Below are 72,089 nucleotides of genomic sequence, written 5' to 3'. Positions count from 1 at the left end.
ATTGTATAAAAAGATACTCCCTTTTATCAGTTTGAATTTATTTCCTTTCAGTTTCATCTACTCTCTTGTTATTCTTGTCTCTTGACAAAGGGCAAGTTTATCTTGTTTTAAAATCCCTTAATATCCCTCGGTGTGAACTAATGCTATACCCCCATCACCTGTTACAACAAGGATCTCAATATATCTCGGTCTTTGTATGTCACTGTCTTTCATTTTTTTTGTTTTTCATAGTCCCAATAGCTTTCTAGTAGATATACAAACCCTGGTTAACTAGGTTATAACTGTGTTTCTAATACAGGTGTTCTGCAGATATTTAGAAGCAATCCAGTAACCTCAAGATCAAGGACCATCAACTAAAAAATATTCATTCTACACTGACCTCTCATCAGTGTTCAGTGTTCTTTTAACTTGATTTCTGGAAGCTGTGTTCATTCAATGTTGAAGTTTACATTGCAGATCAGCTCTAATTAGCTCTTCTCCAAACTATTCCTTTTTCTTCTCTTCTTATCTTGAATATTCCCTGTGGTTCATTTGCTTCTCTTTTGCCATTTGCTTAAGTGATCTGTAAGCACAGGGTAAGGAGTTAGGGTGCTTTAGAGGGAAGTAGTTTCTTTCTATCTTACTTGGCATGGCCATACAGCATGTGGGAATGCATGCACAGGTGTGCAATCATCCCTTCTTCATCCTTAGTGTGTATATGTCTCTATTCTGATATGCTTTCAGTTTTTCTGGTAAGAAATTAAGCACATTAATCATGTGAAAACATAAACTTGATGCGCACCCAAAAAGTGCCTCTCTTTTAACAATGGAAAGTTGAAGCTGGTATACAAAACTCCAGGTAGTGATAGCTTACTGTAAGATATGAAGGGAACCAGTAACATCTGTTTGATGCTATTTTACTAATTTCAGTTTGGGTATAGTTTGAGCAGGGCTCAATTGAGCTGGCATAGGAGGGTCTGGTTCAAAATTCATTCTGTATTACTACTTATCTATTAATCTCAGCTATTGAGCAGTGTGGGTACATTCCCAGGTGTTTAAATTCAGTGGAAGTGTTTATCAATGATTGTATAGATAGAATCTCTCTCAAGAACAAAAGGATTTCCTCAATTTTATCACTGCAAAAAGAATGTAGAAGGCAGTCGTGTATTAGTCATCTTGGCTCTGTGATAGACAGTCCAGCTCTAGGACAGATTCTGACTTAGGAAAGCAGAAAAAGTTTAAAAGCTTTGACAACTAGTTTCAGTGTTGATAGATGCTGTCTGAATGTTCTCACACAATTTTATCTCCATCTATTTCTGGTCAAAGTTTAAAGGCAGTTTATGACTCTATTAAACAATATCCTTGTGATACACAGCACTGAAGGAGAACACTGGTAGCATCTCATTAATGCAGGACAAATCATTGCCTCCTGGCATTAGTTTTGTGCTTTATCACCAGAACTGTTCATCTGACCATGTGACTGTAGTGAAGGGGAAGGAATCACAGAAAAGAGTATGACAAAAAGCACATTCTCACTCTATCAAAACCGTCTTGCTGTGGATTAATTAGAGGATTTCAGGAAGCCCCAGATTAGTAAATGGAAATCTTTGTGATTTGCCTTGGTAATTATTGGACTGAAATTTCAGAAGTTGAGATAATTCCCAAGGGAAAATGCATCTGTGCACTTCAAATTAGCTGCTTATATGCTTGCTTAGATTCTTTACATGCCTTCCAAACCATGCTGGCATACTTAAAAAGTATACTCAGGTTGACAGATTTAGAAGAAGGAAATCTTTGGTAGATTACCTTGGCAGAAAATTCCCTGCATGTGTTTCACGTAGAGTGTTTCTCCTCCTCCTAGAAAAGATATCCCAGAGGAATTCAGCTCTTTCTCCAGACATATCTGCCTAAATCTCAGGAAATAAGAACTAGGAACATAAAGGAGAATTATTTGAGACCCTCAATCTATCTTGAAACAACATGCACCTGGCAGCCCTGGCTCTGGTCCCAGGCTGGTGTAATTTTAACCCCTTATGTGAGTGGTTGACATAAGCAAGGTTTATTGACTCTTGACCTCATTGGACTAACAAATGAGAGTAGATGCTATTAGAAAAGGGTGAGGTTTTAAACTCTGAAAGCATATAACTTGTGTTTCAAATCTTAACCACTTTCAGGTATCAGATTACAGAGCTATGCTTTTTCTTCTGTTTTATTTGAAAGGTGTTATAGCATCCCTCATGCTTCTGAACTAGGACACCTGACTTTATAATTAAGGGTATCCAAAGGTGTTCCTATAAGGTTGTTACTTTTTGTTTGTTTTAGCACTTAAAATCCTCCCTTATTTACTCTTATTTGTAATTTTGCTATGAAGTATGAAATCTCCACTATTTTATTTCAGTTTTATGTCAGTATGAAATTCTGGGGAAAAAAAAAAAAAAAAAAAGAGAGAGAGAGACAAAATTTCTGTGGTGAAAAGTTACATTCAGTTTAAACACAGTTTAAACATATTTCTTGTGATCAGTTTTAGATACACCACAAGCTTCTAGCAGCCACTTTGGAAGGGCATGAGTCTCACGCAGTCCATTGCTGTATCTGCAGAGCCTCTGTGGCTGTCTTGGTTTTGCTTACATCATCTCAATGATGCTGAATGTTTACCTTGAGTTAACTGAACCCCTTACCAAACATCACTCAAAGCTGGGTTGTGAACTCCCACTGAAACTTTTTAAAGACATTATGCATTCAAAAATCTCCACCAAAATCTGTATACCCCACTGTCCCTTGTTTTCCACACAGATGTAATTAAATATTGGTGTGTTCCATAACCCATGGGAAGTGTTGGGAACATGAGCATTCCTGGCTGCACTCCTAGTATAGCTCAGTGTCAATCTTGAATTCATAAATAAATATCCCATGTAAATTAGCTCATTTATTTGCAGTCAGGATGATGCTGGCACTTGTCATAATCATGTATTCTATATTTATTTCTATTTCTCAGCTAGCTGGTTCTTTTTTTCTAACTATTCAAATTTTTATCCCTTGTTATTTATTTTCTCATGGTGCAGCTCAGATTGCCCATTACTTTGACCAAAGCTGACACTGCAGCATTCAAAGAAATCTGCTTTCTCACCTTCTCTGTTCTTCCATTCTGGGAAAACAAACAAACAAACAAACTAACTAACAAAATCTTCTAATCTTCTGCATATTCAAAAAGAGAGGGATAGTCTCTCAGTCTGCCAAAGTGAGATAGATAGGTTCTGGTTTTTGTTTCTTTCCTTCAAATTCCATTAATAAACTGTAATTTAAATGATGGGTAAGAAGGAGCTTTGATACAGGGACAGTGCCACAATACATGGATTAGCCCACACAGAAACTTAATTTTCCTTTTGAATAAAATACACAGAAAAAAATATAGTTGTTATATCATAGTGCTTTAAAAGTCTGCTTCACGATTGTTTTCCAGCCATTTTACACAGGATGAAAATCTTAGTGAAATGTCTTGACCCAATTCCTAGAGAGTCAATGACAAGTTTGGGATCAAGGATAAAATTGCCATAGTACAATTTGCTCCTGCTGACTGAGATACAAAAAGTATATTCTTTAAAAAGAGACAGTTTCTTACAAAGTGTGCTCCCTTTAAACTTCTTCAATTTCTGGAAACACAGGCAGTATTTGATTGTGTCTAAGACAGAGGGTGACCCTTTTCTCAGATCAGCTGAAAAAAATTCAGCTGCTAGACCAAACTGAAGTACTGTGTACATATCAGCCAAAGTAGAAACACATTGCTGGGAGGCGATGCATCACTGCTATGAAGTCTGGCCCCATGTCAGCTAAGATTCTGCCATAGAGTAAAGGGTCTTCTCAACAAAGGAAGAAGAAACTCATGCAGGGATGCAAGCTCCACCATATCCAACGATCATCTCTCTTTAGCCTTCAACACTTGATTTACCTTTACTTTCATCTTCTCTGATATATTCATGTTTGCAAAGCATCCAGAAGCTAAAAAGGGGAATAGAAATGTTCTATATAATCAGAGTCAGCGTTCTCAGGACATAAAAACTAAAGCAATAGTTTTCTATAAAAGAGATTTTAATTTTTACCAAAAAAAAAAAAAAAAAAAAAAAAAAAAAAAAAAAGCTAGTTATAAAGGCACTGTGCTTTTCATTAGGTAATGAATAATGCCTGAAGTAAAATAGGAGATAAAGGTCTAATAGCCAAACAAAAGAGAATATGGGAGAAAAGTTTGGAGGGGGGGGGGAGGGAAGGGAAGTTATAAAAAAACAAGAGAGAGAGGGAGAGAGAGAGAGAGAACAAATTCAGAGGCAAATCAGAGGTTTTAGATATTAATCAGTACATGCTGAGTATAAATGCAAGGCTATTCTGACTCTATTTTATGGAGAACAAAATTACAGTATGCATTTTTATAGATTGACCTAATTGCTGTTTTGAAAATGGCTTCCTTATCACTGAAAGCTAAGGGAATGTGAACATGCTTGTAGACCTTTGTTCTTTTATTGAAAGATTTATGTTGCTAACCTTCAAACACTAGGTGATATATGGGTTCATATCTTTACTGACAAATTCCAGTCTCCCTGAACTCTAAAAGTTGGAATGCAGGTATAACAGCACATACAACTCACTTATCAGATTTCTCAGCATGAGGAGAACTTAAATAAAAAACATCAGAAAATGATATCAAATGTCTGTGACCTATAACCACCCCTGAAAACTAAGAATGGACTTGATCTGTGTGTGCTTTGTCTGACACGTAGAAACTGCTAGCCACTCAGACAAAAGAACAATAGGAGAGAAAGAAAAATATTCTAAAGAGAATATATTTCAGACCTGAAAGACAAGATAATTTATGATAAGCATTAGAGGCATTAGAGACACAACTTTTCTGGTTAGGCAAAAATACAGCATTCTATTTAGCAGACAAAAGCCACAAAGAACTGATGTATTTGGGAAATTCTGATCCTTGTAAATTTGTATCAGAACAGACTGAGGAAGTAAATGAAGCCAAGCTATCTGCAGTCTTAAAAATCAGATGTGCAAGTAAAGCAGTAAGATCAAGTAAAGGTCAGATTTTATGATAAAAATCAAGGATTAAATCATGGGAGCTGTCATCATTGATGGTATCATATATTTTCCTTTTAATACAAAACGTGGTCATGGACTGTGTTTCTGTGGTAACAGGAAAGGTTGATATCAGAATTATGGTGTAAATGAATGGATCCTCATATACCTTCTGATTCACAGTCAGTGAGGGATATGCATAAGGAACTTAGATGTAACTTCTCCAAGAATATCATTAAAAAGAATAAAGAAGAAAGGGTCTGTGTGCTGACAGAGGGCTCTGCACATTTTTTGACAGGAAAGCAGTAATGAGAGCAAAGCAAGCTGTTCTCTTGCTTGCTTTTTCCTTTCTCTCTTCGCATCTTTTCTCCTTATTTCCCATCCTGTTTTCTTTCAAAGATTATAGTGTTAGGCCTGAAATATTATAAATGAAATTGAAGGAGATTACTTGATTAAATGAATGAAATATTGATTCCAGATAAAGGGGTCTATTTCTAGTGGAAGTTTCTCCAAAAACATATGTATTTTATCAATAACTATGTTGAGTACATAGCACATTGCTATAAAAGTGAGGACAAAATGTCCTTGACAATATAATGAAGTCAGAAATGGCCTCAGGACCAGTGCAGAAATTATGCTGGTTTTCACTTGGAAAACCTGTCTTCTCTGAAAGAACTTATACTTGTGGCTCTTTCAAGCCAACTATTATGTGCCAAAAAGAAACTGAATGAGTGACATTGTGTGGTTCCATATTTATTCTCTCTCAGTGGCTTCCAGATCAAATGCATATGTTTTACAAGTTCAAAGATGATTTTCTGATTGCCAGAGCTCTAAATTGAATCTGGGATCAGAAAATTAAGCATTGTTCTTTCTGAACCTTTGTGAAATGTTCACAGCAAAATGCCAAACACGTCAAAAGTACAGGTCATTGCATTTTCAGTTGATCTTGTTTTCTTGGTCTTGTTTTCAATTAGAACTGCAAAGGTGTTATTTCCTTCCATATCAAAGCTCAGGAGTGGCACAACACTTAAGCTAGAAAATGAAAATGTATAAGCACAATTCTGAAATCTATTATTTTGAAATGCAAAATATCAGGATGGAGATCTGCCGTGTGTTTTCACTGTGGAAGTTTTTTGTGTGTTCTAATAAAAGACAGTCTTTTCCCAAAATGCACAAAATATGTAAATTTTTGAAATAATATTTTCCTTTTTTTTTTTGTGTCTGATAATCATATTTTTATATAGTTTACAAAAAGTTTACAAAAATCATTCCTGAAAAATAATCCTGAGGGGAAAAAAACATCATATATCCCAGTACACAAATAAAAGTAATAAAATATGTTTCAGTTAATATCTTTACTTGTTCACATGACCCTTTCTCACAATGGAACTTAAATGTGGGTCCAGAGGCTACGACTGAAACAGAAAGCTCACTCCTGAATTTTGTCCTGTTAAGGTAGCATTTAGTCTGTTCAGGAAAAGTTAGAGATTTCAGTTCTATATTTTAAATATAAATATGGTGAAATAAATGTGGATAAGGTGAGTAAAGATAAACTTAGTTTTACTCTCAATCCTTCTTCTGACTGTAGCAACACTCAGTTGTTTGTTTTTTTGTTGTTGTTGTTTGGCTGTTTTTTGTTTTTTGTTTTTTTTTTTAACTCAGTATAACTTTTTGAGTCAATTTGCCCTTTACATTCATATAAACCTTTAGATGAATTAGGTTTATCAATGTTTATACCCCGTTTTCCTCTACTAGTCAAAGAAGTCAAAATTCAAAGTCTCTTGTAAAACTGTTCAGGAGAACCATTTCATATTTGCACACATAATAATCCATCATACCTTTACTTACATGACCCTCAGTGAACAAGTAGATGGAACCAAAATCATATCACTCAGGTGATCAATTACCACCAACCAACAGAATTCCCATCCTGCATGTGCACCATTGACTCTTGGAGCAAAAGAATATTGCAAAGATAATAATTCAGGTAATGACCACAGTGGAGGAGATTTCATTGTCTTTTCAGGAATTACATGCACCAATACAGAAATATGCTACATTTATCTAATAAATCTTTCATTAGCAAGAGTTAATTTCAAATAGGAGACATCATTTTCAACATTGGAAGGTTTTCTAATGCTTGGGACATGCTGACAGTTTTTTGCTTTTCATTTTCGTTTCAATTTCTCTCTCTCTTCCCCCCTCTCTCATTTCTGCTCTTTCTTTTTTAAGGTAAGATGTTAAAGTTTTCCACATTTTTTTTTGGTAATAGTATCGAACGTCACCAATGATTATGGCAATTAGTGAGACAGCACAATGGAGAAATTGTGCTGAGAAATGGTTGAGGATCCTCAGGATGATAAAGAGACAATTCTAAATGGGTCCTACAATAAGCATATCATGCAGCAGAAACATGCCTGATATCCTCAATGATATTTCATCTCAACATATCAGTATGGATTAGACTGGAAAAACAGGTCTACACAGACCTTGAAACTGATTTCCACAATCAGTCAGCAACCATCAAGTTTATAAAAATGTTCCTCAAAAGCACACTAGACCTAACTTTATGCTTTCCTCTACCAGACACCTTTTCAAGACAGCAGTCAAAAATATCTTCTCCCTGCATTTACACTTGTTTTATCCTAGTTATGTTACATATAGAGATGTGTTGAAAATCACAATCTATTTATAAGTCAGTTGAGGAAATATGCTTTGGCCATGTACTCTAAAAGCAGCAGATGCCATCTGTAATTAAGATGATGTAAATTTATTATATTGAGAACAATTAAAAAGCATTTGCATGAGTATTTCTGAAAAGTCATAGCACCTATATTATTATAAAGAAGAATGTGAGGTCTCTATGTCATTTATTTTAAAGTTATTTCTGCAGTCACATTATCCTGTGCTTCCAGTGGGGGAAAAAAAAAAAAAAAAAAAAAAAAAAAAGCATTTATTTGTGTTCATCTAATATATCTGTATATTAATAACAAGCTGATTAAATAATAATTAAAAAAAAATGTGTTGGATGACAAAATTATCAACCAACACTGCATAAAGCAAGAACCAATTAATATTTGGTTTTGTTGCTCTTTTTTTTTTTTTCCTAAAAAGCAGGTGTGAGAAATGATAATCCCATCACAAAATTTGCTCTTCAAGCAAATCCCCTTTTCCCAGTAGTCTGCTTTAAATGGTGATCCTTGAAGCATACCTTCAAGACAAACACATCCATAGTGATTCAGAGGAAGGGAGAATGAGTTACAAAACTAAAGATTCGGCAAGGAAAAAATGTTAATTTAGACATCTCTCCTGTATATCCATAAATAATAAACTAAATAAATAATTATTTATCTTATTATTTATCTTATTTAGAAGTCCATGCTATTTTGACAAAGTTTTAAAACACTTTCATTACAGCCATAAGGGGGTTCCTATTACCACATTGGTTTACTCAAGATTAGTTGTCCATATTCGCTATGACAATAGAAAATATTGAAAATACAGGGAAAAAGATCCTTCAATCTATGCAAGTTTTACAAATGAGTAACATAAAGAAGGAGGAAAAGTAATAAAAGAATAGAAAAAAAAAAAAAAAAAAAAAGAGAGAGAAAGAAATTCTAATGAAAACTTACTTTAAGTCAAAGAAAAAAAAAAAGAAACTGAAAGTTTATTTCTCAAAGGAAGAGGCCTCAAGATATTTAAACTGTTTATATTACAACCAGTATTTGGAAGATCTGAGAAAGTGCTGAATGTCATCACTGAATCTATATCACCTATCTTCCACACTGATGAGAGCTCTTTCATTTGCATGAAGTGTTGTTTCCAAATGTAATAAGATAACTTCCAAATAGTATAGGAAGTAGTTTGAAGTAGGACAACTTGAAGATGGCAAAGGCTTAAGTGACAAAGTGTCCTTCAGAAATAAAATGATAACATCTTCACCATGTGTAAATGAGGGAAAGTAATCCTGGTAACTGCTGAAAGCTGATCATCTGATAATAACAAGGAATGAAGCCTTGATATCCACATAAGTATCAAGTATCAGACAGAGAAGATATGTCAGAACTCCTCTAGCCAATATCATATCACTTGTTTTAGCCAGAGTGACTCTGGTGCCAGCTGCTCTGTGGTGACTTCTGCCAAATTCTGGCAGATGTCATCAAAAAAAAATCAAACATTGATTTGGAAGAATTAGAGACATGCAATAGGACAGTTTATCTTCATGGGTACAAAACACACTAAGTTCACCTTCCTCCTGAGTGCAACCATGATTTCCTTCACAGGTGAAGAAAAAAGAGAACATGATTAGGATCACTAGGACTTTTCAAGAATGATGTCTGGAAAAGAACAGGTGGTTCACAGTGTCTTTTGTGGTCTTTATATGATAAGTCATTGAAGCCCCATCAAATCAGTCCTGTTGGTTTACTACAGGCAAAACAAATAAGGGGAAGGACATTTCAATACTCCAATAAATTAGACTGTTTATGAAAGTACTTGTCATCATTGATTGACAGAATCCAAATTTTTGGTTCAGCTGCCAGAATTCCAAAAATTAAATTTCTTAACTTTTCTTAATAAAAATGTCTAAAAGGGCTTTTCTAGAGGGATCCAGAAAATATGTTGTGGTTTTCAAGACAAGTTATGTTATTAGAAAGAAGAAAAAGACAGAAACATTCAGTTAATTTAGTAAATGCACAGATAGAATGTTAATATGTTAAAATGTAATAGTTGCCCATACATTTTCAAACTGTGACATGAAATTCCAAGTTAGAAGAATTAAAATGAACCATGAATTACACACAGAAATGAACATGCTGCAAAATTTTGGTACAAAGACAATTAAAATATTTAAAGTCAACAAATTTAATGAAATACCTGTATGTCCAGACTCACTGAGAGTATTCTCATTTTAACTGAAGAGGGATTTCCCTGGGATGTTCCCAGAAGTGAGGATAAATTTCACTGTGCATCAATTCTGAGTTTCTTTCCAAGCCTAGAAGATGTAACAGAAATCTGGGTGGAGTGGAAACAAATGTGTTGTCAGCATGATATTCCCTGCAAGCCTTAGTCCTGGTAGGATTCCAAAAGATGCCTCCTTACAGATGAAGACCTCCATCCATTTTTACAGAGATTTACTACAACTTTTTTGATATACATATTTTTTCAGTAGATTTTTTTTCACTAAAAATAAAAGAAAGAAAGAAAGAAAGAGAGAGAGAAAGAGAAAGAGAGAGAGAGAGAGAGAAAGAAAAAGAAAGAAAGAAAGAAAGAAAGAAAGAAAGAAAGAAAGAAAGAAAGAAAGAAAGAAAGAAAGAAAGAAAGAAAGAAAGAAAGAAAGAAAGAAAGAAAGAAAGAAAGAAAGAAAGAAAGAAAGAAAGAAAGAAAGAAAGAAAGAAAGAAAGAAAGAAAGAAAGAAAGAAAGAAAGAGGGAGAAAGAGGGAGGGAGGGAGGGAGGGAGGGAGAGGGAAGGAAGGAAGGAAGGAAGGAAGGAAGGAAGGAAGGAAGGAAGGAAGGAAGGAAGGAAGGAAGGAAGGAAGGAAGGAAGGAAGGAAGGAAGGAAGGAAGGAAGGAAGGAAGGAAGGAAGGAAGGAAGGAAGGAAGGAAGGAAGGATCATGGGAAATAACAGACCAAATCTAATTCTAAAACTCTATCCACTTCAAGCTGTTATCCAGATTGACAAGGAGGTCAGAAATCCACTGAATATTATTACAAAGATTACAGAAAAGTACACTAAAAATGATGGGACTATCAGTGTCCTGATGACCTCGGATCACATTATGTTTTTTAAGAGTTTCTATTATCATTGAGCTCAGCATTTCACCACTAACCTCAGACAAGTCTGGCATGGATTCAGATCACAGTTCTGATGAAAGATCTTCCAAGAACTTAGACAGAATGTAATGTTTGAAAATAAATATAAACAAATGTATGATTTGTCCCAAAGGACCTTGTTCTGCGGCTCACTCCAAATCCAATTAATTTTTCCACAGTATAGATGACATTTTCCCCCATAATCAGTAAACACTCTGATCACTCAATAAATAGATTCATTCAAGGTTAACCAAACAATATGGCACCAAAGAATTGCTCTGACAGGGATTTTATGGGGCCAGATATGTGCTGGGTCTTGAAAAGATTAAAAACAAAACAAAACAAAACAAAACAAAACAAAACAAAACAAAAAAAAAAAAAAAAAAAAAAAACAACTCCAGAATCTTGTCCTTGCCATGTTAGAGAAATAAGTTAAAAAGCAGTACTATATCAACATTTTAGAGAAGGCAGTCACAAAGCAGTATTTTGTCAATCCTTTAGTCAAAGATATTATTTTATAGCTTATCAGCCAATGGCCAAATTGAGCAATCAAAGGAAATAAAGCCTTAGAAATTAAAGAAAGAGAAGAACTTATTTGTAAAAGCTAGATCTAATACAAAGGTATGCCATAAGATTGGTAATAATTAAAAAAAAAAAAAAAAAAAAAGGTGTTTGCCAGATTTTTTTACTGTGTTTTTACATTTTTACATTTCTCTGTATTACAAGGACTATAGTTTTTTGTTTGTTCAGGTAGAGTTGCTACCATCTAGCTGAAATTGATAGTGGTGGTTGATTGCTCTTCTTGTTATAAAGTCAATATATGGCTTTTTAATTTTCTTTAAAGGCAACAAGTAACAGTTTGCCCTGTTCCTTATTCAAAGGACCATCCAAATCTCAATTCTAAAAGCATTTTTTTTAATATATTTTTGTTGATTTGAGTGACTAAGACATTATTATTTTATTTCAAAATTAATGTCTTGGATAAGAAGATAATAATAATAATGGAGTTATAAAAACAGTGGTTGTATATCTGAGGGTAAATAAATTGATTGCATATTGAAATGTTTCATTACAAATTACTCAGATGAAAATCTCATTATATTTATCCATCATTTTTTCATATAATCTGAGTGGTTGCTCAAATTATAGTAAAATAAGTTTATAATTACAGTAATTTGAATGCCTAGGGTTGGAGGTAAATAAAAAAAAAATAACAATAAATTAATTAAAAAAAAAAAAAAGTCCTGGAACATCTTAATTTCATTTCATTCAGAACAGCTTTATTCAGATTTTCAGTTTGTCTTCCAACATGAAAAAGAAAAAACAAAAACATTGCTTTCCCAGGAAATCATCACCTCATAATGTCCTACGTTTCACTACATTTCAAACTGCCTCTTACATTTATGTAATTTGCTATATTAAGTCATTCAGTCTGAGTTTAAAACACAGCTGAACAAAATTTTTTTAGAGTCTTGAACTGGTTCCAGAATTCAAGTTTGCTAAAAACTTTCTCAAATTTCTGCTGAAATCCAAAGATTGTTCTTACAAAATGACAAGTAATTGTGTGTGTACACACAGATATGACCATATATATATATATCTATACATATTTATATAGATATTTATATTCTGCATCTGTGTCTACATACAACAGAATTATTTTATTTTCCAGCTAGTGGACAAATGTGAATGTTACCCATAAATATGAAGTTTGACATAAATATTTTACTTTAAAGACTTATAACAAAAAGCTCATCTCTAAAGCTGTTGGAAAATGAATTCAGATTATTTTCTCTCTTCTTCTGTACTCCAGTTAGGACAAGATCTATATCTGTATATATTATTGATATTTTGAAAATATTAGCTCATGTTCTCAATCAGTTCTTGTCGTTAGCAAATATTTCCCATGGTTCTTTCAATATTATATTTGTTCATATCCTTTTCAAGTCAGTAGTTTCAGTCAATCTTTCCATGGAGCTTTTCCTGTGGGCATAAAAAGATGTGTTTAGGTATATGTTTGACCAATACTAAATACACACACACAAGAAAACAAAACAAAACAAAACAAAAAAACTTTCAACTAAAATTTAAGAGAAAGAAAATATTTCTGGATTAAATACTTTCCACATAATGTAGATGCAAGTATTCAATCATTTCAATCACTTTAAAGGAATTCCCCTACCCCTGTAGTTGTCAGCATGAATTTGTGAAACTTATAATTTTATAAGAAACAACCCTTTTATCTTAGCCATCTGACTTTCTTACTGTTTTCTTCTTTTTACCATACTTCTCTTACAGTGTGCCAGATATTCTTTGCAAATGCCAAGAACATTCATTCCACCTAGAAATTTAACCACCCTTTTCCATACAATTTATTTTACTTCTTAGTTAACACCACATTAAGCATGTGCTTAACACTGCTCAGCAAGCCAGACTTTCTAGGTTCTAACCAAAAGCAGTATAAGTATTTTTCAAAATTATTAATATGTCATTGGTATGCAACCTCACTTGATTTTTCAGCTAATTTTACTTCATGATTGGGATCAGGAAGAGACAAGAATTATTTGCAAATAGAGTGGTGAATAATGCTGCTGTTCAGAACAGAATCAGGTTCTGGGTGAGTCCTGCATGCCTGTTTACTCATAAGTCAATCATTTTTTCATTCATTTGTAAATACATGTAACTGACTGCTTCTTCATAAATTATTCCACATTTCAAGATAAAATGTCACAACGTTATTTTGAACTCTGATAGCATGTGGTCACATACTATATATAGCTCCAATTAATATAATACCAGATAACATGAGGTGATATGCAAATAGAAGAATGCAGCACTGGCATGGCCCAGCACAGCAAACTCTGACATCTGCTTGGCAATATTTTGCACGTGTAAATTCTGCAGTTCTGTCTGTTTGTGTTTAATAAACTTGTCTGGAAATTTAGAGCACCTAACTGAGAGATTATCCAAAGTAACAGCACAGCAGCAGTCTGTTTTAATTTAGGCTGTCTGCAAGCTACTGCTATGAAAATTAACAACTCTTAAGTGTGTTAAATAATCCCTGGCCTTTGTAATAATTGAGCAGGCTGAAAGGAGTCATACAACTTGTATTATCTTGTTGTCAAACACCAGCTGACTTTTTTTTCCCCTTGTATATTGATTTGGAGAATTAAGCTGCCTCTACTTAGATATGTCAGCCTGGAAGGATTTTAAAGACATCTAGCAAACTGCTAGGGCTACACGTTTAAAGAATTTGCATCATCCAATGGGGCTTTATTTCTTAGTAACAGGAACAAACTATGCTTCCACCTCCTGAGCACCTCCAAGGGCAAATTAATTGCCCTTCTGCCTATCTATAAGACATTGGAACAAAGAGTAGTAACAGGAAAAGGAAGCCAGGTTCAGCTGTTTGAGATTGCTAGCAATGCTTTGCAACCCCAATATGTTCTGTGCATTCTGTCATAAATTCTGCCTAGCAATGACTTCCCCAATACAACATCTGCCCAACACTGACTTAATTCAGCCATTTTATGTGCTTAGAGTATTATTATGGCAGCAGTGCATGTTTGCCGAGCGCTTACTTGGCAGTATGTTACCACCTGACACTGGGGACAAACTCAACCTCAGAACAGATGGGAGAAGAGAACAAGAGGTGCACTTGGCCCAGGAGATATCACAAAGTCTTATTATTACCATGGATGTTATTGTTATAATGCCAAGAAACCCCAGATGAGGCTAGCAACTTGTGGTGCCAAGCAGAGTTTACACAACAATATAAAACATAGTTTCAAAACTCATGCCTTCAAAGTTTCAGAGAAATACTGTCAGGAAAACAGCATGTATGACATACAAACATTCAGAATGTTGAATAGCAAACCTCAGAGAAGGTCTTCATTGTGGAAAAAAAGACCAAAGCTTTGAACTTCTGTAAGGAATGAGGTGGATGGTGCTCTACCATTGCTCAAGTCTCACAAGTTAAAAGAACTTCATCTGATGAACTTCATCAGGCATATATCATCTCATTATTCTGCAATAGTTTCTGATTGATGGGCAGTTTTGTGTTGTGGAAACTTCAAAAGGTGCAGAAAGTGGTATTGATTAGGGGAGAACAGGAGCTGAAGTGAGTATATTTCCTATTTCTCTGGCACTGAGAAAGACTATTAGCTTGCTTATACAGAACTTCAATTTTTGATTCTCTGTTAAGGTGCCTAAATACTGGAAGAACAAATTCCTATAATTATCTTTTTTTTTTTTTTTTTTTTTTTTTTTTTTTTTAACAGAAACTATCCAATTTTTGTGCATGGTCATTGAATAATGAATGGTCAATTCCTGGGATATAAATATATGTGTGGATGGATAGATGACCACAGGCAGAAGAAAAATCTATCCTGGTCTAGTTTCCTTGATTACTTCTGTAGCTGTAGTCAGGCAGAGCCCATTGCAGATTGATGATGCTGATGACTACACTATTGTTGTGGGACCAGAGGTCTTAAAAAACAAAACAAAACAAATGCACTTAAAGTTCAGTGCAGCAACAGTCCATATTGGACATGTTTAGTTTCTATGTTCAACAGTCTTGAAGTCTTCACAAAAATTTTACACTTTAAAGAATTTTGCCTTGTATGTACTGTGTAATTACATTTGTTTACATGACTGAAAATGACAGTCTATGCAATTTGAAATATTTGATTATGAATACTAATAAAATAAGTTACATAAATTTCAAATTTTATTTCACTGCAAGCAATCCTACTATTTTCCAAGTCCTCTAGGAATCTAACTGAGGACACACACATTGCAGATATATACTGAAGACTGACTGTGACTTTTCTCATAAGACTGACAAAATGTTTTTTTGTTTTGTTTTGTTTTGTTTTAAATAAAATACATTTATTATGGTTTCAGTATGTGGATATTTTTTCCATGCAAATATAAACACTAGTATATTTATAGAGAAATTGATCTAGTGTATCAGATAATGTTCTGCAGAGGTCAGACTCAAGGGAAAAGAGGTATGTTTCGTAAGAGTTGAAAAAGTATATTTAGTTACAAAATAATATTGTAAATGTTTTTCTTTTTTGTTTTTCTTTTTTTGTTGTTGTTGTTGACATGAGACTTTCTAAGTAAACATTATTTTTCATATCATGCGGCCATATCTCCTACCACCAATTTTAACGGACAGAAAACATTGAAGTGAGAACTATTTTTACTCTTTCTGATTAAATCTTATTTATTTATTTATTTGGTAGCTATGTGCTGTATGGAGTAAAAGGCACTTTTCAGCATTTAAAGATTTGAGCTGAACAAGTTTCATTTTATCTGTCTGCTTTTGATTTTGTTCATGGATTTATTGTCAGAGAAAATTTCTTCCTCTTCTGATTGCATAGGTTGAATTGAATGAATGTTCCTAATATATATATATATATATATATATATATATATACATATATATATATATATATATATACATATATATATATATATATATATGTATATATATATATATATATATATATATATACATATACACTAACTGTTCTCTCTATTAATTATGAAATGACAAAAGAATCCTTACTCTGGTATATCCACATAGGTATAGGCAACAAAGAGATTAATGAAATACTCCAAAGACTGAAGCTCCTAATTATTATTATGTTTAATATAACCATGCACCATATTTAATATAACGTGCACGGTAAAACACTACAAAGCTGTATGTTTTGCATGTCTGAAGCAGTGATCTTACTTTTTTACTTATTTATCAGTCAAGGCCAAACCTGGGAAGAAACCCATCTTTTACCATCTAGAGACAGCAGATTCTGCTCTGTGAAGGAAGACACTGAATTCGTCATACAGTGAACATATCAATATAAGGCTACTTATATATCATGCATGTATTATATTTCTTGCACCATTATTAAATGTATTTTAAAACATATTTTTATTGTATCAGATCATGCTCAAAAGTATATAAAAGTCCTTAGGAGGGTAACAAAAAATTACCCCAGAAGGTAGCTAAGTGCCACACAGCCTAGATCAGTGTAATTTTCCTTCGATCAATCGATCACACCACCAACCAAATCTCCCTGCATTTTGCACTTCTTTACTGAACACTCAGGATTTTTTTTTTTCTCATTTTATTTTTCATCCCATTTACAAAGTATGCCATTTTGCAATTGTGTGTCCTTGTCCTGAGGGCAACCTGCCTCTCTAACTTTGATCTAACAGGAGTTTATCATGTCACCAATGCTTTCACATTCCATATTTCACCTGCTTGCATCTTATTACTCTATTATGCCCTCAGGGCACAATACCCTTTGAGGTTTGTTCTCAAGTGAAGCTTCTGCACCACGGGACAGAAAGTAACATCAATAATAACAGTGAACATAAAACAGTTGTAAAAGGGAAAGGTAGACCTTCGAGAGTCACAAACCTGAAAGAGTTAGAGACAGTGATGACTTTGTCTTTGCCAAGCATGTTTCAGCACCAGTAAATCAGCACCAGTGTGGCAGCTAGCTGATCATACATCAGCAATGTTTACACACACAATTGAAGTTCCTGTCCACCTTGGGATTCTTTGTGCTTAGCTTCATTTCAAAATCCACAGCAGAAACAACACAGTCTGATGGGATCACAGGATGATCAGTTCAATACTTGATCCGGGGAAAGGGATCTAGAAACAGAGCTATCCAGAACCTACCCTAAGTAAAAGAAAAAAGCCTTACTTACTGACCAGCATCAGGAATGAATTGCAAAGATGGCATCTATTGGATACCTGATATGTTGGAAAGTTGCATTGAACCTCTTTTTGACTGCCACTTCTTGACTTTCTTCTTGACCACCTTTCAAATATTCCTAATATAAAGACTTTCTATGTAGTGAAGAACAGACTTTCTGATTTCTTGATCTTCAATGGTGGGTAAACAATTCTTCTAAATACATGGCATCTCCCAGACTATGAGTGTTACATAAAAAAAGAACAAAACCTATGTCATATGACTATAAAAGTAGATATTTATCCATATACTCATTCTGCATTCATATGAATGTTTATGAATTTACAAAAGTTTTATCCATGGAGAACAAAATAAATATTTGAAGTCATCCATAATTTTAGCTATCACTCATAAAGTAGCTATTATAAAGGTCCTCCAAAACCACTTTATTTGAGCTACACATTCAAAAACTTTTAATCTGATATATGCATTCTAGAATAAGTTCTGTATATTTTTTATGCCAGTTCATTTAAAAATGTCTTTGTTGAAACTAGTATTGATGTATATTCATGCAATTCAGGAGATAAAAAGCCTAGATGCCTCTTCATGTTAACTGAAATTGTTTACATATGAATACTCTTATATGCATAAAGGAAGTTTCTTGGATTTTAAAGTTTCAGTATGAAATAAATCCAACCTCCCAGAACTAAGAAAAATCAAAATATGGTAAAGCAAGATCACAAGATAGACAGTGATTATGTATATTTTAATAGTCTGAATTGCTTTTATTTGCATAATGTAATACCATTGCAGTCTTGTTGACTGGTGTAGTTTTGTTTCTTGAATATTAAAGGATTAGCATCAGTAGCATTCTCCCCCTCAGTAATATTCTTTACAATGCACACTGTGCTTATAAGAAATTATAAATAGCAATCTTCCAACAATAGCAAGACTAGACATGGATCATTAGCTGTATTAGAATCTACAAGTCTATATCTATTCTCCAGGAAAAAATGCTGGTTCAATCTGGTTGAACAACACAACCAATGAAGCATTGGTGCTTTTGTAATGATACTGGAATGAATTCAGACCAAAGAGAAAACAAAACCGGATTATTATTATTTTTTTTAATTATTGCTATATTAAGTAAATACATACAAAGAAAATCTGATTGCAATCACTGACATTTTAGAAATATACTTTCCCTATTAGTATTGGGACCTACCGTTGCCAGCAGCTATCACAGCAGCTATCAGAAGAGGAAGTATCACAGATACATAGGTTTCAGGTTTATTATTTGTTTCCTGAAGAGTATCCTCTAGTGTAATTTCATGTCAGGGATAATATAACTGATATGTTAATAAAGCACTGAAGATTCATCTGGAATCAGTGATTACAGTGATCTATCCTCACATTTCACATATTTGGCCTCCAGTTTCAAACTTACAATAGCTTAAAATGTTAGTCAGTGAATCATAAATGCAGAGAAAGTCATTTCAGAAAATCTTGATTGAACACTTTGTGTGGAAACATTTTTGATGAAATGCCTTCAATATATATATATGTTGAATATATATATATATTGTTGTTGTTGTTGTTGTTTTTACTTTGATCACTATCTTTTCCAGCTTTTCAATAAAAAATAAAATAAAATAAAATAAAAAACTTTCTCTCAATTTTCCGCATATGTTTTCAATTATTCATTAAAAAAAAAAAAAAAAAAAAAAAAAACTTAGTTTTCTCTTATGGTCTAGAAATGTCTTTTGATATTCTGCATATTTTGTAATCTAGAAAAAATATATATGTTGGAGATTTTTTTTCTTTAGTGGTACGAAAGTAATCAGGATTTAAAAAAAAACTCTAGGAGCACAAGGTCTCTGATATAGTATTCTTTGCAGATATGTCTGAACAATGCCTATGCTCACTACTTACCTTGCTAAAGACAACAAAAGAACTCTGGGAACATTAAAGAGAAAAAGCGTGTGGTAAAGAGGCAACAGAAAAAAGGCAAATGTTGATCCAAAGTAATCATTGTGAAATAAAGTGTGTCACTTTATTTGGAATCAATTTGACTCAATTACTTAATGAGGCATAGTGGAGGAAGTCAGTCACTGGAATCATTGACAATTGTTTAAAAATATTGGAAAGAGTAAAGGGGAATAAAATGTATTAAGATTTTTAAAGTAAAGAATGAATAACTAAAGGAAGATGAGAGGATACTGGAAAGTCACCTTTCACAGAAGTAGGTGGGCAAAAGATAGTCCAGCATTATCTAAGGTCTTACTCTTTTTGTGTTTTTCAATTATTTTTCTCTTTCAGTGAAAGAGTTTCAGTTTTCTTACCTTGCCTTTGCAAGTGTCCTATATGTGACAGTGGCTTAGTTTACTGGGAAAGCTAATCAGGAACCCATTCAGCAATGGTGGTTACATATTATCATGGATTAGAAGTCTAGAAATGGTAGAGAACAGAACAAACAACAGCAGAAGTACATGGCAGGAAGAAAAGAAAAAAATAATAATAAATAAAAAAAATCCTCAATTATTCTCCAAAGAAAAGAAACAAATACCTTTCCTGATATTCTCCTAGCTGCATGCCAAAAACATATTTGAAATGTTAAACTATTGTTACAATTTGGAAAGCATGAAAATTGCAAAAGCTGCAAGCTGAAAATGCTACAGATAACAGAGAATCACAATTTAGTGGATTTTCACTCCTTCTACTAATAACTGACAAAGGATGCTTTGATCAAGCAGATTCTGTTGACAGAGACTTTCCACAGCAGACAGAAGCTCTTATCTTCAAGCTATGAAACACAAAAAACACTCATAAAGATCTCTTTGAATGCCATTTTCTCTGTATTATGTAAGTTTAGGGATTACTGAGCACAAAAAGGTGTGTGATGAAAGATACAAGACTTGGAAGATATTCTAGTGCACAGTAATTCACTGCAGTTGTTACCATTAAATTCCACATACTGCTGGTAAACATCATTTCCTATTTAGCAGATGTGTCAATGGTTCTAGTAATTTTCATAGGCAAAAATTTTGCTCTTAGAAATGGATGACCCTTAAAAATAGCACAGACTTTCAGCAGTAACTACAATAACTTTTTCCCCTCTTAAACCTGAGCTCTGTCTCAGAAAGACAAGTTATTTAGCATGAATTTCCTTAACTTACTAACTAGAGAGTGAGAGGCTGTTGCTGAGCAGAAGCACTTTAAGAGCACAGTGCCTTACTTGCATTTTCAGAACATTTTGGTAAACCAATTAAAACAGTTTTTATTTTAAATATTTGTTATTGAATTCAGCACTTTTTCCAACATAAAATTCTTTAACTAGCCTTTTAATATTGAGTATCCCATTATATTTTACAGTTGGCCTTCCAAAAACATTAAAGAACTTGACGGGGTTATGAATCACAGATTATGTGCCTCTCTGTGGACTAATCTATCACAAAGATTGAGATCAGATCTTTATCTAAAGGGCTGGTGTTGATTCAAATTCAGTGGCAAATTAAACTGTGAGAGTGTGTGATTATCTCACACACATATCCATACTCTTCCTACAGCAGATATTTAATTACTCCTAAATCATTTTTCAGACCAATGTGTTAAAGCTAAATCAGTAATCCCACATGAATTTGCAGCATAGTGTATGGATATATCATCTTGAATCAATACCAGACCAGAGGTCTCCTCAATGGCATATATATGATGATATGCACACTCTCACTGAAGATCAAGGTATATATATATATCTCACATCTTGTCTTTGGGGCTTAGGTAACTAAATCAGGATTGCTTCACACATGTTGCCAGACTTACAACAAAAAAATTGTCACTCAACACCTTGTGAAATACAGTATGGATACAAGAGCTTTCCTAAAGTAATGGGTTTCCTTATAAAAATGTGTCCATCTTATTTTGTGTGTCCTCAGCCTGTAGCCTGTGACATTTTCTCCAATGTCACAGAGATTGTTTCATTTCATCTTTTCTCAGCAGTCTAAACTAAACAATCTAAATGATGCTGATAAGAAAGAATATATTCATCTTTTCATTATTGTTGTTGTTTTGTTTAGTTTTTCTTTTATTGTATTTTGGTCTCTTTAGTGTTTCAGTTTTGTTGATATTGTCATTCAGTGATTATTCTCAAAATTATTAGCTGTTTCAAAGTTTTATTTGATTTTCATCTAAGCAAAGCCAATAATGTAACTGACAATTGCTTTGAGTATTCATTTCTCTACCAATTCACAGACAATCAGATTCATTTCTAACTTGAGACTAAGCTATCATCATTCAGCTTAGCCTATCAAAAGTCAACCTAAATAATGGGAAAATATATATATAAAAAAAAAAAAGGGGGGGAGTCATAAAGAGCTCTTTCTTCTTGAAAGCTGTAAGGAATATTTTATTAGCATACCTTGCAGACTTTAGCTGTGTAGGTTCACAGTACAGGTCAAAGAAATGTTTGTTGTATTATCCTCATGTGTTTAAAACACCTGGAAAACAGTTAGAAGTCCTTGAGTGTTTTTCTCTGTATTTTTCAACTAGGTGGTTTGCAGTTGCTTATTTAGAATTAATACACTTTGTGGAATAAAGAAAACAATGGATAAATACTGCTACCTGAGTAGGAGTAATTCTTGACATGAAATAAAAATTACCCTTTTCTCTATTCAGCCAGGTTGTAGGAGGTCCAGAGAGAACAGCATTTGAAAAACTAATGAAAGTCCCTTTTAACTCTCTGAATCTGATTCAAAATCTGATGAATTTAAAGAAAAAATCCTATCAGCTGCCATAGGCTTTCACTGAGTTTCTAATCTGTGAAAAAGAATAATTGCAATTTTATATTACATTCATACTATAACTTTTATATCGAAACTATTATAACTTTTATATCAAAATATAATTTCTGTCACTGGCCATGCTTGCACAGTATTCTTCAAAAGGAATACTCCCTGTCCTTTCTTTGATGGTCATTTGTCTACAGTGTGTCTTTTCAAGTAATTGTGAGCAGAATATAAGTCCTTAAAAACATGAAGCAATAAGCATTGGGGGAAACAGAAATTTGGGGGGGGGGGGGGGGGGGGGGGGGGGGGGGAGAGAGGAGGAATTGTATGGCCTTTAACGGAGTTCCAGGAAGAAGTCTTCAGATACTTCCTGCCTGTTGACTCTGAACCTGTCTACAAGATAACATCTCCAATATGAGGAGATCAAGTCTCTACATCTTTCTGAAATGACCTTACTTTTCCACTAGCTTTAGAGCTGATTACTATATTCACTGAAAGCAGAAGATCTTTAAGCCTTTTTTCATATGTTTATATGAAATTTCCCCCTTTTTAGTTGTAGTCTTTTTATATTCTTACATTCCTTAAATTGCTAGTAAAAATACTTCAATATATAGCAGATGTGCACATGAACATTGCATTGAATTTATTGTAGATTAGAGTATAGACTCAAAATTTCATTCTTTCTCTTCTCATGTGGTGAGTGCCTGCATCTTTTTACCAAAAAAAATGTGGTTGAACAGGAAAGAAAGCTTGTTATGCTTGCATCTCACTTCCTTTCTGCTTGTATTTTTATAGCAGAATTACATTTGGATATCTGTTTTATACCCCTATAAATTAATATTTTATGCATACATCATATATATATATTAAACATCTCTGAAGAAAGTAATTCACATAAGACACTTCAGACATATATTTACTTTTTGGAGATGCTTGATCCATCGCAACATCATGCGATGCTTGAACCATCGCAACATTTTACAAATAAAATGCCATGATTGGAAAACCTGTTCTATAACTTTAAAATGTAACAGATTTAATGTTAATAGAACGGAGGATTGTGCTGTGGTGTGTTTTACAGTGGTTACCAAAACAACTCAAGAAGTAATTTCTGTATTGCCAAATCTGACTCCCAGACTCTAGTTATATAGGCATCAATGGAAATTTTTCAAGACTTTCATGAACCTTCCAATAGGAAGAAATAAAATAAAAATTCAGAAATATGATAGGATTTCCTACTCAGATTCTAAAAGATATCTAAGTAGCTAGGCTTAAAGGACAATGAAACTGTCATTGCCAGGCATGCATTTCAATGATGGCCATCTACAAAAGGCATAAATCATGGAAGATTACAGAAATGCAAATGATATTATAGACTTTTCTTAAATATGTGCCTGTACAACCGACATAAGGATGCAAGCCTCAATTACAGAACTACTTCTGTAAGCAAGCCTAGACTAATCACTTCACTGTCTGTGTTTTCTGCACACCAACTAGAGAAACGGGTTAAATGTGCCAAAATCAAAACAGATATTACATCTTTGTTGAAGCTTTTTGTGGTAAATTTGGTAGCCCAACATATATATACAAGACAACTCAAATTACAGTCAGTGAAGACAGATGAACAGTCACAAGACTTGTACAGAATTTAGTGAAAAGAAAAATATTTAAAGCAAGTAATTCTGACTGATTCTGATGGTTTGGTTTTCAATGTCTTGTCTTACATCGCTACCTGCAGTTCCAGTACATTCAATAGTATAACAAAACATCTAGAAATCTGGTATTTTATTGTTTCTTCATCACAATTTTATTAATTATCCACTAACATTTCTAATGAAAAATATTAGTAAAAATATAAAAACACTCAAAAGCCAAAATAATGTATTCCAGACTATGCCTAGGGGTTTTGATTTCGACAAAGAAATCTAGAGAGATTAAAAAATGAAACAAAAGATAAATTGGTAAAATTTTCATTCCATTCCACTGGCAAGTGCAACTGTATCAATGTAAATCACTGCTGGGTGGAAAACAGCTTCTGTCCCAGAGCTGAGACCTGTTTGTCAGCATGAGCCTGTCTGTGATCATAGTAACAAGTCTGTACTCTGAAATGGACTTGAAGTATGTGATGCAATCCTATATGGCTATACAGCTTCAGGATTTTCATGCATTTAGCCACCTTGGAGTGTGGAACACCTAGCTTATGTCTATTTGTACAAAGTAAGGTCTTTCAGCAAAGACTGAATCATCTGATGTCATCATTTCCCCATCAATAAAAAAGTGCCAGTGTTATGAATATTTTTTGCACAGTATTTTCATATAGTTTAAAAAGAGATATTTTCTTGGTTCCAACCTTGGATCAGTTTGACCTACATGTCCTGCTCCAGCAAATGTTCAACAAACATAATAGTTTTGATGCAGTAGTCACTACATAAAATTCCAGGACCTGTGTGGAGCAGAAAGTCAAACTCAATAATCATAGCAGTCCCACCTGCTTAAGATAGTTTAATATGCTTTATGTCTCTGTAGCAATACAAAGCAGTCAGAACTGAATGGTGAATTTGACCCTAAAATTTGTTGTTGTTTACGTTGCATAATGTTGTCTTATGATGAGTGGTTCAGCGTAGCTGGAAAATGAAAAAAAAAATGAGTTTTTATTATCCACTCCATTTCCATCAAAGCCTGTTCAACCTTGTGTTGAGTTTCACCTCGAGGTTCTTCTTCCTGGCTGTTTATCTATACGTTGTAAGTATGAACTGAGGCAACAGTGAATTTTGATGGGATGTAAGTGTAGATAAGTAGGTCTTCTCTAGGTGCTGGATATCTGAAATAGCGTTTAGGTAGGTAGAGATACAAATGAAAGAATAATAAGCTCAATTTAATGTATGAATAAACAGCTAAAAATACATGTTACTGGGAGGATATTTACATGGTTATAAATGTTTTTTGTAACTACAGATTTTTTATTTTTTTCAAACTCTCCATCAGGTATTGAGGTCTTCTGAAATATGATTTTACTCCACAAAATACCACAGTTATCACATGAACAAGATCATTTATGTTTTCCATCTCTTTTCAAGATATTCAAGCAAACATTTTTCAGTATCTGCAAACTTGTACAAAGCTGCTATACATTCAACCTATGTATGCTTTAGCATCCTGCTTGGAGTGAAACCTTATAAACAAAAAGGTTGCACAATATTATTTATTTATAAACAAAATATACACTGGACAAAAAGATAGAATGATTTGAAAATTCAGCTTTGTTTTATGTTTCTCAGCAAGCAATAAATAAAAAGGTAATGGTATTTCTGATTTATAACCTTAAGAGAAGTTACAATTAGACAATTGTTTCAAATAACCTTCACACATTAGGTGAACCTTCCACAATTTTTTTTTTAATTTTTTTTTCCGTTAAAAATAAGATTTAGAGCTTCCTATAGGAACTTATCTAATAGAGCTTTCTATCTATTGGTCAGTACTTACAGATTTATTTGTTATAAACCATCTTTTTAACTGTTTGTTAAATGTATATTTATACATTTAATCTCTGGCATCCTAAATAGACCCAGAAATGCAGTTTGGTTTTGCTTTTTTGTTGTTGTTGTTGTTTGTTTGTTATTGTGTTTTGTTCTGTTTTCTTGGTAGGCCTAAACAACCTTTTTGCTGTATTAGCTAGAAAAAGTTCAGACTCTGAAAGGCTGGCAGTGCTTTGTGTCCTGCAGGTAGAAATACTACACAGTGAAATGGAAAAACACAGATATGAAATGTCCATAGTTTTAGCTGAAAAATATAATAGTCTGAAATTAAACACTGCTTGCAACAATGGGCTGTCTTGCTGTCTGACTGAAGAATTCTTAAATATATTAATGTTAAATGTGTGGAAGGGGAGGAAGGGAAAATAATTACTAAATATTCAAAAAAAAAAAAAAAAACTCTGTTGTAAAAGCTAGGGAAAAAAGGGGGCGAGGAAGAGAAAGAGAGGGGATCTGAAACAGAACGAGAATGCTTTGGGTTAAATCTTGCCTAAAAATTGTGGGTGGAACTTGAAGCTTATCAAGAATTGAAAAGGAAAGCTTCATAACACGGCGTTTTTGTATTTTCCTGAACTTGAGTCTTATCCATTATATTGAGTACCCAAGACACTATACATTCTCCAGTTTCCTGTACACTCTCTGGTATAGTGTGTGTATTCTGGTTCATCTGCTCTAACACCTTCATTGTTTCCCTCTAAAGCCCTTAGTAGTGTAAAGCAGAACACCAGCTCTGCAGATGATCATTATGTGTCATAGGTGACTTTAGAGACACAAGTTGGTGGTCTAATACAAACAGTGACTGCACAGGAGTTTTGAAAAAACAACAAGAAAAGTCACTCTGTCCTTCACAACTTCCCAAATCTGTAACTTGAAATCTTCCATTTAAATACCCATGTAAAATATACCCTTCATTTTTACGCTCTTTACATTTTTTTTATTTTTTATTTTTTTTAATAATTTCTCTCACCAAATTATGAATACACAGGCACTTATATTTGATTGTCATAAGCACGAACACCTGCGTTACAGGAAACATTGGGGATTGATTTATTTATTTTTAATTCAGATGCAGAGCAATTAGGAAAATACATGAGTAGTTTTGACTTCCATTGAGGAAAGCACACATCAGTAGTGTAATAATATAAAGGAGAATAGGAGAGGGAACAAGACAGCCTAGAAGTATTTTCAGATACTTGCCTGAAAAATATGTGGGTTTCATAAATCACTGATAATGACCAAATGTGTGGCTCTGTTCCTGTTGTAGGCTCCAAAGCAGATGAGGTCCAGTGCTTGGAAAGCCCCAGAGGTAGAGACTAAAAAATACTGGGTCAATTTACCAATTTACCTAATTTCACACAGTGACTTTTTTTTTTTTCCACTTTTAGGAAGGCACAGTTTGTTTCACCGTTCCACTTATTAACCAACTGATAAGCAATTAAATTGCTAGCAGTGCCTCCTTCACAGTCTTCTAGGCAGAGCAAGCAAATTTCCCAGCCTTGGAATATTTTAAGAGCAGTGTGGGCAAATTTGGCAAAAAGAGGTGCCCACAGGGACAGGAGAAAAAGTATGTGTTAGCATTTCTGGGCTACAGGGAGGACAACTGACAGATGAAGGATTAGCTGTTAAATTGAACAGCCCAAAAGGCAGCTGCAGGATTATTTTGGAGGGTATATTTTCCCTCTTCCCCCACCCTAGGAGCATTCAAAGCTACACATTTTGTGTTGTCTCACAGAAGGACTCTAAGTGACAACTAACCACAGTGAAAATGAAGAGAAATGGTCACTCCTTCTACTTTGGCTTGTAATCTAGTGCTATGAGTTCTTTCCCTCTCCCTCTTCTAACTTTCTTTAAGCAACTATGGCTTCATATGTCAGCTCCATGAGGAATCCATTGTAAGTGTTTGGTCCCCTGAATCATACCTTGGTTTAAAATCCAACACAAAGTCAGGTTCTCTCCCACACTTAAGCAAGGAGATAGGCTTCTTCTCTGAAGATCTCTCCTTTTCTGACAGCGGACAGTCTGCCACTTTGAATTGGAATTAGGAGGACTTCCATTTGGGTTTAAAAGAGAAAAAAATATATATATATATATTTTTTTCACCCACAGGACTAAGCTAAAATTAAAAATTGAACCCCAATTGTGAGCCTCACTTTTTTCTTGGTTTTTTTTTTTTTTTTTTCTTGTTTTTTCTTCTGCCATTCTAATTACCTATATGCCAATAGATTTCAGAAAATAAAGCTGGAGGAAATGAAAAATACCTGCTACATAAGAATTTTTTTTTTTACATGGCCCTTATTATAGTGGTTTAAAAACACTCAATTTCAATGTGTTTGTCCTCAAAACAATCTATAAGGTAGCAAAGCCATTGTACACTCACTTAATAACTTGAGGAAAAGTGTCAGACCCAGTTATTGGAAGTCATGCTGGGAGCTCACATAAAAACAGTGAGTTTATGTTACGATAAGAGTTTCAGCTCCAACTCCTATGAACTCTGTCATTGTTTTTCATTACCCAAATAGTAGGTGAAGCACAGAGAAATGTGCCTAAGCAGCAGCGGAGTTCAGAAAAGAGCTGTGTTCTTCTGATTCTAATTCTCTCTAAGCCTTAACCACTTAAATCCTTGTCATTACAGATTGCAGCCTGTTAGCCAAAACAAGGTACAATGTGTACTCCGCTCTGAGCTATCCCTATTTTCTTTGTGGTTTTCCTTGCTTTAGCAACAGAGAATGAACTGTTCACATTTTCTGCAAAAGTCAAGCCAAAGTTGCGCAGACTTTGCTATGCTTTCAGCCCTATGGGACTGAGAGTCCACAGGTACAAAAGCAACAGAACATCTGAATTGCAAAACCAAGTAAAGTTCAATTGGTATTAGGAAACCTATTTCTTAAGCAAAATCGGAGTTGTTATTTAAAATTTGGCTACTACAAAATCTGAGGCATTTTTATTACTATTTATGTTATAAAACATCATGAGTGCATGTTCAATTCTGTGCAAAGAAAAATGTATTTATATCACAGCACCTGATCATGGAGCCTACAAGGTACAGACCTGAAGAGAGAGAAACCTACCTCCCTATTAATCTCTTGATGCAATAGGAGTATATCTTTCCTTCATCCCTTGTCAACATAATTGGACCTTTAAAAGGGGAGCAGCTAATAAAAGAAAACATTTTTGTTTTGGCATCAAGAAATCTTGTGCTAGGTATTGTGCATCCACATCATGAGTAGCAACTTTGCTCCAAAAGAGTTTACAGCCCCAGCAGAAAAGACAGGTGAGTGGAGAACAAAGCAAATGGTATTTCTGTTTTGCAGCTGAGGAAATGACACACAAAGCAATGCCCATTCTGCAAGATAAAAATTGTTCCAAAAAAAGTTCTAAGGAAGCCAAATCTCCTGACTTTATCCAAAGCACTGATTGTCTGGCAACATGTAACTGATTATAATTTCCTAAATTGCAAATTCTAGAGGAGATGTTATTACTCATACTTCATTTCAGTTGCATACAAATGCCTTCTGCCCTTACCACAAGTGATGCCTGAGAGCCTTTAGGACCTCAGGCACTTTTAGGCATAGTTGTGTTAAACTTGGCTGTCTGCAATGTGCCCACCAAGCTGCTTTCTTCCCCTCCTCAGCACAACAGAGGAAGAAAAAAAAAGATGAAAAACATAGGTCAAGATAAAGACAGCAAGATCACTCACCAATTACTGTCATGGGCAAAACAGGTTCACCTTGGGGAAGATTAATCTAATTTATTGCCAATTAGTGACAGAGTAGATTAGTGACAAACAAAAATAAAAATAAAACAACACCCCGCACACTTACTTCCCAGGCTCAACTGCACTCCTGGCTCTTCTACATCCTCCCCCCGAGCAGCACAGAGGAACAAGGAATGAAGGCTGCAGTCAGTCCTTAACACTTTGTCTCCATCACTTCTTCATGGTCACTCTCTGCCCCTGCTCCATGTGGGGTCCCTCCCACGGGATGCCATCCTTCCCAAACTGAGCCTGCAAGGGCTGCCCACAGGCAGCAGCTCTTCAAGAACTGCTCCCACATGGCTCCATACCACAGGGTCCATCCATCAGGAGCAAACTGCTCCAGCACAGGTTCCCCACAGGTGGGCAGCAGCTCTCTCCAGACCCCTACTCCTGTGTGGGCTCCTCTCCATGGGCTGTAGCTCCAGCCTTGGGCCTGCTCCTGAGGTGGTTCTCCATAGGCTGAAGGAGTGGTATCTGCTACATGTGGTATAGCACAGGCTGCAGGGAAACAACTGCTCCAGTGCCTGAAATACCTCCTCTCTTTCCTTCTTCACTGATCCTGGTGTCTGCAGGGTTGTTTCTCTCTACGTTTTCTCACTTCTCTTTCTCACTCCCAGCTGCTGTTGCCCAGATTTTTTTTTTTTTTTTTTTCTTTTTCCTTCCTTAAATCTTCTCTCACAGAGGGCCACCCAGTGTTGCTCACTGGCTTGGTTCTGGCCAGCTGAGGATCCCTTTGGAGCCTTCTGGAGCTGGCTCTGATCTGACCTGGGGCAGCTGCTGAGCTCTGCTCACAGAGGCCACCCCTGCAGCCTCCCTGCTACCAAACACTTGCCACATAAACTCCATACAGGCCATAAGAGTACAAGGAAAAGGTGAATGGGCCAGGCTATTCTGGGATATTATAAATGGCAAGTTCCAAGTTTTTTCCCTGCAGAAGTTCTATTAACCATGACCCGGGACTGAAGGAACTCATGTTTGACAGTAATGGCTACACATTATTAAAACAGGATTTACTTTTTTTTGTGCTCTATGACACAACAATGTTAAGGGTATCTGCTTGCCAGCTGTGTGCAATATGTTCAAACGTTCCATCACTCCTCTCCAGTCCCTGCATAGTAAACAAGAGAAAACACACTCCAAGGTGCAAACTTAGCCCGGACTTTCCCCCAGAAGGCACCAGAACTCATTGTAAGAGATCTGGTTATTTAAATTTTAATGCAGTGTAGGTTTGGACCTGAGGCCAGTGCCTGACTGACAGCACAGACATACACAACAAGAGCAAATGATATCTCCAAGATCACACAGAAAGCATGTGGCATGAATGAGCTCTTCTAATAAAGATCTTTTTTTTCTGTTTAACATGAACCCTATGTTGTGACTGAACTGGCTGGCTTTCTACAGTTACACCATCTTGGCTTTTTTCTTTTATGCCATTATTCATAGCAGAATTTGATTTAAAATGTCTATAGGAACTAAGGCTACACCCACAGATACGTGAGAAGTAAATAGCTTTGTAGATTTAGGTCTCTGTTCTCAAAACCCATTGTCTCCATTGTGCTTTCTTTCCACAAATTATGCATCTCTATGACAAATGGTTATGACTGCGTTTGATTTGAACATTGACTGACGAGAACAGGTTGGGTGGGGGGAAAAAGAGGGGTATAGGGAGCAAATATTCAATTTAAAAAAAATGTGCCATAAAACACATCATAATTTTCAAGTGAAAAGGACATCTTCATTTTCTAAATGGGCCTTTTAAAATGATAGGCAATAATGGGAGAATAAGTCCATTATTCATTTATAAGGGAATTAGCATAACAAAGCTGCTTAATGTGAGAGTTCAGAAAGCTCTGATTAATAAATTAATCCTTGCATTTTACAATAGGTCTCATTTTTTGTGCATAATTTCTATAAGAAACTATTTTAATAATCTCAAGGTTTTTCTTCAGATAATTTAACTCTTTATGAGCTACCCAGATCAGAGACCAGAATGAATTTCATGCTATATACACAAGTGCAAATCAACAGTGCCTTCCAAGCACTAATAGCATTATCACAGGGGAAAAGCTAGAGGCAGGAGCAGAGAGAGCTCCATTGGTGGCCATAAAGGTACATCACATTGGTGTTAATAGCTAAGCAGCACAATTTAAATTAATCTGAACAGTAATGAATATAAAGGGGGAAAAAAAGAAAAAGAAAAAGAAAAAGAAAAAGAAAAAGAAAAAGAAAAAGAAAAAGAAAAAGAAAAAGAAAAAGAAAAAGAAAAAGAAAAAGAAAAAGAAAAAGAAAAAGAAAAAGAAAAAGAAAAAGAAAAACAAAAAGAAAAAGTCCAGTTTTATTAAGAGTAGCCTGAATAGAAAAATATATTATTTTTTCTTCTCTCTTGAAATCCCTTTTAGAGTTGTTCTTTCTATACATTGCTTTTCAGTGTGGACACACTCTCTCTTAGACTTGCCTATTTCTTCTATAGACTGTCATACAATTAAAGGTCTTTGCTTTTCTGAAAGAGATCTGTTCCAGATGAAACACTTTCCACATCAAGTCATTGCTCTTCTGTCTTGTGAAGACAAGTAAGGCATCATACTCAATCTCTTTTTTATAAAAAAAGAAGCCTTTTACTCTCCTCTTTTTTAATCTTCAGTGAATCAGTCCTTCTTATCTGAATAACCTTTAAAAGGGCTTAATTCAGGTTTATTTTATTAGTAGTATTGTTCCTATGTAGATGTACGTGTAAGTAATGCAATTTGATGTATGGCATCATTCCATGTCTATTTCTATGTCAACAATTGTATGTCGTAGCTTTTCTCCTTTTGCAAGAAGATAGTAATGAAACCAGAACTTTCTGATTTTATTTCTCTTTCCCCCCATAATTCAGCTCTGAATTCAACTGTTATTTCCCTCTGTACAAGTCTAATAGGAATGGGCAAATCTTTCTGATTGCTCTTGGAGCGTCAGAAATGATGCTTACAATAGGAATCTGGTCATAAAATGTTAGTCACAATGAAGCAGAGAATGGTGAATTCTGCACAGACGCACTACACCATGCCATGCTTGATGACTTACCCCAGATTCAAAAGCATAGAGGAGAGGGTTAATGATGTAACAATATAACAAAAAAGGCAGAAATGGAAAAGCAATTATTTCACCTTGAATAATGTGAGGAAAAAAAAAAAAAAAAAAAAAAAAAAAAAAAGGTCTGATAGGCACCTGTTGACTTCCTATATTTAGGAGTCCAATCTCTGCATGGTGCTGCATGGTGACAGAAAATAACAGCCATTGGGTTTATGTCCTTCCAACTGGGTAATGCAAATGGAATTTCTTTTCCTGGTCTACAGCCTCCAAGTCAATGATAGAACAGCTATCTTGCCACCTTTTGGTTATCAGGACAACATGGTCTCATTTCTTGTACTATTGACCTTTGCTCATTTACCAGTAGTCTATTCAGGATTGTTCAACTTGTGTGTTCTCATCACACTTTTATTCTACAGATATATAGATGATGTACTGCTTTGTTAAACAGAATACCACAACAGGGGAAAAAAAAAATGTTGTACACCAAAACAACAGCATTCATCTTGACTGCATAGCAGTTCTTCACAAATCATTCTTACTTCAGATGCAAGCCAAAAGCAGATTTTTAAAAGGAAAGTGTTTCACAGATCGTTCCCTAATAAGTCTCATATTGCAAAACAGAGGGGAAGGCACTTTTTGAAAACTGTTCCTAATTCATGTTATATTGCAAATTAATGATGCAAACAGAAAACAGAAACACCATTACTTATCTGCATTAAAATTCTTCCATCAAAGAGACTTCAGTTTAAATTTTATTTGTGATTTCTAGCATTAATAATTTGCTTTAACTTTTTATTTATATCTTTATTATTTTGGTTTAATTTATGATTTCTTGTTGCCTAAGGTGGTTTAGGAAGAGCAATGAAAGCTTGGTGAAATCTATTTGGCAAAGTAAGATTTTTGTGTTTTGTTTTGTTTGTTTCTTTGTTTTAAATAAAAAATAAAAAATAAAAGTTTGCCAAGCTTGTGAGCCTAAGGGTTGTTGTATCATTTGAATATTTCTCTTATGCTCAATGAAAAAATAAAATAGAAATTACTGCTTTGGCACTCAGTGCAAGTTTCCATTTAATTGTTTTTCCCCTTGGCATTGCTCCTGCTCACAAGGAATAAAAAAAAAAACACTTTCACAGGTTCCCTTTTGGTCCTATTCATATTCTTCCTCACTTCATTCCTTCTGCCCTAGTCTTTCTTTTCAGCTGTTCCCCACCTCATCATACACACAGAAACAACTTTTCTCTTCCAGCCTAGCCCTAGCCACAAAGTAGAGATTTGGTGGCAGTTGTTGCTTTACTGGCCACACTGCTACTTATACAAGCCAGGATGCCGCTGGCCTTCTTGGCCACCTGAGCACACTGCTGGCTCATATTCAGCCAACTATCAACCAATATTCCCAAGTCCCTCTCCACCAGGCAGCTTTCCAACCGCTCATCTCCCAGCCTGTAGCTCTGCTTGGGGTTGTTGTGCCCCAGGTGCAGGACCCGGCACTTGGCCTTGTTGAACTTCATACAGCTGGCCTCAGCCCATCGGTCCAGCCTATCCAGATCCTCTTGCAGAGCCTTCCTACCCTCAAGCAGATTGACACACGCACCTAACTTGGTGTCATCTGTGAACTTACTGAGGTTGCACTCGATCCCCTCATCGAGATCATCGATAAAGATTTTAAAGAGGACTGGGCCCAGTACCGAGCCCTGGGGAACGCCACTAGTGACTGGCCTCCAATATCCTGGATATGACTCCATTCACCACGACTCCTTGGGCCTGGCTATCCAGCCAGTTTTTAACCCAACAAAGCGTACGCCAGTCCAAGCCACAAGCAAACAGTTTCTTGAGGAGAATGTTGTGGGAACCGGTGTCAAAAGCCTTGCTGAAGTCAAGGTAGACCACATCCACAGCCTTTCCCTCATTCACCCAGCGTGTCACTTTACCACAGAAGGAGATCAAGTTCGTCAAGCAGGACTTGCCTTTCATAAACCCATGCTGATTGGGCCTGATCTTACAGGTTGCCCTGCAAGTGCTGCGTGATGACTCTCAAGATAATCTGCTGCATGAGCTTCCCTGGCACTGAGGTCAAACTGACAGGCCAATAGTTTCCTGGGTCTGCCCTCCAGCCCTTCTTGTAGATGGGCATCACATTTGCTAGCTGCCAGTCAACTGGAACCTCCCCTGATAGCCAGGACTGTTGATAAATGATAGAAAGTGGCTTGGTCAGCTCCCCCGCCAGTTCTCTCAGTATCCTCGGGTGGATCCCATCTGGCCCCATCGACTGGTGTACATCCAAGTGCCATAGCAGGTCGCCAACCATTTCCCCATGGATAGTGAGGGCCACATTCTGCTCCCCAACCCCTTCCACCAGCTCAGGGTACTGGGTATCCAGAGAGCAACTGGTTTTGCTGCTAAAGACTGAGGCAAAGAAGTCATTAAGCACCTCCGCCTTTTCCTCATCTTTCATAACTAAGTTCCCCCCCCCTCATCCAGTAAAGGCTGGAGATTCTCCTTAGTCCTCCATTTTGCATTAATATATTTGTAAAAAACATTTTTTGTTGTCTTTGACGGCAGTAGCCAGATTATGCTCCAGATGAGCTTTGGCCTTTCTAATTTTGTCCCTGCACTGCCTCGCCAACATCCTTATAGTCCTCCTGAGTGGCTTGCCCTCTTTTCCAAAGACTGTAAACTCTCTTTTTCCTCCTAAACTCAAGCCACAATTCTCTCTCATCGCCTGTGATGTCAATCAGGGACCTGTTCCCATTCCTCCTCAACTCCTAGGTCTCCTCCCTCTGCCTGACAGCAACAGGGCAGGGGGTCCACCCCCATTTGGGGTGTCTCACTCCCTTCAGGCCTTGCAGGGAGTCACTCCACAAGTCTATCTCATGCTCACACTCCCTGATATCCCTCAACCTCTCAACCTCCTCCTTGAGTTCTGCCATGAGGCGGACCAGGTCGTCCACCTGCTCGCACCTCACGCACACAGTCTCTTTGCCCCCCACAGGTGGTAGCAACAGGCTCAAGCACTCCCTGCACCCGGAGACATGAACTGCCGCAGTTTTGAGTGGGCAGTCGGTCTGGGTGTGTACAGACTTCCTGGAGAGCACACTGTGCCAGGTATACACCATTGCAGCTGAGCTAGCGGTAGACCGCTGTTAGAGGAGGTGTTCGTATGGGCGGGGGGGAGTGCTCTGCCCTTCCTGCTCACCTTGCCTGCTTTGTTTTGTTTTGTTTTGTTTTGTTTTTTGTTAAGAGAGCAGATTCTTTATATTATTTATACTTTTTCTTCATTGCAGAAAATTCTAGCATGGCAGCATTTCTCTTGGTATAGATTTGAGATTTACCCATTATCTTTAATAACTCTAAGTCATTAGTTCCTTAGACATGGAAGACATGTTCTCATCTGTTGGCTAAGTATTTAACATGAAGTGTTTCATCAAAGACTAGACGAGCCAGGGATCACAGTCATAAAACAAAAGGTAGAGCCTAATATAATTACATTGATTCTCTGTCCTTTCCACAGATAGGCTACAAATTAAAAACAATAAAGTATAAGTTGAAGCACATGACGTTTCATTTCTGGTTAGCTGGGGAGAGTAATACGTGAGCCACAGGCAGGTCCATTAATCTCAGCTGGCCAGATGTGAAACTGCATGTACAAAAGCACCTTATCTAGTTTTTGTCTTATTTTGCTTTGCATTGGAACCTTCCCATTACTACAATAAATATGAAAAAATGAAAAATTAAAATTTAGTGATGTTCAAAATTTTGTTTTAAATCATCTAAAACTTTTTCACACTACACATTAAAAAAAAAAATCATACACGCCAACCTATTTGAAGTTTCATTCTGGAATTCTGCTTTCTTTTGAATATCACATTTGTTGTCACATTTCTAAGCATGAAGGCAATACGGAAAAGGAGGCAAAAATGTAACCAAGTGCAAACTTTGTGATTTCTGCTTTCTAGGTTATCCAGGGTCCTGTTTAGCCATTAGCCATTAGTGTCAACTAAAGATGACCCAGAGCAGCTTCCTTTTCACTTTCTTTAATAGCTTGAAGCTTAATTGTTGTGCTCTTCATGAGGTGCGGAAGCAGAGACACAACAATCCAGAATCCGCTGGCTATAATTGTCCTCTTACCTTTGGCTTCAAGCTCAAGTCCACTGATCCAGCAACCATAAAACAGAGGAGTAACTCTACAATTAAGTCATGTCTGTATGCTTCTGGTGGCTTAAGGCAGCAGAGGAAACTTTAGTGTGAGGTTTCAGTGGAGAATTCAGGTCTGCTCTTTGTTCAGTCAGCCATTTAGTTCAAAGTGGTGGATGAATTCTAGATACCGGATGCATGACTGCTGCTCTTCTTCTCTTGAGATGTCAGGATTATTGTGGGAGGAGAGAAGGCTATCAGTTAGATATATGTAGAGTCCATCAGTTAGCCTGCTACGAGTAAAAGAGAAGAAATGCCAGATACAGATTAACAAATGCACAAGAAAAAGTGTCATTCTGTTTCATGACTTAAAGCTGTAGAAAAGATGACCCTAGGGTAGGCATACACTAATACAGATATCATAGCATGCAGGAACTGGTAAAAAGGGTGTTGTCATCCTGGTTTTCTGTCAGACTGCATTATAACTTATCCTGGAGCCTGAAAACCTTCAAGCAGCAGATATCATTTAAGGGCTAAGTTGGAATCTGGACTTCTGAACTTATGTAACTTGTGTTAAGAATTACTCTAATAAAAAGCCCAAGGCAGGGAGAACAAGCAAGTGCACAATTTTTTTTTTTCTTTATTTTTTTTTCTCTTATCACCAAGAAGAGTTTAGCCTTATAATCTTATTTAAAGTGTTGCCTATGACTACCCATGTGCTTAACAAGATCACCACACTATAGATTCCAAATCATATAACATCCAACAAATTTATTTCAGTGTCTTTCTATCGTGACTAATAATATATCCCCTTAAAATTCAAGACATTCAGGCAAATCAAAAGCACTACCAAAAGCAAGAAGAAAATGAGGAACTCAGAACATTCGGTAAAAACAGTATGTTTAAACACAATCCCCAAAGTAGTCCTTACAAAATAAGTACCATAGCTTCATAATCAGTAAATGAAGAAAATGAAAGCAACTGAATCCAGTTCTCTAAAGACCTAATTAGGGTGGGCAGTAGGATTGTTTGGTCCACCTCTGGGATTTTTGAGTGTTTCCTGCATTTTTAAAAGGCCCACAATGAACTTTATTTATTTATTTGTTTGTTTGTTGGTTTATTTTAATTCTGAAAATTTATTAACCTGCTTAATTCTAGAACATAGTAAGACATGTCAGGAGGTTTACTGTGTATTTAGTATCTCTGTATATCCTTACTAGAGGATTTGCAACTGATATGCCAAGGAAATACTAATGTATCTGCTGGGCCCTAGATTTTAACGAGGATTATTACCTTTTCTGTTTCAGTCTGCTGTATTAATGCACTTTGCTCATGATTTTTATACTTAAGTGAGCTCTTTTGTAAATTTCACATCCAATGAACTCTCAACATAGGAAATATGACCAGTTCTAAGCTTGAATTTAAAACGTACTGCAGCATATCTTTGAGACACTTCAGATAATTTTTTCCTCAGAACACGTATAAGTTGCAGGAGATGCCAAGAGCTGGGCAAAGCTACAAATGTCTCAAATGTCACACCATTTGGAATGTAACTCTGAGAACATTGAAGTATTCATTAAAATAAGTGTAAAATCAATTAAGTTACAACAAACTTTAATTAACCATGTGTAAAAATTTCAAAAGCTATTCATGCTACTGTATGCTCAGTCTTCTTGATTATATTCTTCAAAAAAAGTAATTGATTAAAAAAAAGGGGAGGGGGGGAGGGGGAGGGATGAATCACTTTACCATAGATGTGTACCTGAAGCTGCAAGAGACTTTCCATTCATCTCAGGAAAGCCACTGATAGCCACTTATATTGCTACATTCAAGCTTTCAAAATTCATGAGTCAGCCCAAAAGAAGTTTTGTCACTGAGCTAAAAATCATTATGCTAAACAAAAGTGAGTGGCTCATTTGTTGTTTTCCATTTCCCCCTCTTTAAACTGTCTTGTTTGTTTCCAGGATTTCTTTTGTGAACTCTGAAGATCAGAAAGCTGTACATTCTTTAAATGAATGTTTTAAGTTCAACAAGGCCAAGTGCCGGGTCCTGCACCTGGGGCGCAATAACCCCAAGCAGAACTACAGGCTGGGAGAGGAATGGTTGGAGAGCTGCCAGGCAGAGAAGGACCTGGGAGTGATGGTGGACAGTCGGCTGAATATGAGCCAGCAGTGTGCTCAGGTGGCCAAGAAGGCCAACGGCATCCTGGCTTGTATCAGAAACACTGTGACCAGCAGGGCTAGGGAGGTGATCGTCCCCCTGTACTCGGCTCTGGTGAGGCCGCACCTCGAGTACTGTGTTCAGTTTTGGGCCCCTCGCTACAAGAAGGACATCGAGGTGCTTGAGCGGGTCCAAAGAAGGGCGACGAAGCTGGTGAGGGGCCTGGAGAGCAAGTCCTATGAGGAGCGGCTGAAGGAGCTGGGCTTGTTCAGCCTAGAGAAGAGGAGGCTCAGGGGTGACCTTATCGCTCTGTATAAGTACATTAAGGGAGGCTGTAGCGAGGTGGGGGTTGGCCTGTTCTCCCACGTGCCTGGTGACAGGACGAGGGGGAATGGGCTAAAGTTACGCCAGGGGAGTTTTAGGTTAGATGTTAGGAAGAATTTCTTTACTGAAAGGGTTGTTAGGCACTGGAACGGGCTGCCCAGGGAGGTGGTGGAGTCACCATCCCTGGAAGTCTTCAAAAGACATTTAGATGTAGAGCTTAGGGATATGGTTTAGTGGGGACTGTTAGTGTTAGGTTAGAGGTTGGACTCGATGATCTTGAGGTCTCTTCCAACCTAGAAATTCTGTGATTCTGTGAATATTAGGAAGTCTCTTCACACCCTTTTAAACCTCAGCCACAGGAATCAGGGTGGAAAAAAATGTATATTGTAGTCTTTGTGATTTAAACAGTTGCTATTTCATTCTTCAGATGTGTAGAGAATGCACAGTCTCAAGAGTGTGGATGTTCAGTTTGATATCATGGTAAAGGTGACCACTCATTTTCTTCCTTTCTAAAAGTGTGTTAGAATAGCATTTGAAACATAGAAAGTCCTTCTCCCTAAAGAGGGATGATATGTTGCACTAATACTCACACTAAGAACATATGCCATTGCCCTCACTCATTTTTCAGTCTTGATAGTGTGTTACCTAGCTGGGCAGCTGAGCTCCACCAGAACTGCTCTCTCAATCGCCCTCCTCAAGGGAAAAAGGAAAGAAAATAGGAAGAAAAAGGCTCAAGGGTTGAGTTAAGGACAGGAAGATCACTCACCAGTTATCATCAAAGGCAAAACAGATTCAGCATAGGGAGATTAACATAATTTATTACCTATTACTAACAAGCTAGAGTAGTGAGAAACTACAAGCAAACTATAAACACCTTCTCCCCATCCACCCTCTTCTCCCCCTAAGCAGGGGAATGGTGAATGGAGGCTGTTTCATCGAGGCCACTCATTCATGGTCACTCTCTGCCCCTGCTCCATGTGGGTCCCTCCCACAGGATGCCATCCTTCCCAAACTGAGCCTGCGAGGGCTCTTCAAGAACTGCTCCCACACGGCTCCGTACCACAGGGTCCATCTGTCAGGAGCAAACTGCTGCAGCACGGGTCCCCCAAGGGTGGGTGGCAGCTCCCCCAGACCCCCTGCTGCTGCATGGGCTCCTCCCCATGGGCTGCAGCTCTGGCTCGGGGCCTGCTCCTGCAGGGGCTCTCCATGGGCCGCAGCCTCCTCCAGGCCACATCCACCTGCTCCACTGGGGGCTCCTCCATGGGCTGCAGTATGAAGATCTGCTCCATGTGGGACCCATGGGCTGCAGGGGGACAGCCTGCTCCACCAGGGGCCTCTCCACAGGGGAACTGCTACTGCATGCCTGGAGCACCTCCTGCCCTCCTGCTGCACTGACCTTGAGGCCTGCAGGGCTGCTTCTCAGTCCTCACTCTCCCAGCTGCTGCATAGCAGGCTTTTTTTCATTTTCTTAAATGTGCTCTCACAGAGGAGCAAACAATATCGCTTACTGTCTTAGCTCTGGTCCCTTATCCAACAAGGGGCAACTTTTGGACACAGAGGACACTCCTACAGCCCCACCGCTACCAAAACCTTGCCGTGTAAACCCAATACAGATGTAGAAAAAGAGAATTACAGTGGACTCTGTAAACATTCCTCCATCGGGGGGGGGGCGGGGAGGGGGGGTGGGGGCATCAGCGGTGGAGACAGCCAGGGTGAGCTCCACTGAAGAACAGGAGATTCTGAGGTACAGTGGACTAAATAGGAACCAGAAGTGTGCCCTGGAGCAAGACAGTCTGGCAGCAACTTGCTAACAGAAATGCCGCAAAGCTATCACTGGAAGTAATTATTTGACACTGACACCTGCTAGGCCATATCAGAAATACTGTGTCAAGTTTTTCAAGTGTCAGCCACCCACCACCACCCAACCTGCCCCAGTGCAAAAAAAAAAAAAAAAAAAAAAAAAAAAAGCAAACAAACAAACAAAAACTTGATGAAGTGTGGAGCAACAAACTGGTTGTCCAAAAAGGCTCTCCATTGGTAGAGGCTTTTGAGGCTTTTCAGGACTGAACTGGAAAAAGTTCTAACTAACCTGGTCTGACCACATACTTTGCCCTTCTTTAAGCAGCAGATTGCAGTACCTGACTTTTGGATGTGTCTTCCAACCTGAATGATTTTATGGTTGCCATTAAATTTATTCTCTAAAGCAAATAAACATTTTTTTAAGACCAATTGCTTAGTTCAGTGGCAATGAATAATACCAGGATAAGAACTTTGGATAAGAACTGGTGTGCATTGCAATTCTTTATCCAAACTGTCAGATAGGAGTAAGAATTTTATAAGAAAAAGCAAATTTTGAATTGTTTTCATTCACTTTCCTCTGGATCCACAAAATTATCCAGAAATTTTCCTGTCCAAAATGTGAGTTGACTTCATTATTTTTGAACAATTCTTCTCATCACTAAAATATGTTTCTTTTGCTCTAAGTTCCTTCTCAGCTTATCTTCATCCACAAATGGATTTTTTTTAATTTTTCCTATTGATTTTTTTTTTAATGCAGCTTTCATGTTTGTTTGTTTGTTTTGAGTCAAATAGTAAGCCAAAAGCCGGGGGAACAAAGTATTTTTTTTTAGAAACAAATCTAATTAGAATATAAACTATCTACCTGTTATTTAATAATGATAATAGTGCAACATAGTATATCACAATACATAAAATAGCATGGCAAATAATAAAGAAATAGCAATTAGTTTACATATTGTATACATTAACTATTATGTGTAAATATATGCACATTACATTACAATACTTACTATTACTTCCCTAAGTAGCTGATAGTGAGATTAAACTGGTTGTTTACTTGCTTGTCTAATGAAGGAAAGAGTGGCAAAACTACAGACTGGATACCTCAAAGAAAATTTAAATCCAGTGAACCAGTGAACTGCTGAAATTGTGATCCCTCAGAGTTCAAACAACTCATGTCAAAAAAAAAAAAAAAAAAAAAAGTTTTTTGATATTTCAGAACAGAAAACTGTTTTGCAATAACCATTTAAACATAACCATTTTGTCTAAAACTAAAATAAAGGTTTTGACTATAACAAAGCAAGTGTTTTTACCGCATTTTCAACAATTGTAAAAATATTTTGCAGATGGTTAACAAGAAACCCCTTAGTATCTTTTTATTTGCCAGTGAACTAAGAAAGTAGTTATTAATAATTTTGCTGAAAATTCAACTCCAGCAGGCTCAGTGCCTTGACCACTGCCCTGGGGAGCCTGTTCCAGTGCCCAACGACCTTCTAAATGAAGAACCTTTACCTAACACCCAGCCTGACCCAGCTCCATGCGATTCCCTAGGGTCCTGTCGCTGTCCCCAGACAGCAGAGCTCAGCAGCTGCCCCTCCGCTCCCTTTATGAGGGAGCTGCAGGCCGCCATGAGGCCTCCCCTCAGCCTGCTCTGCTCGGGGCTAAACAAACCTCAGCCACTCCTCATGCATCTTCCCCTCCAGATCCTTCACCATCTTTGTAGCCCTCTTTTGGACTCTCTCTAATAGTTTTATGTCCTTTTTATACTTTATTTCACAAAACTTCACAGGCCACACCAGAACAGAGCAGGACTGACACTTCCCTAGACCAGCTAGCATGCTGTGCCTGATGCACCCCAGGATAAAGTGAGTCTTCCTGGCTGCCAGGGCACACTGTTGATCATATTCAACTTCCTGTTGACCAGAACCCCTCAGATCCCTTTCTACAGGGCTGCTTGTCCCCTAGTTTGTACGTAAGTTTTGGGCTAACTTCTTCTATGTCTTCATTGTTCTAAGAGAGAAGATTGTTGATTCTGGTTGTTGTGAGTTTTTGGTGTTGTTATGTGGTGGGTTTTTTTGTTTGTTTGTTTGGTTGGTTGGTTGGTTTGTCTTGTTTTAATTTATTAAAGGAAAGTTTATAACACTAAATTCTGTATGGATTAGAAGGGGGAGCCAAAGTTTCACCAAAGTCCTTTTTTTTTTTCCTTCTTCCTCCCCTGTTACTGTTACAGGTTTGTGCAGAGGTGACTGTATGCATGTTTAAACAGTTTTTTTCTTATGTCTTCCTCTGTTCTGTTATCTATGGAATGGTAATACGACTATTTGAAAAATCAGCTGCAGACAAATTATATGGAGCTCAAAGTATAACTTCAGTTCCTAGTTCTATTAACAGAAACAGGATGTTTCCAGTCTCCAAAGATTGATATTTCCATAGGACAGGATGAGTCCTAACTGTCATCATTAAACAAAAAATAGTGTTGAAAATAATTCAGTCTCAAGGAACAGGATGTATACACAATGGTCCAAGCTGTAAATGTACAAGGTAAGAATTGAGAGTGGATGGATGGAAGGAAGAAGCAGGATTGAAATACAGTAATCTCTTTTTCTGGAAAAATAAAGTAGCAGAAAAGGAAGAATGCCAAGAATGACAAGGGAACAGTGTCTAACAGAGAAACAGAGGGATTTTTGTTTGTTTGTTTATGTGTTGTTTTTGTTTGTTGTTTTTTTTTTTCAAAAATGTTCATGTATTTTGAGTTAGGATCAGTTACAGTTTCATACCCTCATACAGTAGGTCCACAGGCAGATTTTTGCATAAATTGCCCTGAAAATATCAATCAAAAGAAAGGAAGGATGACCACTTACAACAATAGTGTTAATGTGGAAAACAAAATTTTAAATTAAGGGAAAAGAACCATGGAAGTAAAAGGGGGTTGATGCCACAATAGTGTGCCACAAACCTAATGCTACCAGAATGTTTGTTCACTTTTAGCTTCCATGAGGCTGATAACTCCTCTCAGAAAGAGTTATTCTGGTGCCAGAAAGTCTCTATACCCCAGTCAAGAGCACAAGACTTGGTTCACAAGTTGAAACTAAAAGAACAGCATCTACAGTAACATCAACAAGAAACTTAACTACAGAGTCAAAGAACAAGTGAAACCCCTAATGGCAAAATGCATGAAGTGGCAACATTAAGATGTGGATCAATCAAAGGCAGAATTGACAGAAAGGCAGATAAAGATTCATTCTCTTGACAGTATTTGTATATTGCATTTTGCTGCAATTGTTTCTAAGCCCAGGACCCTTATGATTCATTGGCAGAATCTATACTGTGTCAGCTGAAATGGAGTCTTCCTCTGTTGGTAGAATCTGCAATGTGTTTGTCTTAGCAGAAATCTCTCTTTGCATAACTGACAGGTTATTCTGCAACTATGTTCTATGGAAAAACGAAACGAAACAAAACGAAACAAAACAAAAAGAAGAAAAGAAGAAAGAAAGTTTTCTGAGTCAGACTTGCTCTATTTTCTGAAATATTTAAAAGCATTGTTAGATTCTAGTAAGTTCTTTTATATTAGTAATGACACAAAATATCTTTGTGTAAACAGATCGTTCACCAATTTCTTCCAAGTTGAATGGGAGGCCAAGAGTGCTTCATATCACAGGTAGCATTTCTGAAGGAAATTTAAGAAGAATCCAGGTCACCTTTCTAAAACTGAATAGAACAAACAGACAGATTATATGGTTAACTCAGAACACCAAACAGGCAGGTGAGAGACTAAATAAGATGAACGGAGCACAGCTTTGGTTGATGTAAGTTTGAGGGAGGGGAAGCTGTAACAAAGCAGTCAAATGCAATTCCAGTGCTCTGTGTTAGGTATATGCATATTTCAGATGACAACATGGAAGTAGGTACACTGTATATGTGACTTCTTTTACATATGGTTTACATATGGTTTGTGAAGGAACTGCTACTAAAAAAAAAAAAAAAAAAAAAAAACAAAACTGAAATTAGACAAACGTGCAAGTAAATAATCATTGTAATTTCTTCCCTTTTCTGTTGCATTACTTTGGAGTCATCACCAGCCTCTGCATTTTCATCCGTAAGAACCAGGACTGTGAACTTTGCTTGATGTTAATTGACCACTTACTATGTACGCTACAGGTAGCTGTAAGGATATATATTTTCACTCATGATCCAAACTGATCTTGCTCTCCTAGTGACAAGACAATATTCCATAAAGATTTCATGATTATAGGATATTTTTTCATAATATTGAGATTTTTTCCCTTAGGCCTAACACATTTTTAAAATGTCTATTCATCTGTAAGTATCAGAGATAACTAACTGGAGGCACCTATTTTAATATTTTTTCATTTTGCACATGTGCAAAGCAACAGTGTTTGGTATTTGGTATTTATGAGTCCAGGGAACTCTTAACTGTGTTAATGTTGTAGTTCTAATTTGTATCTTTAGCTGTTATAAAATTTGTATATTTCAGTGACCAGAGTGGTAATGTAATGTAGAAGGCAGTCTCATTGTCAGACCCTTCTTGGATGGCCTTCAACAAAGTCCCTCTTCTCCTCAAGATGCAATTGACAGTTTGCTTTTACAGTGGTACCTGGAAAAGGTGCCATCTGTAAGCTTTGCATTTCTTATTGTCCTGAAAATACACTCTTTGGTTTGGTCTGTGTCTAAAGGCAACTGGTTGAAAGCAATACTTTCTTTTTCTCTTATTCCCTCCTTTTTTCATACTAGCTACAGCACATGATGGGGTGGCATATTTAGGAAAAAACATATAACTACTATCCAAAGGTTAGCATTTGTGACTTCTCTTTTTATGTCATATTCAGGTGTGATTTTGGTGCTTCACACGGAGAAATCCATATCCACTTCATAAGCAGTCTCACAACCTACTGTTGTCCTGCCTGCTACTTGGATGCCCTATAAAGGAAAAACATAAAGAAACTTTTTTTCTCACTGAAGATGCATAAAGTTTGTTTCTTTTCTGTTCTTCAAGTGGCTTACGTCACCCTGAAAGAGGAACGAGTAAAGGAGAAAACCTCAGTCTGTTTTTTTATTTCACGTAATGTCAATTCCATGAATGTTGCCCTTGCAGTCTTCCAGATGCATCCCTAGGGGTTCAGATTCCTCTTTACAGTAGGATAATGTTGCTGTGGAACTTTGACATTGCTGATAAATGATGCTACATAAGGGCAAAGCATTGATTTATTGCCTGCAGCATTAGATTGAAATTTGGACTATCTACGGACTTTACAGACTGATATTTTGAAACATAGTTTTTGGATGGCTGTTTCTGCTAAAAAGGAAAGCTGGTGATGTAAAGGGAAAAGTAAAAGATAACCTGGAAATTCGTACGTATTTAGAGACTGGAAAGTGGTGAGACATCTTCAGTTACTTGACCTTCAAGTGAGCAATGGAGGTGTTTATTATATAAAAGAAAAGCTCTTTGGGAGTGTTCCAGCAGGGAGAAATGAGTGGGTCAATTTACTGCTTGGCTTCTGTCTGTCTCTTCTGCATTACTGCAGTGTCCACAGCTCCTGATAACACTAGCCCGGTCCAGACAGAGAGGAGAGTTTTTCTTCTGTCTGAACTTGCCTATCTAGTTCAGTGCTACATCTGAATTCTGTGTTGGGGTTAACCTGTATATAATTCCCCAATAAAAAGAGAGACAAAGCTCCACAGTGTTCACGCAGTTATTCCCTGTAAGCCAAAAAGAGATAATTCCATTATTTATCTGTGAGTTTATAAGACTAATTTAGAACACTTAATACTTTCCACTTTTCTCTCCCTTTAATTTTTATCCTATATTTGCCCACCTAGAGAGTTAAAGTAAAACTTCTTTTTGTTTGATTTAAAGAGGCAGTTTGGAAGCATTGAATGGAATCTCATCCAATTTATACAAATATTTATGGAAAATTATTTTTTTAATTTTAAAATACAAAATTCAAACAGAATGTATTGGCAATTGTGTATCAAACTGTATTACTTACAGTCAACATTGCATAATCCACACCCTGTGTTTAACAGTGTTATTTGCAACAAATTCATTGTTATTTACTTGTAAATATCGACTTAAATCCAGAAGGCATCTCTCTTAGTGAGTTCTCTACTGAGCTGGTTTACAATGTCAGGAGATACACCTTGTGGTCATATCTGCCCAGATAGAGTTAGCCTTGTCTTCTAGGCTGATGGAATGTGCCCTTGATTGTATATAAAACTTGGATTTCCCAACAGACTAATTCACAGATCAGATCAATACACATGCAGGAGTAGGACTTTTTGCTGGAGAAAGAGCAGAATTAAGCTAAATGAAAGTATTACATGAAAAAAAAAAAAATATATATATATATATATATATATATATCACAGAATCACAGAATTTCTAGGTTGGAAGAGACCTCAAGATCATTGAGTCCAACCTCTGACCTAACACTAACAGTCCCCACTAAACCATATCCCTAAGCTCTACATCTAAATGTCTTTTGAAGACTTCCAGGGATGGTAACTCCACCACTTCCCTGGGCAGCCCGTTCCAATGCCTAACAACACTTTCGGTAAAGAAGTTCTTCCTAAGAACTAACCTAAAACTCCCCTGGCGCAACTTAAACCCATTCCCCCTCATCCTGTCACCAGGCACGTGGGAGAACAGACCAACCCCCACCTCGCTACAGCCTCCTTTGAGGTACCCTATAGAGAGCGATAAGGTCGCTCCTGAGCCTCCTTTTCTCCAGGCTGAACAAACTCAGCTCCCTCAGCTGCTCCTCATAGGACTTGTTCTCCAGGCCCCTCACCAGCTTCGTTGCCCTTCTCTGGACCCGCTCAAGCACCTCGATATCCTTCTTGTAGCAAGGGGCCCAAAACTGAACACAGTACTCGAGGTGTGGCCTCACCAGAGCCGAGTACAGGGGGACAATCACTTCCCTACTCCTGCTGGCCACACTGTTTCTTATGCAAGCCAGGATGCTGCTGGCCTTCTTGGCCACCTGAGCACACTGCTGGCTCATATTCAGCCAACTATCAACCAATACTCCCAGGTCCTTCTCTGCCAGGCAGCTCTCCAACCACTCATCTCCCAGCCTGTAGCTCTGCTTGGGGTTGTTGCACCCCAGGGGCAGGACCCGGCACTTGGCCTTGTTGAACTTCATACAGTTGGCCTCAGCCCATCGGTGCAGACTATCCAGATCCTCTTGCAGAGCCTTCCTACCCTCAAACAGATTGACACACGCACCTAGCTTGGTGTCATCTGCAAACTTACTGAGGGTGCACTCAATGCCCTCATCCAGATCATCGATGAAGATTTTAAAGAGGACCGGCCCCAGCACCGAGCCCTGGGGAACGCCACTAGTGACCGGCCTCCAACTGGACTTGGCTCCATTTACCATGACTCTTTGGGCCTGACTATCCAGCCAGTTTCTAACCCAATGAAGCGTGCGCCAGTCCAAGCCAAGTGCAGCCAGTTTCTTGAGGAGAATGCTGTGGGAAATGGTGTCAAAAGCCTTGCTGAAGTCAAGGTAGACCACATCCACAGCCTTTCCCTCATCCACCCAGCGTGTCACTTTACCATAGAAGGAGATCAGGTTCATCAAGCAGGATCTGCCTTTCATTAACCCATGCTGACTGGGCCTGATCTTACAGGTTGCCCTGCAAGTGCTGCGTGATGACTCTCAAGATAATCTGCTGCATGAGCTTCCCTGGCACTGAGGTCAAACTGACAGGCCTGTAGTTTCCCGGGTCAGTCCTCCAGCCCTTCTTGTAGATGGTCGTCATGTTTGCTAGCCGCCAGTCAACTGGAACCTCCCCTGATAGCCAGGACTGTTGATAAATGATAGAAAGTGGCTTGGTCAGCTCCCCCGCCAGTTCTCTCAGTATCCTCGGGTGGATCCCATCTGGCCCCATCGACTGGTGTACATCCAAGTGCCATAGCAGGTCGCCAACCATTTCCCCATGGATAGTGAGGGCCACATTCTGCTCCCCAACCCCTTCCACCAGCTCAGGGTACTGGGTATCCAGAGAGCAACTGGTTTTGCTGCTAAAGACTGAGGCAAAGAAGGCATTAAGCACCTCCGCCTTTTCCTCATCTTTCATAACTAAGTTCCCCCCCCCTCATCCAGTAAAGGATGTTTTTCCCCCCCCTCATCCAGTAAAGTCATGTTTGCTAGCCGCCAGTCAACTGGGACCTCCCCCGATAACCAGGACTGTTGATAAATATATATATTCTGTACTGATTACTCTTTTTTTTTTTTTCTTGATGTGCTATCCAACCAGGTGTTAGCCAATTCTACAAAAATAGTTTATATTCCTGGCTTCTGACTGGGCTTATATGTTCCTGGTTTTGTGGTATACATTTAGAGAAGCTGAACAATAAGTACCTAATGTTTAGCTGAAACTCTCCAACAATATGTTGTTGGGTTCTTACCAACTTGATATACAGATTTTCTAGACTAAACTTCCCCTACCGTGTTTTATGCACATGGCAAGATACTGAGCAAGATTAATAGATATGCTCAGGTTACCTTGCAGCATGAAGGAAGTACAGTACTTGCCTAACCAGAAGTTTTGCAAATGCCTTTCTAAATGCCATGCTCACGATAGAGGTAAACTGAGTCCAAAAGGAGGAGCAGAATATCTGCCACTACATCCTGAGTCAGTGAAATTTACCGGCAGAGCTCTTGTATTTCTGCTTGCAAAACAAGGTGGAGGTGAAGGTAGAAGCTTTTGTATTGTACAAAGAACAAATGATGAGTCTGTTGATCAGGAAGATACTGTATCTTCTGTTCTTCAGGAGCTCTGATGAGCAACCTGTACCAACCTCCTCTGGAATACAACCACAAGGAATCTGATGCTTATTTGGGAATACCAGTGCCTGTTTTGCACAACAGAAGTATACATATGCTGTATGGGGCATATACTTCATATGGGGCACCCCAGGGGCTTTGGGGTGCAAGCCTGGACCAGTTGGTGTTATGGTTCTGTCTGGAATACTGGATTCCCAGGAATCCCAGAGAAAAAGAGTGAACAAGTAACAATGCAAGCAGAGTGAAGGCCCCAGAAGCTATGTTCATATCTAGTTTATAATTTATTTCATGTATTTCTTATGCAATGTTAAAGGCACGAAGGTGTTATCCAGATAGTTTCAGTAGGTAATTAAGAGAATGTCCTAAGTGTACCTGATACACTGTCAAGTGAATTGCCTTACTACTCATTGTTATTGTATCCTTTATTTTATCTTCTTTCATATAACACTAGAAGGTTTATTTCCACTGAGATAAATGTGGAGATGCAATTTTACTATAATCAGAATAATGAACTTGTCCATTCCTGTTCTCCTTTCAATTCGAATGAAAATTTAAAACTTTACTATATTCTTGACTCATTTGAATAAAGTCAAAAAAAGACATTAATAAAATGGAAATGTTCTTTCTGATTTGGGGTTTAATTTTAATGTTGTAGGAAAACATATAGATTAAGTAGGTGTGCTGGATTAAATTTTACGTGCATTACTATTTTTTACCTAAGCAAACAAGGAGCTGCTTGAAAGGCCTGACTTATAGCAATAGAAAGGCATTTTCTATTGTATCAGGCACTCAGAATCAAAATGTTTCACAAGGTCATGTTGATGCCACCAAAGATTCTTTTCAGAAATAAATAAATAAATAAAGTATTATAATGTTGGAATGTTTAATTTTTACATTTCTGCATTGAGGCATTTAATATTCTCCCTTTAGAAATCATGTTTCTGATTTATTTTTTTTTTGGATCCTTGAAAATAGAGTAGTATTTCTTAAGTTAAAAATAAAGAATACAAAGTGAGTCAACATTTTGGTTAGTTATGATTTTTTTTTAGGTTCTGTTCAAAATACTTTAACATCATTTTCTGTTTTTTGTTTGTTTGTTTGTTTTGTTTTTTTGTTACTCTGTTCAATTCCATTTTCTGCCCCACTGAATAAAAGTAACTGATATTCTTGAAATGAAAATAACTCAGCATTGCTAAATTAAATATTTCGGTTAAAATAAACATTGCTTTTCAGTTTTAGCAAATAGTTGTTTTTGTGTTTTGTTTTGTTTTGCTTCAGGAAGCTTTTGTTTTTTGTTTTTTGTTTTGGGGGGGAATAAAGAGGGGAAGAGCATTGTTCTGTGATCATAACTTTTTCAAGGTCTGGAATTTCCCTGAAAAAGAGATTCCTTTTTCTGAACAATATAGAAACTGCTAGTAGAATATGGGCATGTGCTCTGCAGGTACATAAAAACAGCATATTTACCAGAGTTATCATTTTACTGTTTTGTCCTAAATTACATGTTGCTATGTCAACAACATGTAATGTCCAACAGCAACAACTGGGTGCAGCCTAACATGCAATGCATGAAGACAAGGTGTATAAGCAGAGATTAAAATACATATTTTTCCTGTTTTAAGGCAGCTACTGCTATTTTTGGTAATTAATGTCAGAAGTACTTACCACTCAACCTGCTCACAAATTGGTGGGTGCTCCTTATCCTCTGTGAGCAAACCAGGAGGAAAAAAAAAAAAAAAAAAAAAAAAAAAGTAGGATCATGGTATTTTTTCCAAGTTCTCCTTTTATTCCATATGGGCAGTACAAAAGCCCTGCACTTTGTAGCCACCTCCTGTTCTTGGAGCATGGGTCACAGCTGTGTAGGTTTGCTCCCTTTACCCCCTCCAGAGAGGAACTCTGCTGTTGCTACATAAAGCATGTAGCAAGTGAATCAAAGAGGAAACTTTTCCTGTAACTTCAGGCATTATTTGCCTTCCTTGATTTTATATAGAAAACTTGTGTTTCCTCAGATACCCTTCCCAGCACTGAAAACTAAAGCAAACTTGCTTGTGACTTAGTACATCATCTTTTAAGCGTAACCTTTTAAACCTTTGTTAAATGCACAAATTTCTTGCATTTTGTAACCTGGGCTGCATTATTTTCTATGGTTTGTCTTACCTCCAGGGTACATTTAAATAATTGCCTAGTCAATTAGAGCAACCCATCCTAATCTTGTTTCAGTATTATTTTGGCCTGTATAATTCATTCAAAGGAAAATGGCTCCCTCATCCTTAGTTTCTAGGAAACCTTTTCTGGTAATTCATATTGACAGCAGAGAGTTGTGACATTTATCGGTGAGGTGAAGCTGACCAGCTGCAGGGCTCCTGACTGATTAACTCAGCCAACAAGCTGCTCATGATTCCAGCCAAGTATTGACTTTTCTTTCCTTTCCCTCCCTGCTAGTTGGAGAGAAAATATGGAGGCATTCTTTATTGCTACATTTTTATTTTTACCAGTCATATGAAAGTTTTTGGGTTTTGTTTTTTTGTTGTTTTCTGGTTTGTTTTTGTTTGTTTGTTTGTTTTTTGTTTTGTTTTTTTTTTTTGTTTTTGTTTTGTTTTGTTTTAAAGTGGAATATAGGCAATATCTTCCCTTTAAACTTTATTTTCTTAATGCAATAGAATGTCAAATATATTTCAAGGAAAGAAAATTGACATTGAATTTAAACTAGTTGAAATATAAAATAAATGAGCAGATTTTATCTAATGTTATCGGAATCATTTACTTCAATAGCAGTGAGCTTCAGTCTTGTAAACAACCTTTCTGTAATCAAATGACCTTTGGGATGAAAAACCCCTAACGTTTAAACTTAGCTCATTTTCATTCTTCAAACTGTGCTTCAAGGTAGGAAGTATCTTTATTCTCATTTGTTTGTGTGTGTTTTAAAGCCAAGATACCAAAGTCAAGGATAGAGAAATTTCAATATTACTCTGTTTTCTCTCTACTCTAAAATGAACTATATTTTTAGGTCAGGGCTTGGAATTAAGAGCCTTTAATTTTTAGTAGCAATAAATAATCCTGACTTCATTTCAACAGTAGTTGTCCCAACCCCATTTTCATGAGATAAATGTAAATTAGCATTTCTCTAAGGCAATTTTAATTTATATCTTTTTGTTGTTGTTGTTGTTCTCTGCATCCACAATGTGAAGCATATGGAAAGAAGAATAAAATATTTTACCAAGACTATCAAACTGGAAGTTTTCATGTAGTTCTTGACAAAAGTGTGTGAAATTAATATACCTTTGTATGGTAAGGTTAACAGCCTGTTTTTCTGAGCTGTCACATTTAAGAATCTTGAAATTTTGCATTTATAATTACAACATGAGATCAATTTATAACTCTCTCTGTTATAAATCTGAAGTGAATCCAGAGAATGCAGGTGTTGATTTTATACCATGAAGTAAAATGCCAACAAATAAGTATTGAGGCTAGCCTGCACAGTCAAAAAAATAACATTAAAAATTAACATTAGCATAGTCAAGCATAATCTACATCCTGCAAAATCATTAAATGAAATTGTTAATTTGCACTTTTGGTCTTCCTAATCCTCTCAGACTCTTCTAGTCAGAGACAAAGGAGTTTCAGCAAAGAAACAAGCACTTCTCAGAAGAACTGCAGATAAACTAACTAACTAGCTAACCAATTTTGAGTCCCTTCATTCTAGGCTGACTTATCTGAACAACAATCAAACTTTAAAAAAATATAAGTATTTCTAGAACTGACATTTTCAAGCATCGTTATTCCATTTATCCATTTTTAGCATTGTTATGTAAGATCTATAATTGCTATTCTTGTAGAGGTGACATGTCCAGAAATGCGAGTTTAGTGTAGCAAAGAACAAAACATTGCTGGGAAGATAAGTCAAAGGTAATAAGACCATTCTGTTTGCCAAAGAACAGACATGCCTTAGTACATCAGTGTTAGACCTTATTACATTGAAGTTTTGGAGTCTTCATGGAGAATCGAGTCAACCAACTCTGCTAATGCTGTCATCTGATTTCTGTGATATTCACTGCCTGGGATTAACACAAAAGCCATTACTAATGCCCTTCAACCTACTGAAAGGCTGCCAGAACCAAAGCTGAGAATAACACAAAGCACAGGTAGGGATAGCAGTTCCATGTAAAATAATTTGGCATAAATCAGGCAGAAGGGGGTTTCTGATAGAAAGTAAAAATAAATTGTCATAATTCTCATAAGAACTGTGTGATGGAATAAATGCCCACTGGCACAAGTGTTCTTGCTTTACTATAATAGCAATAAAAGTTGTATAATTTACTCGAACTTGATTGTTTGTGCTAGACCTGATAAACTAGTTGTTGCACCAGGAATTACCAAATTCAAAGTGATCACAGAAGTTAATACATAGATATAAAACATGTAACTGTGTGTGATATATGTACTGCACTGGTTGTTATGTAAGCTTGTGGATATATGTACCTACATTCAGTCATTTTTCCTGTGTAAAGAAATTATCATGTTCATGTATATGATGCAGGTATGTTTGAAGAACTTTTGTATTTCCAGAGATAGACCCAGAAAAAGAGTACATTTTCAATAGGTGTTTAGAGAAGTTCCTTTAACAAGAAAATGTATTAGGTTGCCTGTCTGAAACTGTGGCTTCTTCAAACATAGCTGTGAAAAATGCCTTTTGTCATTCCTCCCTAGTGCATTATGTTGTGACAAGTCAGTCATGTTACATAACATGCTGTGACTGATACCAAATGGCATGTAAAAGATTTGATCTCTTTTCCTTTTAGAACAAGTATCCTATGCTATACGTGGATGGACTTTAGAGTGCCTTCCTTTTCTCTTTAAATAGAGGGAACAAAGGAACATCCAGATTGAAAGATCTTCCTTTCCGTAAGGGATATGTGTAGGAATATTACTAATGTTTAGTTTACATCTGTTAACTGAAAAGTATTTTCACCTTAGAAATGTGTACAGTTTTTCTGTCTGCCTCTCTCCACTGTGTCACTGAGAACAGATTTTTATTAGGGCCTGTAAGATAGGCTTTGAGAAACTTAAGCATGTAATCCTTTATGGCTCATGACATCACATGGTGAGGTGCATACTGCATTGTCGGTGACCCACTAGCTTGACCCAGTTACTTCTTCATACTGAGAGCAGCAGAAGTGAAGGAGGAAGGAGAGCACTGAGAATACACTAGGAGAGGGAGAGCACAGAATAATGTAAGATATTAAAAGGCAAGGTGTTTGTTCCCTCTCTCACCATGTGTTTTCAAAGCTGTTGCTGTTTTGGACCCCCTGAAGCCAGTTTGTGGAGAGAGATTCACTGTTTCAGAACTATATCAAGGAATTATTTCATCTGCCATAAATTAATCCACCACAATTTATTCCAACTGCAGTGTAATCCAGACAGTCTTAATAGAGTTATCCCAGGGATAGCACTGGCCCATCAATGTAATTGGTGTGGGCTAAGTAGCCTGAGAAACCAGGTTAACTGGAGATTTGCTTCCTAACCATGACTGTTTTACAAAGAAGAGTTTAAAAAATAAAACAAACTCATCTTTCAGTGAGAGCCTGCCAACAACCAATCCAAATCCTCCCTCCCCCTGAAAAATATATCTTTACTGTATTTTTCTCACTATCTCACCAGTTTTCTTACAGCAGAAGCTGATCACAGGAAATAAAAATAAATAAATAAATAAATAAATAGAAGCTGTGTAAGAAAAAAGAAAGCAGTGCAAGTATGAAAGGATAAGGCAAACACTTAGGAAACACTGTCTATTTCAGATTTATTAAAAAATAAAATAATGTTCATTTGACGAATAAGGATGTACAATATAGTCAAAATATTTGCAAAGCTCTCCCTGAAATTTAACTGACCCAAATCCTGTGACAATATCTTTGTTTACATATTAGCACTACCAGTGACATGAATTTTTAGTCACAGATTTCAACGTGAGGATATAATAAACATAGCTTTTAAAAAGCATTCATCAGAAGGAAAGTGAAATAACATGGAAACACTCATCTTAATGTCAAACACATCAGTATGTCAAGGTCATAATAAAAGGTCATTTCTAGAGTAAGATGTTGTGAATTTATTAGTTAACAGATATTTAGTTTCTATAACACATTTTCATAACTCTGGAAAGTGAGGTCATTTTTACTTTTTCTCTCACCAAAATCCTTCAGTTGGTCTCCAGGAGAATATTAAGCACCTAAATTATACTGCTGCGTATTAGTTATTAGTATCCTGGATCAATGCAAAGTCTTCTCCAGAGCTACATCCTGCTCCTGATAAAACTCAAGAATTGATTATTTGCAAGGCTGATAAGTAACACCAAAGTCTACATTTACTAATGTTTCAGTGAGGCTATGGTTACAAATCCAAATCAGCTCCAGGAGAAAGTTTTTTATAAGACACACTAGCAAATTGTTGAACTTTCACCAACACATTTACATACTGGAGTTTCAGCTGTCATTTCTTCACTGTACTCCTGCTTGACAAACCTGATCTCCTTCTATGGTAAAGTGACACACTGGGTGGATGAGGGAAAGGCTGTGGATATGGTCTACCTTGACTTCAGCAAGGCTTTTGACACCGGTTCCCACAACATTCTCAAGAAACTGGCTGCTCTTGGCTTGGACTGGCATACACTTTGTTGGATTAAAAACTGGCTGGATAGCCAGGCCCAAACAGTTGCGGTGAATGGAGTCAAATCCAGCTGGAGGCCAGTCACTAGTGGCATCCCCCAGAGCTCAGTACTGGGCCCAGTCCTCTTTAAAATCTTTATCGATGATCTGGATGAGGGGATCGAGTGCAACCTCAGCAAGTTCACAGATGACACCAAGTTAGGTGCGTGTGTCAATCTGCTTGAGGGTAGGAAGGCTCTTCAGGAGGATCTGGATAGGCTGGACCTATGGGCTGAGGCCAACTGTATGAAGTTCAACAAGGCCAAGTGCTGGGTCCTGCCCCTGGGGCGCAACAACCCCAAGCAGAGCTACAGGCTGGGAGATGAGTGGTTGGAAAGCTGCCTGGTGGAGAGGGACCTGGGAATATTGGTTGATAGTTGGCTGAATATGAGCCAGCAGTGTGCTCAGGTGGCCAAGAAGGCCAGCAGCATCCTGGCTTGCATAAGAAACAGTGTGGCCAGCAGGAGTAGGGAAGTGATTGTCCCCCTGTACTCGGCTCTGGTGAGGCCGTACCTCGAGTACTGTGTTCAGTTTTGGGCCCCTTGCTACAAAAAGGACATTGAGGCGCTCAAGCGAGTCCAGAGAAGGGCAATGAAGCTGGTGAGGGGTCTGGAGAAAAGTCTTACAAGGAGCAGCTGATGGAGCTGTGATTGTTCAGCCTGGAGAAAAAGAGGTTATGGGGAGATCTTATTGCTCTCTATAGGGGAGCTGTAGTGAGGTGGCGTTGGTCTGTTCTCCCACGTGCCTGGTGACAGGATGAGGGGGAATGGGCTAAAGTTGCACCAGGGGAGGTTTAGGTTGGATATTAGGAAGAACTACTTTACTGAGAGGGCTGTCAGGAATGAGCTGCCCAGTGAAGTGGTTGAGTCACCATCCCTGAAGGTCTTTAAAAGACGTTTAGATGTAGAGCTTAGTGATATGGTTTAATGGAGGACTGGTTAGTGTTAGGTTAGAGGTTGGACTAGGTGATCAATGAATACAAATGCCTATTTTGAAGGGGGGTATTCAAAATAAATAGATAGATAGATAGTTAGATGATAAATACATTAAAAAAAAAAAAAAAAAAGAAAAAAAAGAAAAACAGTAACACTCTGTACTGTCCTACAGTATTCTGCCTAACAAGAGCACGCCTAGCACTCTGGCACATCTCTTTCCCAAGCACATTCAACTTTATATATGTCTTACTCCTGGGCTGAGGTAAAGGAGACAAGATTGGTTGTGTCTCCATAGCACTCCAGTCTATTGAGGGTGGACTCCACTCACTGAGGCTCTGGGCATCCATTAGTCATTCATTGTCTGTGTAATATACAGCACTCAAACAGCAAAATCAAACCAGACTCAATCTTTACATTGAGAATTAATAGTATCTGCAACATACCTGGGGACAAAAAAAAGGAAAGGTTTGCATAAATTGTGTCAGTTAAGTACATAATTGTAAAACCATGTATATTCTGTGTGTGAGTCTGCACATTCAGAAAGGAGAGAATGTTCCCTTTGGGAGAGTGACAAATGAAATGCTGCTTCTTGGGAAGAAAAACAGGGAGGCACCGAATCTGTTTGTGGATTCAAATGTATTACAGGGTCAAACAGGCTTGAGTTTCCTTAATCTCTTTGGTTAAAGATTAACTAAAGGCCAATTGTGTACCTATTTGGAAGCTGTGTATTTATTTGGAATATTAACTGAGACTTAAGACAGGAAGAATAAAGAGTTCCTTCATTCAAAGATAATAAAGCCTAGCTGCTCAATATTCATATCACTTAACCAAACTAGAATTATATAGCAGGGCCGTGACTGATTGCAGAGCATACAATTGCATCATGAATAATATTGTCAAAATGGAGCTCCGAAGCAAGACACCAGAGAGGACAATCAAGCTAGAATGTAAATATCACAAAGAAAGACTATTATGTTGCAGTGTTTCCCAAACATTATAATTCATGAGTTTGATTCAATTAAAATTATTTCAAAGCTTTCTAAGTGCAAAAAAAAAAAAAAAAAAAAAAAAAGGGGAGGGGGGGCATTAAAGGCCAGTAAAGCTATGAAATTTGTCTTCACAGATGGCTGGTTTGTTCTCTAAGAAAGCAGGCAGTCTACAGAAAACTTCTGAAATGACCTTGTGGTAAGTCAAAATTTGCAGTTGATGACAAGGTTAAGAGGACAATCATACAAATTAATGCCAGAAAGCTGGCTAGGGTAAAGAATCACTCATTTGAACCATTAGCTCTTTCTTAGATTCTCAACAATTTAGTGTTTTTGTAGAAAACACATTTTGAAACTATGTCTTCTGGAGATAGACTCCTCCATGGCTTTCTGCCCAACACATCACATTTTAAATCCCAAAGACCTGATTCTGATCATGTAGCTGCATGTATAATAAAGTAAGGAATAAAGGAGAACTTCATAATGGAATGATGTCAGTGAAAATCCTGTGTAAAAGTAGCAGACAAATTTTAGGGCTGGATTCCATGAGTAAAATCAACCAAAAATATACTAAGCTTTTTCTTGTTGTTGTTGTTCATTCGTTTCTTTCCTTCTTTCTTTCTCTTTTAAATGAGGTCTCAAAGCTTACAGTCTGGTTGGAGAGGGACTAAAAACTGCTGAAATTTTCTTAGAGGTAAACTTCCATCTTGATGAGTTTTCTATCCATCTCTTCACAGTTTGCTAAATTTCTTTTTGCTTGCTCTCCTGTTCTTGAGGACAGTACTTGAATTATGGTCTTAGTAGGGTTTTGGGCATTGTGCTTTGGGCTTTTCCAAGACACAATTTGCTAAGTGCAAAATATGGTTACAAACACCATCAATATTTAAATATTTATGTTGCATAACGAAAGAGAACTTTAGTCTGTAAATGTGTATAAATACATACATTTATATATGTATGTGCTTGTGTGTATATATATTTATATGCACCCATACAAATTCATGAATGTTTGTGATTGTTAACTTCAGTGTAGAAGAGATGTTGTGTATTTGCCAGGATATCAGGAGAAGGCAGTGTCACTCAGTTGCCCAAGCCCCTCTTTAGCTGTTTAATCAGGTGAGAGTCAGGTTGCCATTTATAGTGTTTAATGTATTTCCTGTAAATGTGCAGGAAATGTTTGTTTGAAGTTCTGAAGGAAACAGTATTGATGTTCACAGAGATGCGACAAACTACTTGATGAAAGAAATCTTTTTCAAGAAAGAGTCCTATGGGAGAAAGAGAGCCTGTTTATTTACATGAAGATCAAAGCAACTTTCATATGAATTGATGCTAAATATTTAGTACTTGAGTGACTAGCAAAGAACACTAAACTTCTAAAGGAAAGAATATTAAAAAAAAAAAAAAAAAAAAAAAAAAAAAAAAAAAGAGACAAATACTGATATATAAATATATATACTTTCTCTATTAGCCAAAAAAAAAATACATATTTTTGTTGTGTTATTTGCATTGTAGTAGTGTCTAGGGTCCAAGTAGAGATCAGAAACCCACCCTGTCATACAGTGTACACTTAGTAAAATACAATCTCTTTTCTGACAAGCATATCAAGTAAACAGACAAAGGTCAAGAAGAAGAACTAATGCAAATTCAACTGTATGAATTCCCCTCATAACTTTCAAAAAGGTACAATAAATACAATTGTCATGAATGAATCCATGTGCAATTTCAGTGAAATTCACTTGCTGTGTATGTCAGCAAACCAAATATGAACAGAATATCCTATACATTAATTCTATATAATTAATAATTCTATATGATAAAAATATCTTAGTTTTCATACTTATATTCTCGTCTTTCCTTTCATCAAAACCAAATTTAACTACAAAAGTCAAAATGACAGCCAAGATGTCCTTACAGAATAAAAAAGTATCATGACAGAAGCCATTTAGTGGCTGATCAAACACAAAATGAGCAACAGGAACAGCAAGGCATTTCTCCTTTCTGTCCATAACCTGTAGACATCCATCCACCAGAGGAAAGCAGCATGGGTTCCCAACAACCTCAACCTGACCTGACTGCAGCTTACAAGGATCTCAGTCTCCCTCCTTAAAGATGAAGTTTGAAGTGAAACTACTAAAACTAATGAATATATCTGCCTTCCAGTTTTTCTGAATCTAGGGAGAGAGCTGGGAAATAGGACAATGTCATATTCCTTCTTCAGAAGGTCACCACCTTCTTCACTGTCCCTGGCTGCAGATACCTAATGCTACAAGACCGCCCTCTTGAAATCAGTCACATTAGTGACTCTAGGACCATGGTTAATCTGGAACAAGGCTAAATTCAGACTTCCTCTGTTCATAAAAAAACTTTGTCCTCCTATGTGTAATGTAATACTTTTAACTGTATGCTCCTGCATCGTACTCATTTCTGTTATACTTCTCCCAATAGTGCATCCTTATAAAATGGCATTCTTATATTTCTTATAAAGAATAGAAATTAGAGGTTGCACAGAGTAAATTAAAAGAAAAATTGAAAACATCCCATGATAGACATGACAGCCTATTTGCTTTCTATTCCTTCACATGTTCAAAGTAGATCTTTCAAGCCACAGTCACTGGCATAGTATTCATTACTCTTTTCTACAAAGAATGATGATTATATTTTAAACTTAAATAGTGAAAATTTTATTTTTTCTCTGAGAAAGTTTATAATAAACATGTTGTAATAAGAACTATCTCAAAGAAATAAAAAATACTATTGCTTTAAATACTTAACCTTGGGAAAACAGTAAGAAAATAATTATTAAAAAAAAAATAGTTCATTAAGGTTTATAGATAATTTCAAGCAATGAATTACATTGAGCTCAGGAGGACTGACCCCCTTTCCTCCTTTGCAGTGCCTAATAGAAAGCATGTGCTCCTTAGCACTAACCTCTACAGACTTGTGAATTGTCTGCATTAATTCTATGGGTGACTTAAGCTAGGCTCATTTGCCTGTCAGAGCAAAGTTGGTCCCTTGCCCGCTTAAGTCCAAAAAATCCTTAGAATTCAAGTTTCTGCATCTTCCCTTGGGAGCTAGGTGTCACTGGTTTTGTTGTCAGAAAGATTTTCTTGAAATCAATCCACTTTTTCCCCTTTTGAATTTCATCTTACTTTGTAGGTAACATTACATCTGCTAGTAGTTAGTCTAACTATATGCTAATCAGTATTTCAGCTACAGGTATTAGAGTGGGGGTTGGCAGCTTAAAAAAAAAAAAAAAAAAAAAAAAAAAAAAAAGTTCCTTTCCTTTGTTTTGTTTTATTTTGTTTTGTTTAATAAGTTTGTTGCTGTCAGAATATTTCACAAAATTTTATAGATTTCGGTATAATATGAATGGTAAGGTTTCTGAGGTCACAGGTGAAATCTTTGGCAACCCTAAAAAGGCAAATATAGGCAGAGAGAAATTATAAAAATAATTGTTCCGCTACAGAAATGAACTTTTGTTTTTGAAGAACCATTTATTGTTATTGTTTTGAATTCAGTTTACAACAAAAACTTTACGTTCTATAATAAAATCAAATTGTCATTCCTTAGCCAACTTTCAAGTGTGCTTTTTAGGACAATGGAATTGTGTCCTTGGTTTCTTCTCCATCAGAGATACTTTCACAGAAGGACAAATTCTAATAGTGTCTTTCTTCTGGAATTTGTACTATTTAATATTTTCATAAATGACCCGATTGGAATGCTTATTACAAAAAAACAGATACCATATGCTAGGAGGGACTGAACAAATGTTAGAGGGCAATTCAAGATGATCTTAATAAAATTGATATAGACAGAAAATATGAAAACATTTAGTTGCATATGCAAGATACTATGCTTTTTCTAGATTAATTAACTACATAAATACAGGATGGGGAATATCTGGCTTTAAACATATCTATAAACAAATTAGGGGTTGTAAGAGGTCACAAAGTGAATGTGAATCAACAGTGTCATACTATTGAGAAAAAGGCAAATGCCATAGCAAATGTATAGCAGGATGTATAAGAAAGAATAAAACTGGAAGGAAATGTGAAGTAATACTTCTCCTCTATTCAATGCTTTATTCACACTATGGAATTAGATGGAATATTGTGTCTAGTCCCGGGCACTACACTTCAATAAACTGATAGATCAGTGCAGACAGTGTTGAAAAAAAAAAATACAAAAGATCTGAGTTTTAAAAATATGGCCTGTGAGGAAAGACTAAAGGAAATGAGTTTGTTTAATTCAGAGAAGATAAGATAGTATTTGTTTTAACTAACAGTTAAGCAAACAAGTTATTTCTTACATTTCTCTTATTCTCCTAGCATATCATAATTTCCAACCAGTGAAATAAATTGGGCTGTAGAGCAGAGACATGAACAAGAATTGTATAATACCTCCATAATTAAAAAAAAAAAAAAAAAAAAAAAAAAAAAGGTATCTCTAGACTTGCAGAACAATTAATGTAGGAACTTCTAGAGAGAAATGAGGGTGGTTGAGCCAGAAAGATATGTTGTTATCAGTAATAGCCCACAGTCTACATCAATGACTGGGTAAGAACATTCTAATGTTTACCCATACTATATCATCTGTAACATACTTGCACTCTAGAAATATTTCCAGAAAGCAAAAACCTCAAAATAACTGTGAGTTTATTGAACTTTGAAATTATAGTGTTCCAACCTCATTATTTTCATCAGTGTCCCACCATGAAAATGTCTGTAAACAGCAGGTATAGCCAATGCTCCTATTCATTTGCAAATTATCTGAATTTCTCCAATGTTGTGAAAATGTCCTGAGATTTTTAGTAATCATTTTAAAATCAAACAAGAAGATGGATCAAATTAATCTTACATGAAAGGTATAAGTCCCTATATAAATATCATAACTTCAATAAAAAGGATGTATTAAATCATATGAATATTTAAATGTTCTGTCTGTAAAATTACCAGTATATTTTTTTGTAAAGCACAGAATCAATAAAAACAACTTTAGTGATTGTGTGCTGTATGTCTTAACATATATATCCATATAACATCCCAGAAAAGATTCTGGATTGCATCATTAACTTTCGTGAATCCCAAAATGGGGAAAGTCTGTTGGCAAATAACTGTTGAATTTTTGTACTGAAGAATGCATTGTAAATATCACTCCAAAATAGGGCTTTTTCCCCAACCACTAACCTGTGAGGGAAATCAGCGAGTCTAAGTCATACAAGTCCCCTACGCAACTTCTCCTCTGCTGAAGAAGATAGTTGCTGCCAACATCTTCAGACAGAAGAGAACAATACAGACACCTCAGAAAGGCAGCAGGCAGAATAAATAATAATATAATAATTAAATAATAATATATTATTATATTTTATAATAATAAAATATAATAATAATAGCAGAATAAAACCTAGAATAATCCTCTAAATTGTGATATGTTGTGGGAACAGCTAAGTAGCTATACTGAACTCAGTGTGTTGCACCCAACAAAACCTGGATATGCTTTCCTGTCCTCAATTCCATTCCCAAAGAGAACAGACTTTGGACCTGTGCTCCTCTTCCTATGAGGTTGTGGGACAAGAAAAAAGTATGCCAGGCTTGTCTGTCACACACACAGTTGAAATTAACTAGAAAATGTGTGAGATTGTCTAAATAGGAAACAATTTTCCCAGCTCAGAAAAATGTTAATAGACACCAGAAACCTTGTGACTTGATAAATAGAACAGGAGACCAGATAGGAATAACAAGAAACGAGTTTCCATTTTAGAAAAAGAAAATTCTTATCAGCCACCCACCATGTGCTATAATTTAAAAAGCTTTTGAGCAAAGAGCATTTCTTTACTGCTAACAGGTTTAAAATGTTGCAGTATGTAGACCAAAAAGTCTTGATTAGCTGTGGCAGATGAGTCAGCAAAGAAACAGTTCACAATGCAGTCCAGCCCTTACATTTTGACACATATTGTTAAGGGCTTCCCAAAGTCATTCCAAAAAAAAGCGTAATAAAGAAAATAAAAAGGGAAAAAAAAATAACCAAGGAGGGGAAGCCTAGCACAACAGATTTAACCTTGAAATTTACCATAAGGAATAAGAAATTATACTGGAGAATATAGCATTCTTCATCCTCATAGGTTGTTTGAAAGTTTTAGGTTTAATATATGAAATTTAGTGATTGCTGTGGTAAGGTATTCCTCAAGAAACTTGTTCACCTGTACACTAAATTTTGCCAATACACTTCAGGTAGAAAGTTATACTCACAGACGGGGCCTTAATACAGGGCTTTATTAATTACATATTACATCACAAGTCATTTTCTGTCTTTTTGAGGGAAAGAAAATACTGTGTAAATACAGCAACAGGTACACAGTAGTTCTGGGTAGCTACTACGCACAGTGCATCTACCTGAAGGTCAAGCATCTTATAAACCTTTGTAATATCCACTGAAACAAAAACAAAAACAAACAAAGTTTTATTCAAGAGCTGAACAAAACTGGACCCAGAAATGTGCTATTTTTGCAACAGCGATGAAGACCTCACTCCTTCCTTCAGATCATGATGGATTTCAGTTTCCAAAGCAACAGTCTGGAAGGAAGATTTGAATTAGAAGTTCTGAGGATTCCAGATCACGTTGCATTTCTAGCAAAAGACAAAACACTGTCTTTTGTATTTCAAGCAAATTATAGTCTGCTACTTTATAATCCTGATTTCTATAGGACAAAATTCAATGACTGTTCCAGACAATTATATAAGATTGTTATCTGTTTTAGAAGTGCAAAAATTTCCCTTAATCTCTCCAAGACTGAAGTTTTCTTTTTAAATGTGAGAACCCAGCAATTTTCTTTTATTATTTAACATTGTTTCACGATGGGAAATATTTTAGTGTCCACTAGTAGATGCTGTTTTGCTTCCCATTTCAACAACCAGGCTACTGAAGAAAACTGAATTGGGAGACTGCAAGGAAGGGTAACAGAACATAATCAGCAGCTCACTGTAGAGAAATGGTTAAATGACAAGCCCACCCCAGTACCAGGCCTATAAAGTCAAGAACTGGGATGCCATTTCCATTTTCACTCCAGATAGCTGGGGATAGACAGTGGACCCAAAGCATCACCAAAAGATGGAAATTTTATAAGCAGCAGAACTTCTAACCTGAATGGATAGTACCACCACCAAGTTCTGTACTCAGCCACATATGCCTAAATTCTGAAACATTATTTTGTTTTTCCTTGGTAGCCTGAGCCTGAAGTGAACAAACAAGTTACAAATAATTAACAGTTAAGCCTATTTAAATTTCAAAGGCGTTGAAAGTCATCCTCTAATTTTCTGGATTGGTACACACTGTTTTGATTTCACAATGTTTGTTAAATACAAAGAGGTGATTTTTTGTTTGTTTGCTTGTGGGTTGTTGTTTGTTTGCTTTTTTCCCCACTACTGTTTGGAAAATAATCAAATGCTACAAAGATATTAGGATGAAGAAATGTTTTGCAGAATCCAGGTTTTCAATATTGGGTGTCAAATCATGTTATTTTTCCAGTAAAATGATGGGAATCCTATCTTTCTGTTGTTACTAAAATGACTCAATGACCTAGCTTTGAGCAATATAAATAGAAAGACTGATGATTTTAACAGTATACTGTTAAATTCCTGTCAGTCATTTCATATCATGAAAGCTTTGTGAGCACACTGTCAGATTTTGTACATTTTTTTTACACACTCTTATTTTCACTAGACATATATGACTGTCTTATAATTGTACTACAACTAAACATAGAACTGTAGGGATATAGGTAAATAAAAATGCAGATGGTGCTAGGAAAAATCTTGCAGCAGATCTTAAGCCAGAGAGTATTCTTGTATGTTTTATTTTGCAACCGCGCACAGTAACTGTAGACCATCACACTGCACAGATGGAAGTGCAAGTTTGAGGGCTATTGAGCATGTGGATTTTCCCAGTGTGTAACAATTACAGAAACATCTGTGCTAAATAACTTCAAGCTGATCCACGGCAAAAATTGGCAATGTTCAATAACTCTCAATATCCATTTTTCCCTTGTGGTGAGATGGCCTAGTGATTTCAAGTTGGACTATAGCATAAAACATGTAGCTTCATTATTTCAGAGTCTATTTAGAGATTTCTCCCATGGTATATTACCTACAAAATCCATATGTTTTTCTTTACTTAGCTCTGTAGAGCCTGAGTTTCAGAAATGCCACATGCCTGCAGCTATCATTGACTTCAATTAGAGGTATGGATATGTATGTTCTCTGAAAACCATGCCCTGTGGGGATACTTTTAATTGATTTTGATTTGCACAGGGAAAGGAAAGAACCTGGGTGGCATGATCATAAGAGACCAGAAGGGAAAGAGGCAGTTTTCCTGTAGGAACAAAGATTTAAAAACGTAATCACAGCTAACACATAGTTCTTACCTTAATAGCATAGAAAACATTTGCCTTTTTGTTTCCTCTGGTGGAGACAGGAAAGTTAGTATTACCCTGGAAAACTATTGAAGAATGAACAGCCTTCCCAAACCCCCCTGATAACATAAACCTGTTAATATATTTAGACCACACTGCAGCTCATGAAATTTTTTTGCCTGTGACTAAGTTGGGACACTGTTTCTCACTCTCCATCCTCCTGCAGTGTGTGAACCTGGAGGTTTTTGCTAATACAAGTGCATTACTCAAATATGACATATTTCTGGTTCTTTACGCACCACTACAGAAACATTTTTCAATTCTTGTTGCCTTTATTTATTTCAACTAGAAAGACACTCCAATATAGTCACCAGATTTGCTCACCCCTCTCAGAAACTGAAATAGAAAGTTTCATATATTTCTTAACTGCAACACTCCGCATAATTTCTGCCTAATGTACATTCTTCTATGCATTGTCCAATGTCGCTTGGGACATTCTAAGTGAATACCCTTCTTCAAACAGTGATCGTTTTGTAACATAATAGACTCAGCAGTAGGATTCTTTACCCAATTAAATTTTATTTTAGAATTTATTTTCCTCAGCTCCACCCCAGTTTCTTCCAATACTGTTATTTGACTATTTCGTTAACTTCTTTGATGTTCAGACTCTTGAATTGTTAGCAAACTTGATACACATCTTATCTGACATTCAGACAAGTTAAACAGTTAGTTCTTTCATCTTCATAAAACATTCTCCAGTTCTTGAAAATTACTACTACCACTTTTTAAATTTTCTCTAGTTAATCGCTGACTTTCTATGCACTGAGCTGCAGTTACCCTAGTATTCCAACTATCATCTCATCTGAGCTACAGAGGGACTATAATGTTGTTGGTTTATAACATGACTCCTCAGAGAGAACAACCAAAATCATACTGGCTTTTGCTGCAGCTTTATCTCTTCTAGTTCTTTATCCTTTCTAGTTTTTCTATAAATTTTTGCTGTTCAATATTCATCCATACCAGGATAGATACAAAGCTAGTTGATGCCTGCATACATGTATGGGTCTTTTTTCCTTCTTGTTTCAAAGATGTTAAACTTCTATAAAGCTGTACCAAAAAAAAAAAAAATCGTAAAAATAATAATTATAAAAAATAAAATATAGACATACGTGAAGGAGAGCTTGTAAGATAGAAAGAATTTCTCGTTTGTTTGTTTTTTTTTGTTTGTTTTTTTTTTTTTTTTTTTTCTCCTAAGCATCCATCCATCTCTAGTGCACACCCACCTGAAATCATCCAACAGACCCTCTCTCAGAGTTTCTCTCTGCCAACTTTAACAATTGCCAAGTTGTCAAATGATGCTGCTATTGTATCCCCATAGCAACAAGCTTTCTGGCCTGAGTGACAGTACTCCATATTGTCAACTGGAAAATGTCCCAAATAACTCTAAGAGCACCTGGAGTTTTCTTGCAATGCAAATATCTTTTTCTTTTCCCATCCCAATTCTTCATATATTAAGAGGAAGTTATTTATACTCATTGCAACGGATGGTATGATGACAGCTGAGCATTTGAAATTTGCTTTAAAAATCTGTAAATCTGTCCTTTCGGTGGATTTTATGTTCCTTTTGAAACAGCTGTGAATTTTAATGTTATCTTGAAAATAAATCAAAAAAAAAAAAAAAAAGGAAAAATAAATACCAGTAGGTAACATAACAAGACCCTGATAATTGAACAGAGAAAATATGTGATGTTTTATGTGATACATTTTTCATGCTTTTAAATTTGAGGAGAAATGTAAGAGAAATGAGAAAGAACTATTGAGATCATGTTTCTTGAGGAGAAACAGCTTATGTACATCTAATATGTTACTCTATTGTGTGTTCTTACTAAACTTCTGGAGTAACAATATTTATGTCATAGAGAATGATTATGAATATATTGAATGATAAATAAAAGAAAAACAAATTCCACCAATTTCAGTGAATTAGATGAAATTTACACTCCTGAAAACCTAGTGTTCATGACTCCCGTCTCCAATTTTAACAATATTTTTCAGTTGTTGTATTTAATCTCACTGAAGATGATACCTTCCAATTCATTTATCATGGCCACTTAAGGTCATAACTGAAAGAACAATTAGGTGCTTCTGAAGTTTGTACAAACCACCTTTACCAACATCATTACCACATTCAGATAACTTCACTCCAAGCTAACATGAAGGTAAAAGAGAACAGAAATTGGTTTACTGTCTTTTGGACAAGATGTAAAACTAAACAGTGCTATTTGAACAAATGGTGAAGTCAGCCCCTATAACCTTGCAAAATGTATTTTGTGTACTTAGTTCTATTAGCCAGGTTACCAAAGCAGTTTCAATGAGACATGTTTCGTTTGATTTTTATTTTCAAGTGTATGGTAAAATTACCGTATCCTTTTATGTCTGCTAGTCTCCATATCAAGCTTTAAGTGATGGCTCACTGTATGATTTATATATTACTGATTTTGTGGGCTTAATTAGAAAATGTTTGCAATGTTCCTTAAGAAGTTATACTGAAGAAAGAATTATGTGGGCAAAATATTTCAATTAAAGCAACAAAAATTCATAGACTAGGAGCTTATTCAGAAAGTTGGAATCCTGTATACGCAGTTTAGGTATAGGTAGAGTATATGGACAAAACAACATTCAATATGTGTGATGTAAGCAATGAATAATTTATGGTATCATCAGCATGTTTTTCTTCTGTGAATAATGGAAGAAAGAATGAATAAAGCATATTTCATGGAAAGAGATCAATTTGCTTGCAAATATTAACTAAATAATAATAATCATAATGATTTTACAGAGCAGTTTTGTAGACCCCAACTAGTAGGCTAAAATACATGTCATCTGCATTTTATGTCCTAGCTGTTCCAGCCAGCTAGTTATGACTGTATTACAGAGAGATATTTTAATGTAACAGGAAAGCTTTATCTGAGGGCTTCAAAAGCACTGAATTGGGTGAATCACTGCATCCCACAGATGAGACACTTCCTTGAGCATTGTTTCTGTCTGGGTAAGTACAAAATACAATCAACAGCAACACACCTGAGGTGGTTAGGTTATAAACACAAGTTCAGAGCAAAACTTGTCCACATTACAGTGGAACAGGAGGAAGCTGTGTGTACGTGACAAGCTGGCAGATTCAAGAAGCTGGAAGATTCAAGAAATACCTAGCACAGGAGCAGAGAGCTGAGAGGCATAACCTAAGGGCATCATACATTGTCCTCTGTCCTCTCAGGCAAGCCAGTTCTCAGTCAAACAAGTCCTCAGCAACAAATTATGCATCACCAAAGAGTCACAACACTCTGTCACAATACATAAAGTTCAGAGGGCCAAAACCTGTAAGACCTGTGTTTACCACAGACAGAAAGAGGAAGAAATGAACATCAAATATTCTCCAGCATTAAACAAATATTTAGTAGCATTGCCTGTGAGTAATTCACATCTGTTCTTTGTTCTTATTGCTCTACAACTCTCCTTTTTCATTCTCATTTTTTGGTTTAGAATAGTATCATTTTCAAATTCATGAAAGTAATTGTTTCAAACAGCAGATGGATTACTGCTGTACCTAATACCACAATTTCTGACCTGACTCCTCTAATATTCTCTTTTTCCTATACAATTCAACTCATCTCACTACCTGTTTAGTGGTGGCTGTATTTAAGCTATGCAAGCATTACTGTACTTGAGTGTAGTATGGCAAATGAGAGCACCAGAATCCCACTGAGGCAGCAAGTAGCCTGAGGGTACTAATTGTTCATCAGGAAGACGTTAAAGCCTATTTAAAGCCAAAGACTAAAGATCTTTTTATGTCTTTTTGCCATTTTGCAATTCATTACTGAATTGAAGTCAGAGAATGAAGGTGTTTTTTTTTTTCCTCATATAGCAAATTAAAAAATTAACAACCAGGTATCATGTTTTTCTTTATAGTACAATATGATTCATGCTTCATTTTTCATGCAAGTCAATAGTTCTACGATTTAGAGCCTTGAAAGCTATGAGCCATCGGAACAAAGTAATCTACTACACAAGAATTTATAAGATAAATCCTTTAAGTAAGGGTTCATGGCTATTCAGCTGAAGCATCCTGAATCCATCTATTTAATCTAGCTAATTTATCTATCTCTATATGTATAAAGCAACCAGTCTCTGGTAGCCAGATGTCAGCAGTGTAAATATAATTTGTTGACAAATTGGTTTTGTTGCTGTGGCCATAACAGACACAGTTCAGTCTGTAAAGAAACGTTTGTTTTAAGAAAAATTATCACTCTGTTGATATATTTTGTCAGACTTTATGTTCATTCACATATACACATATATAAGACCCATTATAGTCTTTTTATGTAGATTGACATATTTGTCTTAGCAACCTTTGTCTTTTTTTTTTTTTTTTGGGGGGGGGGGGGGCAGGAGGGGGATGTCGTTGTTTGGGGTGGAGGGGTAAGGGAAGAGCAATGGGGGAATAATACAGCTGAAGAGTCCCAGACCTTTGCCCAAGCAGCAGGGGCTGTCCCATCACACAAGGTGTCCCTTCAAATGATACACTCGTTAGAGCAGCTACTTCAGTAATCAGAAGGTTAATTTAGGAAAAATAAGTGTGGTTTCATTTTCTTGTTCCCTATTATTCACACTAACTGTGTAAAACGTTTACAAACTGTGAATATTTTTTCTGGAACTACACTTGTCATTATTTGCCAGGAATGATTATGCTCCTTATGTATCTAGGTTGATACGGAAACAATTGAAAATGACATTTATAGAAATGAAATATCCACACTTAAGCTCACACATAAGAGAGATGTTGTTTCAAGAGGACAATTCCTGCTGCTGTTCCTAATAGTGAAGGTCCTGCTGTGCTACTTTTGTTTCAGCTATGATGGGACAAGTTCTTGCCTGCAGGCGAGACTGAACTTCCAAAATAATCATGTTATTCTCGGGGTCTAGTGAGCAATGTGGAAAGCATGGGGGTTTGATTGAGGATGCAGGAGAGCTATAAGGATTTAATGTCTGGAATGAATCATGCTGCTAGAGTTCACTCTGCCACTGGTCAGTCATCCTTTGTGTGCTCACATATTGTTA

This window comes from Anas platyrhynchos, chromosome 2 (genome assembly GCF_047663525.1).
Source record: "Anas platyrhynchos isolate ZD024472 breed Pekin duck chromosome 2, IASCAAS_PekinDuck_T2T, whole genome shotgun sequence".
Lineage (NCBI taxonomy): Eukaryota > Metazoa > Chordata > Aves > Anseriformes > Anatidae > Anas > Anas platyrhynchos.
Note: the sequence above shows the minus strand (reverse complement) of the source record.